This window comes from Odontesthes bonariensis, chromosome 19 (genome assembly GCF_027942865.1).
Source record: "Odontesthes bonariensis isolate fOdoBon6 chromosome 19, fOdoBon6.hap1, whole genome shotgun sequence".
Lineage (NCBI taxonomy): Eukaryota > Metazoa > Chordata > Actinopteri > Atheriniformes > Atherinopsidae > Odontesthes > Odontesthes bonariensis.
In genome coordinates, this window is record NC_134524.1 from 13239389 (window position 1) to 13311477 (window position 72089).

At 41.6% G+C, this 72089-nt stretch overlaps 3 protein-coding genes across 3 annotated transcripts in view; all 3 read right to left on the reverse strand.

Annotated features, from left to right (window-relative positions):
* Window positions 1-1009: 1009 nt before the first annotated feature.
* Window positions 1010-31729, reverse strand: usp53a (ubiquitin specific peptidase 53a). The gene is made up of 17 exons (XM_075450516.1): window positions 31323-31729; window positions 24051-24733; window positions 22120-22212; window positions 21788-21922; window positions 19203-19313; window positions 18217-18299; window positions 17958-18042; window positions 17711-17857; window positions 16308-16457; window positions 13364-13532; window positions 12228-12374; window positions 11084-11230; window positions 8507-9293; window positions 7631-7698; window positions 3486-3552; window positions 2644-3374; window positions 1010-2465 (listed from the first exon to the last, which is right to left on the reverse strand). The coding sequence occupies exons 2-17, from the start codon at window positions 24192-24194 to the stop codon at window positions 2389-2391; spliced, it is 3141 nt and encodes a 1046-aa protein (XP_075306631.1). The 5' UTR covers window positions 24195-24733; window positions 31323-31729; the 3' UTR covers window positions 1010-2388.
* A 15455-nt stretch (window positions 31730-47184) lies between these two features.
* myoz2a (myozenin 2a) lies at window positions 47185-56688 on the reverse strand. Its single transcript, XM_075451247.1, has 6 exons — window positions 56508-56688; window positions 55636-55725; window positions 54631-54797; window positions 50997-51132; window positions 48747-48930; window positions 47185-47756 (listed from the first exon to the last, which is right to left on the reverse strand). The coding sequence occupies exons 2-6, from the start codon at window positions 55715-55717 to the stop codon at window positions 47522-47524; spliced, it is 804 nt and encodes a 267-aa protein (XP_075307362.1). The 5' UTR covers window positions 55718-55725; window positions 56508-56688; the 3' UTR covers window positions 47185-47521.
* A 6622-nt stretch (window positions 56689-63310) lies between these two features.
* synpo2a (synaptopodin 2a) overlaps window positions 63311-72089 on the reverse strand; it is a 15660-nt gene continuing 6881 nt past the window's right edge. Inside the window, exons 3-4 of the mRNA XM_075451045.1 lie at window positions 70009-70811; window positions 63311-68264 (exon numbers count right to left, since the gene is read on the reverse strand). Of these exons, the coding sequence (XP_075307160.1) occupies window positions 64564-68264; window positions 70009-70811 (4504 nt within the window). The 3' untranslated portion in view covers window positions 63311-64563. The remainder of the gene's footprint in view (window positions 68265-70008; window positions 70812-72089) is intronic.

Genomic DNA, 72089 nt, shown 5'->3' on the forward strand with positions numbered 1-72089 from the left:
GATGTGTTCTGTTTTTTCGGCCTTGTTGAGGAGTCATTAGAATCTTGAAATATCTAGATGTCGCAATCAATACGAGCCGAGGTGATCTTTGCATTCTTTTTTAAGAACAATCTTAAATGAAATCGACTCCATCCAAGAGAGGAAACAACTGATCTGTAGGCTAATGCAGATCAACATATTTTGAGTAAGTTCCAGCAATGTTTGACAGTGAAAGAAAGTTATTTGAACTTTTCTGGATGGAGTTGCACTTTGTAATTGGTTTTAATGTCCTCTGCTTCCCCCTTCAGGATGAAAAAAAGATGGTGTGTTCCTGTGTTTTTGGCTTTGAAATAATCAAATATATAAATGATATTTTTTGGTAAAGTATAGTGAACTCAGTCATTTTGTATGCATCATGAGCATGATCTTATTGCTGACGTGGGAAGTAAAACTTCTGAATACACCATGTTAAAACATTCATGATCCCTGCAAACTTTGATAGATTTTTCTAAGAGTATGAAGAGGTTTTGAGGAACGTTTAAAACAAACAACATGTTCCGTGATTTTGGGATCTAAGGATCATCTTAAGGTTTAAGCACCCGGATGAATTCATGGTGGTTGTATCATATACTTGAAAGCAAAACAAAGTTTAAGACTAATTTCATTTAAAACAACAGTCACTCAAAATGATTTAAGGCTGGATTTTGTTTAACTTTTGCCTGCGTTAAACTTGCATCAAAACGTTTGTCTAACAAAAATAATAAATGCGGGCATCACTGGTTGGACAGACGGAATTGGACACAAGAGGGTGCAACCACGACAAGTAACTGCAGGTGGCAGCAAATCACCATTTTCCCCTGAAGTTTTTTTCTCCAAAGACAACATGGAATACATACATGAATAACTTGGAAATAAGCACACAGATTGTAGATTTGGTCATTTCCTTTTGAAATGGTACAAATTAAGATCGATGCTGCCACATTTCCAGCTTTGAGTTCTGAAGTAGAGCATGACTTCACACACACATATATATGCTTAAATAAAACTGTTTATTTAACATTTGTTAATAAAAAATAAAATTAAATGTTACAAAAATGATTTAAAATAAAAAAAACTGTACAAATCACGGCTCCATTTTAATTTTGCCTTGCCATAGAAAAATACAAAAGGCACTGTGCATTAGTCTGCTGCAATATATATATATATATATATATATATATATATATATATATATATATATATATATATATATATATATATATGTATGTATGTATGTATGGATAGAAAACATCTAAACCTAAAGAAACAAGAGACCGGTTCAACACTTCATCAATAACTCTCCTTAATAAAGAAAAAAAAAAGCCTAATCTGCAAACATTGTTGAACTTTGACATGTTCACGACTGAGAAATCAAGCAATTGTTCTAAGGACAACAATAATACAACCGGAAGGAGTGTTTTAGAAAGAAAAATAACAAATCAGAGGTACAGTGCATAGACCTATAAACAGTAAATATGATGGGAAATGCGCAGGTGTGCATGTAAAAGTTGGGGATGTGCTAAATGCGTTTTCTACTACAAAACCGATCACTTTAATATATTCCTCCATCACCTCAGAATCACCGACTACCACTGACAGTGTTTAGGACTCATGATTCATCCTTCAATGCTGACAGTTTGAGGCAGAGACAGTGTACTTATGCTGCTTACTATTATCTCACTTCATCTGCATTCCCATCTTAAGAACCACGCAAAGGTAACTCATAAGCCAAAAACCAATGCAAGAGTCTGGAGATTCCTATTCACACAGATCCCTGGGATCTATTTTTAAGTTGTGCCAAGAGTGGGCCTGAGATATCACCTCATGTTCCAAGATCTATATATGTCTGACTGAAATCTCCGTGTTGTTCGAAACCCACTGAATGACATGTAAATCAGAAAAAAAAACAAAGAAAATAATGATTTAAAAAAAAGCCTAACAGAACTGGGGCAGACACCCAATAACACTGAAATGGGAGTGGTTAAACAAAAAGCTTTCCATGAGGTGCAAGGAAATAAATTGAAGGAAACCCCCCCCCCCCCCCCCTTTGTGTAGTTAAAAAAAGAATAATTGTCTTAATCTCTTGTGTGGTAAAGTGGCTTTATGTGACACATTCTAACCCTGCAACAGTACCCTTCTGGCGTTCCCTACTGTGCAAATTCACGACTCAACGTTTTCAGTAGCCACGTGGTTGATCAAAGCGATCTGCCATTCTTTTTACAATCTCTTTGGCATCCAGTTTCATTTCCAACTCTCTGCAACAAGTACATTAGAATGCACACCCGTTAAGAAAGAGTCAAAGTGTGGAAATCGTTCCTTTTGTCATCCAGTTGCTAGATCATCCGAAGTCGAATGAAGCTGTAGCTACAATCATAGAAAACCGTGCTCGTCAAGTCCTTTTGGAGTAACTGGATTCCACTTTGCAGTAGTCTTCGTAATAGAATAGCCTGCAAAACAAAATTTAGAGAATCAATGTAAACATTAAATAAAAAGAAAAGTCAGTTGATTAATTACAATTTTTTTGTATGTTGGTTCATTTTCATGTTGTCATTATCTATTGACCATTGACCTCTAATAATCAAGAACAAGTATCCACGACATAAATAAAAGTGCACTTTTTAATACCTGCTTCTGTTCTGCTTCTGGACGACTCTAGTTGCTGAACATTTGTAAAGGGCAGCCCCCTCCCTTCCACATCACTCTCCCCTGATGAGGTATGGTCCTCTGCCTTCATGTACAAGGCAGACTTCTTATGGTATTTGGCCCGGTAAGTGTCTGTCATACAGCTATCCACAGAAAAGAAAGTGGTGGGAAGAGCCATATCTTTCAGAGAGGGGGAGTCTGTACCATCGTCGTGTCTGGGCTTTGGACTGGGTAACCTGTCGTCGCTTTCGCTGGCCGACAGATCGTTCCTGTCCTGGTCTGATGAGCCTGACTTGGAACTGGCGTCGGATGAAAGCCTGTGCTCAGCAGGTGTCTCAATCCACCGCCGGAGGGTGGTGTGCGAGAGCTGGGACAAGCCATTTTTGGGCTCATTGCGGGGGCTGAGGTGTGCTGGCACCTCTGGTGGTAGGGGGTGGACGCCAGATGGGTCAGCCTGATTGCTGCCAAACGTCTTTGGGGGTAAAGGTGGCGCATAGCTGCGCGACAAAGAGTGTATGTGGGCAGTGCCGGTCTCTTCATGTTCAGAGAAAGGTCCAGCAAGGTCGTCTGAGCTGTTCCACTCGGAGCTGCTGGTCTTGGCTAAATAAGGAGGCACGGGGCTTGTAGGGCTGTGATCCACATTTTCCTCTTGTTCGCTGTCCAGGCCATTGTTCCTTTCCAAGATCCCAGGTGTGTATCTGAAGGCTCGTTTTCTGTTAAAGTGCAAAAACACAGACAATGGCATTTACCTTGAACTTCTGACAAACTAACTGAAACAATTTACTGTCATTATGTGCATTTAAAGAGCTTTATTTCCCCACTACCTTTGTAAGGGCTGACCGGACGGGATGTTGGAGTCATGTAGGTCTGGAGATTTTCTTCCCATTTCACCTGAGGAAAATATTTATTCTCATGAGTGCTTTAAATCACTAGACACCAATGTGTAAACTCGGGTCCAAAAAAAGAACAAGGTAACATCTGTGATGAGTTTCTATCTGAACATGGCTACATTTTTCCCCTGTGTCCCTCCAGCACAGACCTGTTATCTAACAGAGGTCGTGGTGAGGCGCTCTGCCTGGTGCTGGGAGAGGAAGTATCAAAGCAGCTAGTCTGGCAGAGTGCCCTCAGGCCTCCTGTGTACCACTCTGACTGTCTGATCCAGCCAAAGTACATGGCCCCCTCAAAGGGAATGTGGGGTCATGTCCAGGCCCAGTTAGCTGAGAGCTAACAGTCCTAATAACGCAGAACCCCGAATGAACTCAAACTGATCTAGAAACTAACAGTAAAAAATGAAAGCAGTGACATTATCATCGGTCATGTCTAAGAAATTCAAATAAATAATGCTTCGAAGCTATTGGGGACATTATATGATTCCACCTTTAAGGTAAATACAAACCCAAATTTGGGAACAGAACACTGGGTGGGGACTGGGATGGAGCTCTGCCAAGTTCACACACTGGGTGTGAAGACCTGAGACAGACAGCAGCTGACTAACAGGACAAGCAAGAGAGCGTGTATGACGACCATCTGTAATGTGTCAGCACAACCTTTTTTTTTTTTTTTTCCCCACCTCTGTGTGCTCTCTCCAAGCATTAGCGGCTAAATCCTTTATGCTGGCATGCAATTACGCCAGAGTCAGGCTCCAGACTTTAGATCCCCACCACAACACCATTTCATTTCTAAGCCGTGGAGTCCACGTGGGCATTCACAATTTGACGCAGCTGATCTGCAATGTTGGCAAGCAACTTCGAGACTGTGATCCTCAAAAACAAAGAGGGATGCAGGTTATGGTGCTTTCTTAGAAAATCCCTCTGTCTTTATGATCACAGGCGCTGTTGACAGTAGAGGGCTTTCAAGAGAAAATAGCTGGATAACAGCAGAGTAAAGCAGCTACTGGTTTACGAGACTGTCTGGTTCCGTAAAAGTCTAAAGAGTTTCAAGACAAAAATCATGACTAAAACTTTCTCAAAATGTCATGTTAATCGCTTCTTCCGGTTTAGAGTCTTTTAAGTATATTTACAACTGCAGCAAATGCCAGCAACACAGATGTACTCAAAGTGTCCTGCTGTTTGCATGGCCTCCTGCACTTGGCTGGGAAATCCTCCATGTACTGTGATTTCACGGACTAAACATGCAATAAGCAGTAAGTGGTGTGCTATAAAATTCCCCTCACATTTTTTATTTTAACTGGAGGGCATAAGGTCAAGGTCAACAGGATTAAAAATAAATGGTTTCATTTGTATACATGTTTTCTACATATAAAAACAGAGTAGTTAATCAGTTCTGATTTACAAAGAGGCCTCTGGGTTGGGCCACTTCCAGCACAAAGAGTTACTATGAGAAGTTTGAATTAGAATCACAACTACCAAAAAAAAAAAAAAAAAAAAAAAAAAAAGGCTTTCTACGCTCTTTATGCAGTGCTCCAGAGTTATGCTGTCTTTGTGTGTTCAAATTCTTCATCATTAACAAAAACTCAATGGCTTATTTGCTGCTTAGCTGGTCACAACTCTGAACTACAGTGAAAGAGGAGTTTTCAACCAATTAATATATCAAAAAATCTAAAATATCAGTGCATGTCAGTAAGACACAGGCATTCAAACAGGAAGCCAAATGCCACAACAGCAATGTGTACACATCCCACGGCATTAACACTTACTATTATTGCATCGGTCGATGGCTTGTTAGATGAAGCAACAGGCCAACTAGGACGAGAAGCATTTTAGCTGTCAACACAGCAACTCAAGGAGGCGCAATGCCCTTTCATGCCATAAAGGAGGAAATTCACCACAATTATGCAGATTTTTCCCCTTGTTGCAACAAACTCTGCTGCGAAACAGTATTTATGGACACATTTTCTCAGTTTTTGCAACTGTCGCCTCTCGAATGTTTTTTAATGGAATCCTGTTGAGGGTAGCAACAGTAGGTTGAAGTGCCCATAAATCAAACATCTTTGGACGGCTTCGATTTTCTGTTTGACTGAATGTGCAGAATTTTCCATCATTTTTGAACAGCTTTTGCAAACATTCTTATTATCACTATCAGCTCCAGAAAGCTCAGAGCAGTTTCCAGCACAGAGCCACCCAACTTTATCTGTTTATTCAGTTTCTTCGAGTCAGTGGCTCTGATGCTGCTGCCCCCACTGATGGCTGCAAAGCAGATTGCCCCCTCCACCCTTATAGAAGCTATTCAAGCTCTTGCAGCAAAGGACCATAGCATGCTCAAGAAGTAGAGTCTGCTCTGTCTTTTCTTGTAGACAGCCTCAGTGTTACAATTACAGTCCAGTCTGCCCTCTATGCGAACACCTGTGGTCCTCCACCAGCTCAACCTTTTCACCAAGGATAGAGGTAGTGTTTGGCTTACTCTTGGCCCTCCTAAAATTCACAATCTTCCAATTCTTTGTCTTGTTTACATTCAATATGGTCCACCAGTTCCCTGTAATCAGCCTCTTTGAAAAGACGACTGAAATCTGCTGCTCCCGCCAGTCTCACAAAACTGAACTGCCACTTTGGACACATTATTATTAACCTAAGTCAATTTACATCTATGGAAATGTTTCAAATGCTATAAGTCTCGTAAAATATAAATCAAAAAGCAAGCAAGAGAATAGAGCAGGTTGAATTAATCCTCTCAAGACACTGTTGTGACTCCTTAGAGACACCAGGGGACCTCAGTGAGTAAATTAGAGCAACAACAATGGACAGCCCTTTATAGGGATCATTTAAATATGTATATATAGATATATATATATATATCTATATATACACATACATACACATATATATACACATACATACACATATATATATATATACACACACACATATATATATATACACACACACACATACATATATATACATACACACATACATATATATACATATATATATATATCTATGTTCACAGTTTTATAAACGCTGCAATACTAACAGCAGAAATGTCTGCCACAGAAGTAAATGTCTCTTTGCCAGAGATTCTTTCACATGAATCACTCTAAGTGCCCAAGCTCACAGGCCAAGAACAAAACAAACACTCCTGGTTCCAAGCTCGCTGTACTTCTGTTCAAGCGACATTTAACTCTGGGGAAAAACCAAACTGCAGTGCTAAAAAAAATGTTTAATTTGACTCATGTTTGAATACCGCTTTCCGACAGCTCCAGTCATGGCATTTTTCAGCCTGGCAGGGCACAGCTGGGTGGGTCTTACAAGCTCACGCAACGGTCTGCTCTGATTCAGGATTTATTCAGTGTCTCCTGTTGAGAAAATTAATCAGCCGTTTTTCCACCGCATTTGTTACTTTAATAGATATTTGCTTCTTCTTTTCCTGTGGCGACATCAGCAATCATGTTCAAGATAAAGAATGGAACTGCAAAGCCCTAAGTGTTACTCATGTCATTTTTTATCTCCTTGCATTTGTTCTACAAGATAAAAAAAAAAAAAAACACATTATTATATCTTCACAACATGATTCATAGTTAGCTCATTGTTGCATTTGTTTTTCCATCATCATACAGATTTTTTTTCCATTGGATGTAAAAGTTAGTAAAGAATTACATTTTTCTCAGCAGGCAACCGATTAAATAAAAGAATACTATTGTTCATTTTCTCACAAGATACAAACGATAAACTTTACTTCAGAAAAAATGGGTCAAGGCCAGTCAGTCAGAAGTCAAAGCACACACATTTCCACACTGTATCCCTTTAATCAGGCTGTGACCTTAACCCTCCCGATGGAACAATAAATCAAGGAAACCGCTGGGTGCTATCTTAATGGTGCAGGTCTTTGCAACAACGGAGAGATCATTTCTCTGTCGTCAGGGTCAAACTTTTGTCAAATTCTGAATCTTCCATCAATAATAAGGAAGAAATACATTTCTTTGGGCTTTCAGGAACCAACATGAAAACAACCTGTTCGCATTCTGCGTTTGGATGAACCGTTTTTTTAAAGAGAGACAGAGAGAGTTACTTACCAGTGGAAAATGCTGAGTACAAGACGTCTGGCCTAAAATCCTCACTTCCTCTCTGAGAGAAGGGATCCCTAAAACACAAATAAATGTCACATGTTCAAAAACATTGTTTTAAATCATTGTTTAGCTGTTGTTCAGAAGAAATTAGACGGGCTGTGAGCAAGAGTGGGGGCTGACTGAAGATTACGGCCCAAATATACTATATATTTGTAATTTGTGATAAATTATATATATAAATAAAAACAAACCAAAAACGAGTCCTTTATCTGCATTTCAGTTTAGAAAAACAGTGCTTTGCATCTCCTGTAGATTCTTCACAAAAAGTATCATAAAAGATTTTTAAAAAGGTATGTTGCAATGAGAATGATAAAAAAAAAAAAGCTATCAAAACAAAATGAGTGTAATTTCAGTGATTTCCGTGACTAAAATTGGTCACAGCCCCTGTTAACCAAATGCTAAAATGATTAAAGACAAGCTTAGATAATGCAGCCGCAGTTAAGGGGAATCGGCCATCTGCAGGCTCCACGTGCCGAGTACAGGAGCTGTCAGCTAGTTTGGATCATTATCTCCAAACAAGAGCAGCACAATAAAGCCAATGAATGACAGCCCGGAATAATGAGATGTGTGTATCTGCCTTGTGTAGATTTCAAATGGGTCTCGCTATTCTCAGAGCGTTTTTTTTTTTTGTGTTGTTTAATTATTTAACAATAGCATTTCTGAGACTCGGGTCCTTAAATTTGTGGGACACGAGGTTATACTTCAAACGCTGCCATCACATGGAAAAAGTGTGCCATTCATTTTTATTATCCTTTAAGGCATTTTTAAGGAGTTTCGGAGCGCTCTGCTGATCAAGACGTAAGACCTGACAAGTTCTTTTACCTCATCAGATGCAGCTCAGGTATGGGCCGGAGGTCCTTGGAAGAAACGCCGTCAACAACAGGTGAGTCAAGATTTGCAGAGCCATTGCTAAGTCTGTCACTACTTTCATATCCGGATTCAGTTCTCTGGAATTTCCAGTTATCATTGCGCACTTTAAGAGTTGCCGAGCTCTTAGATCTTAGGTCTTTGTCATTGTGGCCCCCCCGACCTTCCGAGTCCAGTGAGCTCCGGCTGCCACCAGTTTCATGCCTCTGCTCATCCTCGTAGATGGTCATCAGGCTCTTGGGTTTGTGCTCTTCCCGCCCTCCCCATGAAAAATCTCTGTCTCGTTCTCTGTCACGTGACGGCGACTGGCTGCTGGGTCTTCTCCGAGGACTGTGGTGCCTTCGCTCTTCACTTGTTGGGTTTCCACCGTCGACGCTGCTTAAAACGCTGTCCACATTCAGCGCCTCCCGCATGGGCCTCCACGGACGACCGGATCTACTGCGGCTGTTCCCTCCATTTTGCTCTCGGGAGTCTTGGCTGCTGTCAGTGTCATACCCGTTAGAGAGCTGATCTACTTTCCGGCTGTGATGGCCACTTCTTATAGTGGGCCCACTGGGTAGAACTTGGACCCTAGAGTGGGAGTGAGATGGTTCGTGAGAGGACCGGCCACCAAGCTGCGGTGTTCGCTCAGTCCGGATGGGACCTTTTCCTTGGCTGCTGTACAGTCGTGTCTCTAGGTATTTTTTGAAGCCGCTCTCTGGAGGGGAAGCAGAGCGGGAGTAGGTCCTATCCTGACCTGAATCTGAGGAAGAAGAAGAAGAAAAGAAAAAAAAAAAGAGTTTCCATGAGTGTTTTAACTCAGAACTTGAAAAATGTTATAAATCTAACTTTTTTTCCTCCCTCTCCAAAATTCCAACTGATCTACAAGAATATGTGAAAATAAAGATGTGTTTCAGTAAGTAAGCAAATAAGATCTATTCTACAACTTTACAGTGACTTTTCATGACATTTTATCTGATTCCACTGCTTTCCTTCCACACCTGAAGCCAAAAGGACATGTTATAAATAACACAGCTGAAAATGGATCCACACTGACACCATGACACCAAGACACAAAGCTGTGCCGGAGAACACAGAGGGCTGTGCAGAAAGTGAGGGAAGGGCATGACGACAGCAGAGTTAGAGGCATTCATGTCTTCACATGACAGGAAGGTGTAAATTACAGCCACCGGGAGTCAATTTTCTTCCATGGTGTGTGCACAGAGGGAAAACAGTTCATGTGTAAACGTCCGAGTTCCTATGACAAAATGTGGTGTTTTTGTGTTGAAATCAAGATGTGTGCAAATGTGTGTGTGTTGTGCTACACGTGTGTCTTCCCATAATAAAAGTTTTACAATTATAGGACTTGACAGCACTCGTGTGTTTTTAAATAAAAAAGACAATCGACTCATTTTGGATTGACAATTATCTTTACAGTGAGGAGAAAATACTCAAAATTCACATACGAACTAGCGCCATTCAGGTTTTATGGAAGCACTACTTTAAAGGACCTTCAAGACCATATGTTTTTTACTTTAAGCTGACAGCAAGCCCGTATGAATTGTACGAGCGTTACCATCTAAATGGCTGACAAAATCTGATATGTTGAGTGTAAAATAAGTGAATTTAGTACTTCATATAACTGTCAGTCCTCGGCTATAAGCCAGCAAGATACTGGGCTCCTACTGCTTCTGATTTTGCTGACTGTGAGTCACTGTTAAATCACTTCAAACATAGCTGTGCAAATTTTGTCCTTATTTGTAAGTTACCAAAGTGTTTTAAGAGCTTCCTCTGCCAAGTCCAGGTTGTCAAGAGTCCAAGAACTCTTGGGGGTTGTAAAATATTCAAAATCAATACAGCTAGTGGTCACGTAAACCTTCCTTTGGCTTATCTCAACATTCAATAAAAGCGACACACCTGCTCAGATTTCTACTGAGTGCTGTGTTTGTAATTTTCTTTTCCTCTTTTTTTTTTACCAAACTGTTTGCCCGGGCATGAGCTACAAATGTTACATGCAGTGTCTCTCTAGCCTCTCTAGTTATTCATCACAGCCATGACACCAGTTTCCTGTGCCAAAACAGTGGATTTGTTGTATGTTATAAATTGTTCTTCATAATCCTAACTTGGATACTTAGTTAAAAGAAATGCTGTCATAAAGGCATATGAAAGGAGCAAATCGAGATGTAAGAGAGAAAGTTTATGAGAAAGTAGCAGGACGTCAATGTTGCAATTAAATTTACCCTTCATTTAAACTTGCAGCTTTCATCTCCCTTGCTTTTATCTGCTTAGTTGTTGCTGTATTCATTTGTTAGTAATGTAGACTACAGAGAGGATAACCAACAGCTCTGACGATGAGAGAGAAGATCAAGGCTGGCTCCAACAGATGTCAGCATTAAATCCCCTTTCTGACACATTGCTCTAAAACTGAAGGTTACATAAGGGCTGAGGAAGTTGAAGGCTAGCTTTCTGAATCACAACCCTTGTCAATCCTCATGCACATGTGACATTCTGCACCTCCAGCATCCTATAGATCCACAAACTGCAGCAACCCACCTCTGTGGCGTGTGTCCGGCCTCCGCTGACCACTCCTATCAGCATCTCTTCTGGATGAATGCATTCCCCGTAATTCTCCTGCTCTATGGGCAACTTCTTTGGAAATCTCCCTGAGGCGACTCTTGGGATCACTGGTGCCAGTTTTTACTAGAAAAAGCAAAGATAAGTCAAGTCTTTCGCACATTTTAATCTCAGATTAGACAGAGGTATCTTTTGCCACTAACTGCTTTTCCATGTGACTGTTTTCTGTCTCTAAGTCCCCATCAGCCCTGGGCCAATGAGCAGGTGCTGAGCGTCTTGACAGAAGTACAGCACATTGTTGTAATGATGTACACGGTAGATTTTCTGCTACATGAGGGGCAATGCAGCAGGGAGGCCATGCATAAGCTTCTGTGCCCCGTCTCTGGCAGACATTCACTCAGAAATGCCATGATTAGTCATAGCCCTGGAAAACATGATCATACTGCCGTGTTGATGGCTTCAAAATATAAACATTGGAAAGAGAACAAAACCTCAGGTATTTGTGGCTTTACTTTCGGGACTCAATATTCTCTTCAGGTGTAAAAAGCAGGAATATCAAAACACGATGCAATTTCAAATTCAACTTTGCGACTCCTGAAAGCTGCGAGCAATTGCTGACATTTCATCGCCCTGCGGCATTCCTTTGCAACAGCGTTCAACGGAGTTAAAACAACTGTAAAAAAGTTCAAGGACATTCACAACTTCCCACCACCAGATAACAAAAACAGAACATGCAATAATCGCACAGAAGAGACAATAACTCATTGTAAACTCGCATTTATGCTTGTACAGAACAGGCAGCCCTTTGTGACCGTTCTCCTCAAAAAGGGAACCTAATCCCTTCCGTATTACCAATATGCCCAGATTGAATTTAGCAGCTAAAACATAATTATCTCATCCTCTGGTTGCGTCAGTCTCTACAACAAGCAACTTTTCGAGGCTAAAAAGCAAACCTACCACGTAGTGTTTTCTTGTTCACTGTGAAAGACTGTGTTCTTAAATCATGTTTTTCAAATCCATGTTTTTCTTTTGATCAGTCTCCAATGTGCTAAGAAGGCTGTTCTTGTCCAAAAGACTTGGTTCCCACTGGCAATTCTCTTCAGTTACTGGTCCATATATTTACCTGGTCCCCGTCCTCCATTGGTCTGAGCGCTGCCCCTGCTGAGAGTCGAAGGAGTCTTCTTTATGTGAGAGTCGTGGCCCAGCACAGCTTTCAGATTCTCTCTGGTGAGGTCCAGCTTCTTGGGGACCGAAACTGGAAACTCAAGGCCTGCAGGAGAGAGAGAGATTTTTTTTTATCTATCAAATTGGTTTGTCCCTCTTTCAAGAAAAACACAGCAACTGTTCCTTCACTTGCAAGATATATACACATTAGTATATCAGTAAATATAGATACTTCATCAGAAACTGAATCAGACACTGCTCTTCTTGGTTATGGGAGAGTCATCTAGTTTAGTCAGTCCTGATGCGACTGTGAGCAGCTGCCACAGCCTGGAGCTGGACCACAGCCAGCAGGGAGAGATAGAGGAGGATCTTTAAAGGGGATAAAATCCTCCCAACCACACAAATCCATGGATATATAATCCCAACACCAAAGATGTTTAGCTGTTGTCATCAACAAATTATCATTTGACTGGCAGCAGATGCAACCTGTCCGACTTTAGAATTTAAACTTTAAAATACAGTTCTAATGTATTCAAAAGAAGATATGCAAGTCCCAATTTAACTCACCAACCAAACATTCAACTCAAACTTTAGATATCAAACTGAAATCTGAAGGCAAACTAGTTGAAGACAGACGCTTCATTGCTAAACTTTATGCTCCATTCAACCAGCTGGTAGCTGTTTGTTGGTTTTCCTGCTACTCCTTCCTCCTTCCTCCACACCATGAACCAGTAACATTTAGAAAGATGTAGAAGAGAGGCAGCAGCACAGCTCAGCTATACTTGAATTGGTGGTTTATGGTAGGATATTACGATGAAATGGGTCACTTGGGATGTGATTAGAGCAAATGAACGCACCGAAAAATACATTTAGCATAGCAGTCCTGCTAAAGAAGATAAATGAATCTCAAGGGAACAGTAATCTCCACAAAAGGACACTGAATCAACACTTGGGCTAATCTGATAAACTACTGACCTTTTGCAAGTGTCACCATCGTGACCTTCAAGCTTGTGGTCATTAGGATCCTCATTCTACTAAAAGTGAAGGTAAACAAATACAGAACCAAGAAAATAACACCGATGGAATAAATCGTACCATGCACTTCTCCATTGATGGAGGACTTGTCGTAGGACTGGCTGCTGTTTGGTCTTGAGGCATCTTCTTTGGTGACGGCACTCCCATCAGGGTTGGAGTAAAAAAGAAGGAGAGGCTGGAAGTGACCTTTGATACATTTGCTGACCACATCTTTCCATCGTGAGCCAATCTATAGCAAATTGAAAAAAAAAAATAAAAGGGTTAAAAGGCTTCGAAGAACATGTATCCAGATTTAAAGATTAGACAGGTTGGTTATCTACCTTAATAAAGGGTCAAACAAACATCAAACCTCCTTCTGAGTCACGAAACCTCATGATTTAAAAGTTTTTATAAAGTGGGATCTATCTCAAAATTACCCCAGATGGTTTACCAGATCATTGGTGTTGCATTCGAGATCCAACATATTTGTGAAAGGCAGAGAGATAGAAAAAAAACAACAACCAATCCCAAGCTCCGGTGGCATCATCACAAAGTCTTACCTGACAGAAATTTGTTCAAAATCTACCTTTTTGATGAGTTACGTTTTTTTTCTCCCATAAATATAAACGCATCAAATCCCAAAATCGCATTAGTTCAGCCGTGTGTGGTGCCTGTCTCGACATTAAGGTGCCGCAAGGGCAGGCTTCAGGCTAACAGATGCTTCTGCACTCCCTAATTAAGCAAATGACAGGGGGAGAGAAGGAAGGAGGAAGTGGGCGGGGAGGTAGTTAAAATAGGAGCTAAAGAAGGGCCGATGCCTGTTCATGGAAGAGACAAAAGGAGATGCAGCAAACACAATATGTGCTTCAAGAAACATACAGACTTCTTGTGTGAGTGTTACACATAAGCCGCGATGAAGGACGCTTGTTGGACGGAGGGAAAATAGATACAGTTCTGTCACTTTTTAAATCCGGTTTATACGAGTCAGCCACAATATTCATTATCTACCAGAGGTAGGACTTTTGGACAGATTTGCCTTTTCAAGGCAGCTTTGCCTTTTCAAAAGTTTTCCTCCATCTAATGGAGGATTTTCAGATTGCCAAATGTATTTTATCTTTTTTTATTATTCTAATACTATTATATTTGTTGGCAACATAAAGACAATCTCTGATCTATTCACCTAAAATAGTCACAACTGATGCACAATTTCATAATGACTTTTTCTCTTAAAGCTGCAGTCTGTAGGATTTGTTGTTGTCATTCGTAAAGTCCTAATTTTTGGCATTTTAAGAGTTTACATGATCTATCAGAACGCTTGAAGTTGAAAACGCTGACCTCCGTAGTCGCAAAATGCAAGAAATGCTTATTTTTTAACCGAAAAATAAAAAGTTATTCAACTTCCTGTCCCGCCCCATCAAAACACATGAGAACTCGTGCACGACTACGTGCACGCCAGATGCGCCTACACGACTCCTCATTCATCAACTCACCTGTCATTTGCGATCATGGAAGACACAGTAAGTAGACAAGCCCGTAATGAAGTTCAATAGTCTAGATAAATAAGCGTGGGGACGAGCCTACCTTGTATCGCGCGTGCACGATCGGTGACTGACAGGCAGCAGAGCCCAGCTCGTAACCTGATTGGTTACCTTTTACCGGTCCGGTCTGCAATTTTGTAAACAAACCTGCTGGCTTTGGAGGGACCTAGCGGGACATATAGGGGACCTAGAGAACTCATTTTTTTTTGTATTGGGATATTTAATGTACTACTTTCAGAATCCCCGGACAGTTCCAGACATTATGCTTGAAAAAGAGTTGCAGACTGCAGCTTTAAGTGTTATGTGTCTTTTATACAGTCAGTTACAAGAAAAATTAGAGAGAAACTCCCCCACACCAGCCAACCAGAGCTACTGTGCTCATAACTTCGTGAATAAAAGAAACTTTTATGCACTGGAAAAGCAGTGATTGAGCTATAATGCAGCCGTCACTCAGAGGCTGAGGTTTGGGGAGACGCAGAAATGCTGGCAAGTGACGATCCAGGTATTCACTTGGCAGGAGAGCTGAATACTGTAGCTCCTTCATCTCGGGAGGGAGGGATTGCACACACAGCACAAGCTGCTGATGGATGGAGGCAGAGCAAGCCAGCCGATGCACCAAAGCCCCCGAGAAAATTGTGAGGATCCGAGACAAAACACATGCTCACATGTACATATAATGAAAAATGTATTAACCAGGCGGGGAAAAGTTGAGATAATGGATGGAGCTTGGAGATTTCAAGCTGGTGTACTGTGTATGCACAAAGTAGCCAAAAAAGCAGAGAAAAAAAAATAAGATAAGAACACTTTCTCACAAAAACATACAGCACGCACTCAAATACACAGCGATTTAGCACCGAGCACTTCTTTTAAACCAGCAAAGGGATCCATTAAAGGATCTTTAATGATTAAGCCCCACTTTAATACTGCAGGACTTTGTGACAACAGAATTGGGGATTTGTAGTAGAAATAGTGAATGGCGTTTTCACTGACCTCAGCATCACAGAGACATATATACATAGGCCCGAAAGGGCCACGATGAGCAATGAATGTGGCCGCTGTTGCACACTGCTACTCTGGGTGACTGCTTGTAAAACAGGCTATGTTTAATTGACCTATAACAACACATTCTTGACAATAATAATTGTTTATGCCCCAACTGTCAACTTTTTAGAAAAACAAGAAAAGATCCTCAGGGAGTCCAACATTATCCTCGTTTGCTACAAAGAACTCCATGTCAAAACACGAGGGTCGACTGCTAGCCATGCTTTGAATTTCACAAGAAATTGTGTGTTGAACCAGATTTATGGAACCATAACCAAGGTGTTTATTAAATCTTAAAAACAGCTTATATTGTCTGCCACAAACTTCAAAATCCAAAAATATCCAATCTGAAAGCAGAAGCTGGAACGACTTCTTCTATAACCAGCACACTAGATGATTGGCGTTAAACTGGCCGATGACTTCAACACTGGCGCACATTTTCTCACCTCTTTCACTGTCGCGTCATCGAAGAAGACCCATTTGGAAGATTTGGTGTGGAAAGCGAAGGCACAGTAGTGGCGGCTGGAGTAGCAGATCATTCCCACGAGCAGCAGCTCTCCTTTTTTGGCGTGCTCATCTGTCACTCTGTAGAAAAGCTGTAGCCACAAACACATGCAAAGATAAAATATTTATACACCAATTATTCATCTGCATCAGTCATGTAAGCAGGAAGGCAAGTGAATGATTCAAATGACAAGTAGAAATCAACTGCTCCATCTGTTTATAGATCATAGTCAGATGGAACTGACCAGCACCGATTTGATAATCTGAGCAAATATGGGCTGGCTGGAAAAAGTGAAGACACAGCAGATCTTTGCAAAATATTGTACTTACTAATCTTATTTTTTTTTTTTTTTTTTTTTTACAATTAACACAAGAAAAATAAATGGTGAATAGTCTCTTCCATGTTTGCTGAACAACCAGTTCTCTGTCTCCCCCTGATACTCTCAAAAAACAGATTTCAAAGCAAATCTCGGGGGTGGAGGGATCCCTTTCAACACCCAGTAAAGTCACATGAAATGCACCCTAATGAATACAGGCCTTTGTGACTAATGTGGTCTGTGGGTCTGACAAATTCTTCTGATTGTATGCTTTGGAAATGACATAAGCATTTCAACTACTTCAATTAAAAGAAAAAAATAAAAATAAAAAGAGTTATGCAATGTGTGTCCTGATCTGAACTATGATGATTGATTTTTGCTTGTGCATCCACAGAGTTAAGTGGACCACTGAAAAGGGCCACTGAGGAATATTTTATGACTCAAGTCTCATTATAGCTAGCACTTGCCAACTTGCCTGGGAAGTTGTTTGTGGAAATGTGCAGAAAGACTTAATGAAAAAAAAATAATTAAATCAGGAAACATGTCCGTACATTTTGGCTTTTTGTTTATTATTTTATTTTTTTTTAAAATCAACCGTGCCTGAACCCAAACAACAAAAGCAGCCTCAAACACATTTCATCTGCCCAGTCTCAGACATGCTCACACACGTAAACACAAAGATGAGGGGAGAGGCTGACCGAGACCAGCGGGGGCTTTTTGATCAGCAGCGTGGGCCAACTGGGCACTGGGCGTTAAATGCTTATGCAACAGCCCAGACTTACAGAGAAATAAATCCCCACTTTATTTCCCACATATGTTTGAGTGCAGCAAAATAAACTGACCCTCAAACAATCAGAGAGGCGGCGGCATTTTTCTGAAATAGTTGTTTAAGTAAAAACAGACAAAAAAAAATAAATAATCCACACTGACAATTTTAATCATGTCTGATGATTTGATAGCCTCACTAAGCCTTTTTAATTTAGTTGGAATCTAAATTAAATGTAAATGATAGGTTAAAGCAGGCTCACCGCAGACAGACTGAGATGAGGCCCCAGTGAGCGGATAACATCCTCAGTGAGATCTGACTGATCTGAGTCCCATACAAAGCCTATGGTAACTATTTCTGGGGAGTTCATGAGGACTTGTCTGATCCTAATCCTCTGACCACAGTTGCTCTGAAAGAAAAAAGACCAGAACATTATTCAAAAAGCAAATTCAGCTGATCACAATGTTGACTGTATTTGTACAATAAAACAGATTAAAAAGATCGCTTACTGGACAGTTTCGAAGGTCTCCAATTGTACTCGCTACTTGTAACATTTCCCCAAAAGACTCGTCTCTACGCTGATGCATCTGTTGACTAAGAAAGAGGAAACACGGGCTGTTAGCAGAGGCACAGGAATGACTCGGCATGGAAAATGAAGGCACAGAGAGACAAATAATGATTCAAAAAGATGATTTAAGTAAAAACACCAAGTGTGCTTGTGATAATGCATATGTGATAATATAATGTTTTAAACAGTCTGTCCCTTACCAGAGTGCAGTGGTGGAGATATAATGTACCAGCTCTGTAAATGGGAGCGGGTCAGAGGATGCCCCACAGCTACGGCACACAGACTGTAGGGGGGGAGAATCAGTGAACCGAGGGTAACAAACAAAAGGAAAAAGTTATAAACGGGAAAATACACTCAAAAATTGGGATTTCGACATGCATAACCATTGCCAAGGACAGATTATCACATGATTGAGTTGAGAGTAAGATCAGTAATAATCACATTAAAAATAAATGAATTAATACAATAATATTCCTGCCAACTTTTTTTTCTTTAGGGAGTTTTCTTAAAAGACTTCAACTCAAATGACACTATCAGGCTATGTTATTTCTTATGTTATCTTTCTGTAGGATAATAACAATCTTCATTTAGGGCCTGATGATGTTTGCTGGACTCGGTGCCCTCAAGTTGAGGGGGAACAAAAAAATGCACCAACTTTGCCTGCAAGGGATTAAGTCCAAAGGGCGTATTATCTGTTGGATTCAGAGATAGTGCTGGTTTGGGACAGGGACAAAGTCAATGACGGGCATCAGAGCCACAGGGCAGGGTGGTGTGTGTGTGTGTGTGTATGTGTGTGTGATGTGCTGAGGAGGAATTTATGTGTACACAATCTGGGATGCATCCGACACTGCTGCTGCAGCACTGTGGAATCTGACAAGAAACACCCTCCATATTCCACAGGGGGCAACACGGTATCAAAACATGATGGATTGGATTTCTACTGTCCCAGGCAGTGAGTCATGTACCTGTCTGCATGTGTGCACGTGTGTGAGAGTGTTGTTTAATCCTAACACTGCCAAGAGTGTGTTCAGATGTTCACACACCATTGCAAAGGCTAGCAAACACAAATATCCAAAGGAAAGTCACATATTTAGATCAGCACTTTTTCTCTCCTCAATAGATGAGTAGACCCAAACTGTCCTGAATATCAGAATCTTTACAAAGGCTTTCAAACCACCAAACTCACCTGCTCATAAATTGACAAAGCAAACTTCTGATGTGTGATACAAGACTTTGAGGTGCAGGCATCTGTCTCCTCAGGCACAATGTGAAGGTGGATCCTCTCCAGAATGTTCTCCTGAGACAGAACATCGGATTTATCAGACATGGGACAAATAACATGCAACTCAATTTACTCCAATATTCACTTTTCCATTGAACGCCATCCAACTTATTTCCATTAGTTAAATTGCACGAATCGTTTTGTAAACATGAGAGGGTTAACCTGTAAAAAAACAAGCTTCTTTTTTTTTTCTTTTTTTTTCTTTTTTTTTTTAACTACTTGCTGTTTTTACCGAGTGATCGTGAGTTTATTAAATATTAAGGCTGCCGGGTAGGCCTGCAAAGTTAGAGGCTCAACTTCACAGCTTGTTAATGTGATACTGGCCAACTCACTCACATAAACTCTCCACAGGCACACTGAAGCCAGTGCGATACATGTTGAATGCCTGAGGGCAAAGAGATTTGTGGGATAAAGATCTGAGGTTAGACACAAAAGAAGGAAACAATGGCACAGGAACCTCATTCCTCTTAGAAATGAGGTTAGAAAGTTGTTTAAGACATGTACTTCATATGTGACAAAGACAACATAACCAACAGTTTATGCATATTATTCAGCTAGTTCACTATTACACCATTCCATCAAGTCACGGCTTGGAGAATAAAAAACAAAGATAAAAGGTTGTGTAGCAGAGGAGGCCTTTTAAGGCCTTGCTTCAAACTTAGCACCTCTGTGCTCGATATCATGGAAAAAGATAAAAAAGAAATCAGCTCAGACCTCAAAAAACTGTGCACTTGCAAAGGCCCGATTCATCCTTGGGAGCAACTTCAAAAGCCTGAAGGTAACATTTATCAGTCTAACAATGGAATCCATGTAAAATCACCATGGAATCACGCAGCAGTTTTAACACTCAGCACTACTTTCATGTCAAAATAGCAAATCAATCCAGGAAAAGCAAGGAGCTTGTGAGGATACATGAAATGCTGAGTAGAAAATGAATGTAGATCAACAGTAAAATTAGTCCTGTGTTGGCATACCCCGAAAAGGCCTCTCGGCAAGGAATAAACTACATCTCCAAAAATATTCCCAGTCTGCAGTTCGACTAACCACACGTCAGCACAAAGAATGTACTTTCTGAGAAATGTGTCTGGATTAAAAGTCGAACTATTTGGCAAAAACTGACAATGTTCAGTTCAACGGTGCCGTCCAAATTCAAAACAAGACAGCATGCAGGAGGAAAAAAGTGAAGAAAAAAAAAAAAAAAAATGGGGTAGCCTACATTTGTGAATCCCCACACCCAGACCTTTTAAAATGAAATCAGAGCAGAAACAGGTGCACAGTTTTGTGAGTACATTTTTTCTGTATCCAGGCAGCCACATGCACAACTACTCGTGTGGTCAGGAGTTCAACTAAACTATAGAAGAGAATTATGAATCAGATATGAGATGGTTTGCTTTTTTTAACACCAAAGGACTGTCGAGTGATATATTTTTTCTTTTTTTACCAGATCACCCACCTTTTAATTTTAGGGATGGATGTTATGCAAGGCAAGGCATCAGGCTGTGGGGGGTATTTTACTGCCAACAAGTACACTTAAAAGTGCATTGTGGAAAAAAAACAGCAACATGCACTTGAGGAGACCAAGATTAATGTCCTAAAGTAGTCATCCAAAGGACTTTAAAAAAATAGTCAAATTCATGGGCAGAACTGAAAAATTGTGTACAGCAAGGAGGCCTGTGACACCGACTGAGAGAAATGGGGAAAAAAATTCAAGCAGCTTCATAAGAGAGTGGATTACTGACAAAGGTAGAAAACACAACCAAGAGGATATCAACTTCTAACCTACTTCAAGAGTTATTTAAAAAAAAAAAGGTAACAACATATTAAATAATGAATTTACTCCACTTATATTTGCATACTAAGCAACCAAAGCCAGGGAATCTTTACAAGGATTAAATGTGATGTGTGAAAAACTGATCTTAAATGCATTTGGGGTCGAGAACATTTTGACAGCATTTGCTGCTTGTCTGCCAGACACATTAGAGCCTGTCTTCAGTTTATCCGTTACAATGTAATTGGAGTTCCTGAGAGGATAAACGATGACTGCAGAATAATAAGAATACATCCGTGTTCAGCTGGTATGGGTATAAAGTTAGTGAGTGGAAGGGTTCAACAAATAATAAACTCAAAAAGCAGATAGGCGAGTTTTTTTTGTTTCTTCTTTTTTTTTTTTGCAATGTAATATGGCAACAAAAAAACACAGGGGTTCAAACACAAGTCTGCCGCTTATATAAGCTGTCATGATGATATTTAACACCAGTGTGGCAGGAGTTGATGTCAGGGGAGGGAGACAGAAGCTCTTTCAGTGACCTCGCCAAACAGTTTGTTGCAGTGCAATAGTCCAACTGTGTGGCAGGACAACACCAAACATGCACATGCACATGCACATGCACATGCACATGCACATGCACATGCACATGCACATGCACATGCACATGCACATGCACATGCACCCCCCCCCCCCATGACACTGAGTTGCCACAGGAACTTACAAAGCACTCAGCAGCATCATCCATGAAGCCCAGCTGGAAGCGCTGCTCGTCCTTAAAGGTCTCTGCCAAGGCGTGACGCAGGTTGTCAGAGGGCAGGGCACGCTCCCGACTGTGCTGGAACTGAGAGAAAATGCCCTGAAGAAGAGAGTAAGAAGTGGTTTTGCACATGGACAATGGCATATTGTGTTTACAGCACTTTTTGTCACATTCACTGCCAAGCACAAAGTCTGGTTATGTGACCTGATGAGCCCCACACCTACAACGACAAGAAGGGACAGACCCCTACTTTTCTGTGCTCGCAGACATTAAATATGCAGCTGATCATATCATACCTTTAATGCACAAAATATACACGAGTCTCCCAGACAGAAGTGCCCTGGTAGCTGTCTCAAGCTGCGCCTGAAGATGTCCAGATGCCATAGTACCTACAACACAAAGGATAGAGGAGCAGGTCTGCATAAGAGAAGAAATTTCCATCCTCATTTTGCCATGAGAGCATTTCTTAAAGGCCAAACCAAACAAGCATATAGGTATAACCATTGAAAAGAAGAACAACTTCTAATGATTAGAGGCAGATGGATGTCCAGAGGGAAGCGTCTTATTATGTAGGGCGATCAAACATCCTTCGGTCTTCTGTTATGCATGGCATTTAGGCCATTCAAGTAAAGTCTACAAGGACGTGAGAGTAAATAGCGAGTCCTTATTCCCTTACAGAGACACAACCAGGGGTAACGATCGTCTTCGACCAGCTCATCAGTTGTCTCGCCCTCTGAGTCACCATCCTCTTTGAGACTGACCTAACTGTGACGGCTATCATGAATCATCTCTCCATCTGGTACTCCAGTGGTCTAAAGCAACCTCCAAGTACTATTACACCCTGCTGGGGTAAATTTAGACAGTGACTAAGCTCTGAAATTTCTAAATAAATGATGGTCATGTTTTAAGAGGGTGGAACATGTTCAATTCTCGGAAGACATTTAACTAGGGGAAGGAAAAGTGTTAGAGAGATGAACTGATCTCCAAAGGACATAAAGTTGAAGTTTACACATTTTCAATATTGTACTGAAAGATTATAGATTTGATCTAATCTTAAATGTCCAAATAATATATACCGGTATATATATATATTTTTTTTTAAAGAAGTTTTGGGTGTTTTTTTGGGCACCCTGCAAGCTGAGTACTGAGACACATCCTTTGGCAAGTATCACAGCTTGTAAACAGTTTTAATAGCCAAATAAGATTCCTTCCATTTTTGTTTGGGGGATTTTTATCCACTCTGACTGCACAAGGCTCCCAGTCTGTCAGATTCTTGGGCCGTCTTGAAAGCGCTGGAAAGCTACTCTTTTGAGGTCAACTGACAGATTTTTTTCCGTTGTTGTTTAAGTCGGGAGCTGTGAGGGCAAGGGCGAAACATCCTGCACCACTTGAGGTAGTTTTCTTTGTATATTTTCAACACTACTATTTTGTTCAAGGAGCCCCCCTCTATTGGCCTTACGCTCTTACGTTCATGTATGATGTGACGTTTGGTTCCAAAACCTCCTGAAGTTGAACTAAATCCATTTGTTACTTTGCCAGTAAAATGCTTCCTGTGCCACTGGCTTCCAGACAAACCAAATGAGCAATTGATTTACATCTGTGCGTAACAGTTGGAGATAATTGTTTAATAAAAACCCTCCCCCACCCTTCCACTCAACAAACGTTACAGGCATAACACTGTAGATTTACTTGATCAGTGCACAGGGCTTGTTTATGAAAATCTATCAGGCTTTTCAGTATTTCCACATCGAGTTGATGCTGAATTCTACGGTAATGAAACGGGAGAGGTTTTCTCCTGATGTCTTGGATTCTATTTGTGCAGGTACGTCTGCACAGCAGAACAGTGCGGCACCCCTTCAATCGTATGAGCAGCTCTCTGTAAAAAAGTGCTCATGATCTTACAGGCCTCCATTATTCATGCTCACTTCCATTTTTAGCTGAAAATTATTTGCCATCTTCTCTTGGCTTTCCTTGACTTTGAGGCATCGCTTATTTGGATTTTCAGACTACCCGGCTGCTATTTACAGGAGAAAACAGCTGCAGAGACATGTTGAGTCCAAGCATTTCTAAAGCTTTTGGAGCTGCGTGTTCCGACCTCATGACTTTCTTCAAAATGCTCCGAGCAATGTTTTCATATTTCACTTTACACTTTGTAGAAATCAGTTCAATTTCTATTTCCTTCACTGTTCAATGTAACAGAAATTTTACAAGACTGTGGCGGTCCTACCTGCACAGCACTGTTGAGGAAGCAGCTGTTCTGGCCCGGTTCATTCAACAGTCCTTTGGTGGGTGCCAGAGACAGCATGCTCCCAGGCTGGTACGATTTCCCCAAATTGCCTCCCGGCTTCCTGAAGAACTTGACCCATGCCATTGGTTAGTGACGTCTGCCTTTAGACTGGTGGGATTGTCAGGAGGATAGGGCAGGTTGGTGCTGGGATCAGAGCCTCTTGGCCCCTGAGGGAATGATACCCCAACAGTCTGAGGCTAAGTTATTCCACGAGCTGCAGTGGCTAGCCTGCAACACATGGGCTATCAGTCCATATCAGCAGCTCACAGAGAAGCTCCTTTAACTTTGTGCGTGACTTGAAAATCTGTTAAATTAAACAGGAAAAAAAAAAAAAAAAGCGAGCGAGCGAGCGAGGAATAACACACGTAGGAAAAAAAACAATTACAGTCCGAGTCTTCGTTTTGATAATCCTTTGATAATGAGCTGTCTTTTACTTCGGAAAAGATAGATTTTGGTCATGCAGAAAAATGGCTCGATCATCTTGTGAAACACCTGGTCAACGCACCACAACTGCTTCAGAGGGGATTGCAGTTTGGCTGCATGATGCCGAGGCTCTTGTGGACACTCAGCTGCAGTTAGCTATTCCTCTCAGAAGCTTGTTTTATCCAGGAAAAGTGGCCGGGCTGTTTTAGGAAGAAAACAAAAGAGAATGAGACATAGTGAGATCAGTAAGGCTAATCTGGATATCATCGTCAGTTATGGCTGTTTTCTAGTTTTTAAACTTTGCTGGTCTGCGTTACATTTTACATTTAACCGATACCTCAAAAACAAAGAATCCCACAGCATCTGAAGCTTCAGTTTCAAATGTATTCTCCCACATTCATATCAGCCTGAACATTTTAGACATGTCAACAAAGTTTATACATTAACTTTTACAAACACCCTTTGCACTGGAGGTGTGTCAAACTAAGTCAGTCCAACCTAGGTTGAATTTTAACATGCAGACAAATTTATTTCACAATTTCCGAAACAACAGTGACACTGAAGGCCAAGACATTCAAAGTGAAAATAATCCGTGTAAACATGACTCGAACTTGTTTTAGGTTTTGTTTTTTTTCTCTCTCATTGGAGCCTGGTTTTTTAATCTCTTCATCCCCAATACTGCCTAAAAGGTTTGCTGTCACTATCGGCAGTAATCATCCACCATCCATTCAGTTTTCAATGTCTTATTCATGACTTCTGCTGGAGGGTAACTACTGTGTTCATTACCAGTTAATCTGGTACCGTTTAACATCAAAAAGATATCTATCATAAAAGTCAAACAGTCGTTCAGTCTGTGGCATTTTGCTCAGTTAACCGACTCAAACTGACGGCATTTATGGACCTAAAGTGGAGTTTTTGTGGAGTTTGATAGAATCAAGACAAAAGACTAAAGTGAAGTTATTACTCAGCTATTTGTTGCATGAACTTGTTTCTTTTGTGAGTTACTTTGGCAGGCACCGTCACTCTTCTATAAACCGAGCCACAAAGAAAGACTAGTCTGACCCATTTTCTTTTCTTTCTATTACAAGTTGAGCTGTAGAGGACAATAACACTGAATATGCAGTTCAATTTAAGAAACTTCCAGCCCGTGCAGCTTCAGCAACAAAGTGAGCAACGCTAACAAAATCTGCCGTGAATGTGCATTGTGCACCTCAGGATTGAACGGCTGAACAGAGACGACTTTGAGAGGTTTGATGGATGAACATGTTTGTGCTGAGCGAGGCAGTGAAAGCTGTGTCGGGGTTATTACATTAAGGAATGCCTCAAGTGATCCATATAGTCCCAACCTGGAACTTTTGAAAGGCTTATTGGCATTTTTACAAGTTTTTTTTTTTTTTTTTTTCTAAATTGAAACAAAGCTCGTTTTAGGACATTTATGGGAAAACGCACTCATGACAGACAAATCTCCAATAACGAAGATATAAAGAGAAGCAACAATGAGAACTAGTGAGTCATCCTTTTTTAATCCCCAACACCTGAAAAGATTAGCCTCGAAGAAAACCTCAAACGTTTTATTGTTCATGAGTGAGGATCAAAAAAAAACGCCCCATTTAGCACACACAATGAAAATGTCCTCTTCCTCTCCTGAACACCTCAAGTTTCACCCTGAACCTGCTGGACAACATTACCGTCCTGGAATTTCAGGAATCCCCATTGGACGATGATGTTGCCACAATGCAAATTTGGAGCAGTTAATGTCACAACCTGAAGTTCCGTATTCACACAGCAGAATTAACATCTTCACATGAATCAACTAAACGCGCTAAAGTCCCGGCCTCTGCACCGTGCAACTGGGCTCCAATGGCAACATGCATTCCAAAGCAATCACTTAAGCTCAGAGTTGCTGAAGAGCTGTTGTTTTTGTTTTTGTTTCAGGGCTGGGGCAGCAGATAGAAATCTGTACGATGCACTTGTGCTGACCACCGAGGACATCACGTGTCCCGAGAAGCTGGGATGTGTCTGTCGTCCAGTCATCTCCTGACAAGGCATGGACATCAACAACAAGAAAAACAAGTGAAACACAAATCTCATGTTGCCCAATTCAAAGTGGTGAGCATGAGAACATTTCTTTCTCAATCAAAGTTATACTGAACACCCATGTATGGCTCAAACAAACAGCCACACCAATCACACTCATTGACCAGCCAGCGAAAACAATACCACACCACCCTCGTGCCCACTTTATTCAACGCTGAACTAAAGGAATGGACGGTGATGCGAGCATACGTTTTGTAATGTGACAATGCTGACAACAGCAAACAGCCCAGACGGCTCTGCCTTTTTATCTCTAGAAGTTTAACTGCATTACAATGGTGCATTTGAAAAACTGCCAACTGCAGTGATATCATCTCATCTTTTTGTCTGACACTGACTGACTGCAAGTCAGCACAGGGAGTTAATAGCAAAAAAAAAAAGGAAAAAAAAGAAGAAGTTTTAAACAGATATGTAATATGGACTGGCCTGACTTCGGAAAAATTTAGATCTTTCATTGCAGACACCATGTAACGTCTGCACAGAAGATGTATGTCCACTTTTAGACATGGACTGGCTTACTTACAAAAGACTGAATTGGCAATACGCTGTACCTGTGAGGATAATTACAGAGGAAATCCTGGAAATAATAAAGCACACGGTCTCCACGGCAAAGATTCTCACCGTATCCCATATACTGCTGGGCAATTTTACAATAGAAGAACTGTTCCAAAAAAAAAATTATAAACAGATCCCCCGTCATCCAATTCAGCTGGATGTAGATATGAAATATCTGCTTCCTTGTTTCAAGATGGAGAAAATTACTCAGCTGGCTAGGAACAATATTGTCAAGAATCCAGGTTCAAATCATTGTTCAATGTAAGCCTGTTAGCATCCTTCCGTTTTAACTCTAAGCGATATGACACCAGTTTCCCCAAGACTGATTTTCCTTTCACACGAGTTTGTGCATAAAACCTTCATACGGTGATGTAACCATAATGAGCTTATGCCCGTACAACACCCACCTCAACACGAGTTTCTGTGGACCAGTTCAGTAAAGTCACATAAGTTCTCTTCATGTTAATCGTGACACAGCTGATAATAATAAGCAACAAAATGTTTTGTTTTTGTTTTTTTTGCAGTTCAGCTGCAGGCGCTCTCACGTAAACACACACGACGAAGGCCGAGTTCAATCGCATGCAACAGTGACACATCGGGAACAGTGCGTGTTTATTATGAGATAAGGGGAAAATAGGTCAAAAGTGCAGCCAAGTGTAAAATTCAGTGGGTTGACATACACCAACTGCTCAAACGGAAAAAGCTACACTGAAAACGGCGTAAAAACGATAAATCCTCTGCCACTAGGAATGCCACACGTCTGACAAAATATCAAATATGCTTTATATCTATTTCCTGTATGTGCAGCTGTCATTTTACACATTAAAAGTCTCAAATGGTGATTAATTCTAGTTGTTCTTGGGTGCTCTTCATCACAGGTCATTATGATGCAAACACATTTTTCCTCCACTGAATAAGAACGATGATTGCATTTTTCCCCTCAAGGGATTGGGAAGTTGTTTTTCTATTTTCATAAGGAACATGAATAACTTAATATGTAGGTATTTCAATATTTCACATCTAATCTGTAAGTGTGAACAAAAAAAAAAAGAACCTCCGTGTGACCAAAATGTTGGGAGTAACTTCCAGAATAATTTGGTTTCTATCTTAATCTATAAAAACAGCTCATCTAAGATAAAACAAAATCATGAAAATGACTCAACTACTTCATCTACCTCTAACTTCAGAAATAGTTTCTTGATAAGGTCACAGAAATTACAGAGCAACCTAATAATATGTGCCTGTGAAGCACTCTTGATTTAAAATCCATCTAAAGGGAAAGGGAAACACTGTTGCTTAATGTCTTCATTATTAACTGATTAAAACCTAAAGAAACAATCACTCGAGCTGCATCGTCTCAACCTTGGAACAACTCTGTGTTCAAGCAAAACAAAAGAATTTATTTCATTTTGACCTCTCTTGAGTACCGATGCAGGAAGTCCAGTCTTCCTCTTTAAACAAAGGCTTTCTCAGACCTGTCAAGTCTAGGACTGACTTTTTTTTTTTTTACCCTTTTCATAAGAAAAAAGCTAAGGCTAGCGCTTAAAGCAGCCAGCCAGCATGTGGAAGGTGTCAGCAGCTTTGACAAGCCTGGGAGATCTGTAAAATGTGGACTAATTTGGTGTGAAAGCACGGGGAGTCAGATGCTATCATTTATTTATTAGCGATATGTTGACAGATAGCCCCATTAAGGAAGATTCAATTGATCTCCTTTATATGGTAATGCCGAGAGCTGCTGATGAATCAATCTGTGGTAAATTGAGTCACACCATTTCATCGTTTTATGAGATGTGAGAACAGAAACGCATCATGGAACACGCAGACAGTGAAGCGTCCTGTTACCCTTCAGTGTTGATGAAACGTCTTTCCTTCAGTGTTTAACATTCGAAAGCCTTAGCCCTACTTTCTGGCCTGTGTGGCGTAACATAAAGTAAGACTTTTGCGAGTGATTTTTCTTTTGAGACACCATTTCTTAAGCAATTTGTAATCCTTTAGCTGGATCTGAAAATGATTACGGTCAAGCCATGCCTGTGCTTGAGAAAAGCAAAAAGGCTCCTAATGAATTGGGGGGGCGTCGCTATCATGCTATCATGAAATCACTATCATGCTATTTGGCAAAAGGCAAATGAACATTTTCAACGTGTTAATATTGCCTTTACACCCTGTAACATATGTTCCTCTGTGCGGATGCAGTCACGCAAATGTCTTAGAAGTCTACCTCATGTGTGAAACATAAAAATGAATTCATCTCTTTTTTTTCTAATTTCTACTCGACTTGACACAATATTGTAACACTTAGAACTTAACATGCAGCCTTCCACAGTTTCCTTGTCCGTCTGATCAATTTTATTAGGCGTTGGCACTGAGCAAACACACAAAAGTGTTAATATTTGGAAAGGCATTAACACAAGCAGCCATTGCATGCACAGTAAGCAGTAATAAGACATGACCCTGCATACTAAACCCCTAAAATAACAGTGGAACTTAAAGCTGCAGTCTGCAGGATTTGTTGTTGTCATAGGTAAAGTCCTAATTTTTGGCATTTTAAGAGTTTACATGATCTATCAGAACGCTTGAAGTTGAAAACGGTGACCTCCGTAGTAACAAAATGCAAGAAATGCTTATTTTTTAACCGAAAAATAAAAAGTTATTCAACTTCCTGTCCCGCCCCATCAAAACACATGAGAACTCGTGCACGTCTACGTGCACGCCAGATGCGCGTACACGACTCCTCATTCATCAACTCACCTGTCATTTGCGATCATGGAAGACACAGTAAGTAGACTAGCCCGTAATGAAGTTCAATAGTCTAGATAAATAAGCGTGGGGACGAGCCTACCTTGTATCGCGCGTGCACAATCGGTGACTGACAGGCAGCAGAGCCCAGCTCGTAACCTGATTGGTTACCTTTTACCGGTCCGATCTGCAATTTTGTAAACAAACCTGCTGGCTTTGGAGGGACCTAGCGGGACATATAGGGGACCTAGAGAACTCGTTTTTTTTTTTTTTTGTATTGGGGTATTTAATGTACTACTCTCAGAATCCCCGGACAGTTCCAGGCATTATGCTTGAAAAAGAGTTGCAGACTGCAGCTTTAACTGGGTTAGGCTAAATCCCCTAAAGACGTAATTCAAGCCTTTGGGCAACAATGCAAAGATAATTTCCTGTGTGGGCTTCCTGTGCAAAAGCTTGCCACCCTCCAACACACGGTCACCCTTTTCAGCCTTGTGACACCGAACAGGTCGCCAACGCCACACTGAGTCACCCATTTCTTACTGAGAAAAAGGGGGAACAAAAAGCACAGTTCCAAGAAAATACAACACCCGTGTCTCGGTCGTTAGGACTGCTCCTTCAGCTTAAACTGGTTCTTCAGCATGCCTCCCTTGTGTTTTTCAGAGCGTTAGTACCTATGGAAATGTTCCAAAAACATCAGCGTAAAGGATGAGCGCAGATGATGATCTCACCGTTTCATCACAACTGTGCTTGAAACTGAAGTCTGCTGCTCAGGACTTTTGTTGCTGGAGTGAATTAAAGTGGGATAAAAAAATATAAATTAAAAAAAAAAGTTTACAGGAAGCCTCCGGTGAGGCTGCTTGAGCTGCTTTAAACGTCAGTGTTTCTTCCAAGTCCAAAAAGGTGTGCAACTGTGAGTCCTCTCTCAACGCATCATAACGCAACAGGACATACCGAGACAGGAAAGTTCATCATTTTTACTCCAAACACTTATTGTCGTGCCTGTTAACAGACACTATTTTAGGCGGATATTGTGTGAAATTAAACGATAGACACGAGATGAGTCTTCGTTTAAACCATCATTTTGTGACGCTGCATATATTATTAGCAGCAGCAGTACCATAGCTGGCCGTAAACACTGCGACAGACTTTTAGAAAACACAGACATGAAGTTGGAAAAAAACAAATAGCGAAAACGGACAAAACAACTCTCTTTGCGTTTTAAACATCTTTCACGCCACATTTTCAAACTTGATAAGTATGCTAACAGAAGCTAACGCTAGGTCCTACCTGGTTTCACCTGAACTCCAGGTACGCCTATATTTCCGCCCCACGTAACGCCGCAAAACACCAGCAAGGAAAGTTTCAGCAACTACTTGCGTCAAACTCCCATAAAGAGACACTCACCTCCAAGAGAGTAATAAAATGTTGTTGTTGTTTTTTAAAAAAAGAGGTAATATCCTTTAATGTGGACAGAGTAGGAGTTTGAGGATTTCGGTTGAGTTTCGTGGAAAGAGGAGCCGAGAAGCCAAGTGAGTCTCTAGTTAAATGTATTTCAAGGTAGAGACGCTGGGAAACTACTCCGCCGACCAGACTGAGACGTGTTGCCGTGTGGCGCTCAAACTTCACTCTCTCTGGTTTTAGTATAATTTCTTCTCAAGCCGTATTTCCACTCCGGACACAACAGCCGCGTCCGTACACTTGCGATCCTCCGGTCTGAAGCGGCTCCGTCTCCGCTGCAGTTCGCTGACGAGCGGCGGTAGTGAGCAATGGTCGACTTCGGCACCTGAAATACTGGATTAGAGATGTTTTCAGAGCCGAGATGTCAAACCCCGCCTCTTCAACACTGTATGCACTGCAGTCTGCCATGCTGCCGTACACCGCTGCCACAGCCACAGCGCGCACGTACACTCGGGCTTGGACTCGCACACTCCAGTACTTGCAGAGCGCCAACTCTGCTGCCTGGCAGGCTTGTTAATGTTGCTTTATGGAGCCGGGGTCTGCAGTTTGCGGCCCAGTGCTGCAAAGCTGCATCAAATGCAGCTGTTGTTTGCAAGCAGCTTGCCTTTCACGCCTGGAACACAAGTTGTGTTACATAAGATGACCTGTGCATTTTTTATTTGTGTGTGCTATAATAAACAGGGATGAAAGAGAAATGACATGAAAGCCAACAACTCTCAACAGAAAAGCTGGAGGCATCCATGCTTTGGCTTCTGCAGTGGCCTGTGATCCAACTTGTTTTTTGGGGTGTTAAATGTTTATCTGCATGGTTACACTCCAACAATGTGGTGACAACTCTGACACGGATGATTATGAGAGTGGAGAAAAGTCATGTAAGGTCCCTGTTACCCAAACACCATCTGCCTGATCCTGTTACATAAAGAAAGCAAATGAAAGGAGTGCACAATTAAAGCTTTTCTCCCCCATTTTAAACGAGAGGATGTAAAAGCCATGTTATCTTCGTGGCTCAAGCTGCCCGCATATTTTTAAACCTTTTTCTTTTCTTTTTTTTATTTAAGACACTTGTATTATATGGACAGTTTGGACATCTGCCACGGCAAAGGAAGGACATTTGTCATATGGGATTCATCAAAACAAAGGCGGTGATATGTGGGTTATCATAGAAAAAAAAAGTTTATCCCACACATTTGTGTGAGACAATTGTAGATGAAACAGAAATTAGCCCGCATGACTGATTCTACATGCAAGTGTACTATTCTTCAGAAGCATTTAACCAAATATTTTTCGACATTTACATCATGCAGGCTTAATAGTGTAGTGTAGGATGAAAATGACTAAAGTAGAGCTTTGAGTCCTCGTCTTTTATGCTGCTAAACTCAGATCTAAACAGACCAATAAGCAGGACTATGACCACGTGTGGCAATTATTTGAACCATACATCATGTTGAATAAGTTTAGAAAAGAAACGGTATCTGATTTTCTAAATAACAGTCACTGAGTAATATTGAGGAAACTGTATGGAATGATGAAGCGTGCACTGAGGGGTCACAATGTATCAGCGTGGTCCAGACTTTCCCCAGGAAGTACTTGAAAGGGCCCATAGTGGAGACACCGCCATTTCCCTCTGCACTGATTTCCTCAAGGGACATAATGCTTCCTCTTACAACATAAAACAGCTCAAAAGTGTAGTAGAAATGCACTTCAATGAAATGAGCCTTAATAGACTTGCTTAGAAGTGTTGCACTTTACCTCATAATCCAGGATTTGGTCGCTCATTGTAGGAAAGTACAAAGTAAGTTCTTATAGAAGATGTTCGATTATATATATTTTTCTTTGGAAATAGATAAACCAAAAAAAAAACATTCTGTATCCTGGGCGGTTCATTTAAGTTCATAAGTCTTTATCCGAGCAGATTAACGATATTTGTGGTACTTAGAGCTAATAGATGGTAGCTTCACATTATGACATTCGACATTCCCACCGTGTCTTTGGGCCTTCTGGCTTTAAAGTGCTGTGACTGAATAATTTGCACCATCCATGAATTATAGATCAGACAGCTCAAAGAGATCAGGTCTTAAACATTCCCCACAAATATTAACTTTTTTTCCTGACCTTGGTGGCCAGCTTGCTATCCAGTTGCTGAATCTGACAATTTGTGTCCTGACAGCATTGTTGCTTTGCTCTGGGCCAAAAAGCTAAAAATGACATATCATTGCACTGACACATCATTGACTCTCTGGTTTGCACCTTGAATGACTTCTGCTGAACAATGGTTTACTGTTATTTTATTGTATGATTTATTTTTAGCCATTGCTACCTCTTGATATGTCCAGTGTTCTGAAATGTAACTTGCTTATATTGACGCTTACTTCATTTTAGCAAATTATGAGTTGGATGTATAACACTCTGGCTTAAAATTTGTGTGTGTGGGGGGGGGGGTTTATACCAGCAGCTTTCTATAGTTTTGATTTAGTGGACTTTTTCATTTTAGATTATGATGACTTTGCGTGCTCTGCGACCTCACAGTGCACACAGTAAATGTCCCACAGAGCCAGTGACACCGCTCTGACTTCTCACCTTGTGATTGCCTCAGTGAACAGCAAGAGATTTGCTGAACACGGTGAATAAACACAGCTCAAACCTGCGTGCTCTTTTTTCCCATGGTGCCAACAATATTGAGTTCTATTTCATCCTTACTGACCGCCAGAGGCGGTGCTTTCAAGCACTGAATGATACATCTCGCGCATGCGCAGGTCGAGTGTTTATACCAACAAAGTCACTCGTGACCCTCTGCTGACCAAGGGAGAGCCTATATCTTCCGGTAACATCAGCAGATCAGTTCCTTTTCATCTTCTCGCTCGCAGGTATTACCGCGTCTGCATACGAGACGAATTTCCAAACCATAGTATTACTTCATTGTTTGCTGCTGGTGGTCTCGCGACGTTCCGTCGAAGCTGCGAGCTACTCGCCCTTCAGAGACCGCAACGAACTCCGCCGAGAGGTCTGTAACCTTTTTTTTCCTCGGCTGATGAAGTTTACTGCAAGCTGTTACAAGCGCCGGTCTAGGCAGCGGGCTCGCTCCTTCTCCCGGTGCTGTGCGCCGCACGTGAGTAACAGTTTATTTATAGTTACGTTGTTGGTGAAGGCTAGGTGTTTGCTAGCCCTCTCCCGGCATCTGTAACCTGCCTATGTTAAGCGGCCAACTCGGTTGTGCCGGTTCTTTGAGTTTGTTGCTGCTATTGTTCTGCCCCTCTCCTGGTGGAAGGCGGCGTTTGCGCCCCCCGCTCCCAGCTCAGGTGGCCTATAGTGGTTGCCGGTGAAGGCACCGTTTGCGGCTCCCTCTCCCGGCATCCACCTATAGCTAATAGAACTTGCACTAGCCCCTCTCCCGGCGACGGCGGCGCGTGCGCCCCCCGCTCCCAGCACAGGTGGCCTATAGTGGTTGTTGGCGAAGGCACCGTTTGCGGCTCCCTCTCCCGGCATCCACCTATAGATAAGTGTATAAATACAGCAATAGCCCCTCTCCTGGTGTAAGGCGGCGTGTGCGCCCCCCGCTCCCAGCATAGGCGGCCTATAGTGGTTGTCGGCGAAGGCACCGTTTGCGGCTCCCGCTCCCAGCATCCACCTATAGATAAGTGTTTAAATAAACAATTGCCCCTCTCCTGGTGTAAGGCGGCGTGTGCGCCCCCCGCTCCCAGAACAGGCGGCCTATAGCTGATTGTCGGTGAAGGCACCGTTTGCGGCTCCCTCTCCCAGCATTTATCTATAGATAAGTAGAAAAAATTTTCTTTTGAAAAAAAAAAAAAAGAAAAAAAGAGAAAACATAACTAGCCCCGTTCCCGGGGCCTATAGTTGGTTGTCGGTGAAGGCACCGTCTGAGGCAGGGTCTCTCAGACGAGTCCTGCATGAATTCTGGTATCTTGCCTCATGCTGTCAGAGCTGCAAGGCTGGCCGAGGTAGAGCGCCTGTTGGGCCCTCCCTTGTCTCCCCAGTTGACCCCTGACCAGCAGCTGGCCCCGTCTCGGTCTAGCCGACCACGGCGTCGGCCTGCTGGGACTGCAGGCCCCACATCCGGGAAGAGGGCTAAGGGGTCCGGGCTCACTTCTAGAGTGGATCAGCTGACAGCGGAGCTTGACAGCATCAAGTCCCTCCTCCTGGCTCTCCAGCCTGGGGCTGGGGCAACCCAGCCAGGTGCCCTTGTTCCTCCGATGGCCTCCTTCGGTCCGGAGGAGGATGCGTTTTCCATAGCTGCTTCGGCTACTATGTTTCAGGACTACGCGTCGGGGCCGACCGTCGGCTTTTTTTCCCAGCAGCAGCTCAGCTACTGGGCTGCTTCCACCAGGGACCTGTGGGTTCTTTCCACCTTGACCCATGGGTACAAACTTCAGTTCCGACGTCGGCCCCCCAACCCATGGCCGAGTCAGGATGACTGTCATCCGCGACCCGGCGAAAGCCGGAGCCCTCGCCCAGGGGCTGTTCGTCCTCCTGGGCAAGGGTGCCATCAAACCGGTAGATCCCCTGTTGCACCCCGGGGGGTTCTACTCGACTTACTTTCTGGTAGCAAAGAAAGATGGCGGATTCCGACCTATCCTCGACCTCAGGAACCTCAACAGGTTCCTGAAGGTCTTGAGGTTCCATATGTTGACCACTGCAGAGGTTCTGCGTACGGTCTCCAGAGGGGAGTGGTTTACCTCCATAGACCTGGAGGATGCCTACTTTCACGTTCCTGTGGCGCCACACCATCGGCAGTTTCTGCGATTCGCCTTTCAGGGGCGTGATTTCCAGTTCAGGGTGCTCCCGTTTGGTCTCTCCCTCTACCCACGGGTGTTCACCAGGTGTGTGACGGCAGCCCTCTCACACCTACAGTCGCGGGGCATGAAGATCTTGCCGTATCTGGACGACTGGCTCGTCTGTGCGCCGTCCCAGTCTCAGGTGGCCCTCGACACGACGTGTCTTCTTTCCCATGTGGCCCGTTTGGGCCTCAGGGTGAATTTTACGAAGACTGGCCTGGTCCCCTCACAGAGCACGGTTTTTCTTGGGGTAACCCTCGATGCGGTCACCATGGCGGCCTGCCCGTCGCCACGGTGGGTGGACGACATCCTCCGCCACCTCCTCCCGTTTCGGGAAGGCAGGCGGTTCCACTACGTGGAGTTCTTACGCGTCCTGGGGAAACTGACAGCTGCGGCTGCCGTGGTCCCCTTAGGATTGCTGTCGCTGCGTCCCCTCCACAGGTGGTTGCACAGCTTTCACCTGGACGCCAAGAGACACCGGCACAGGAGGCTCAGGGTGTCCCGTCGTTGTCTTCTTGCCCTGGCCCCGTGGAGGAAGCGTTCGTTTCTCCTCCAGGGCATGCCCATGGGCTCCGTTGCATCCTGTCGGGAGACAGTCACAACGGACGCCTCCCTCTCGGGGTGGGGCGCCGTGTGGCAGAACCGGACGGCTCAGGGGCTGTGGCCGGCGCGGGACCGCTCACAGCACATCAACGTACTAGAGCTGCGGGCTGTGCACAGGGCATTGCAGGCTTTCCTCCCTTTCTTGAGGGGCCGACATGTACTCGTGCGGTCGGACAATGTTTCGGCCGTCTCCCACATAAACCACCAAGGTGGCACCAGGTCTGCACTGCTGCTGCAGGCATCCCGGGACCTCCTGCTGTGGGCAGCACCACGCTTAGCCAGCCTAAGGGCAATGTATTTGCCCGGGGAACGCAACCAGACGGCGGACTTGCTCTCCCGTTGCAAGCCTCCGCCGGGAGAGTGGCAGCTTCACCCGGAGGTGGTGCTCAATATCTGGACCACCTTCAGCAGAGCAAACGTGGACCTCTTTGCCTCTTTGCCCCCTCTGGTTCTCCCGGACAGAGGAGAGCAGTCCCCTGGGCCAGGATGCTCTTGCCCACGACTGGCCAGAGGTTCTCCTCTATGCTTTCCTGCCGATCCCTCTGATAGTCCCTACGCTACAGAGGGTCCTCCAGCAGGGCCACAGGCTGCTGTTGGTAGCCCCCTTTTGGCCAGGGAGGACGTGGTTTCCTCTGCTGCACAGGCTCTGCAGCGGTTCCCCGTGGCGCCTCCCCGACAGGAGGGATCTCCTGTCTCAGTGGCAGGGTCGGATCTGGCATCACGACCCTTCCCGCCTACAGCTGTGGGTCGGGCCACTGCAGGGCCCGACCCGCTGCTGACTGAGTGCTCTGGCGATGTCTGCCATACCATCCTAAACGCGAGGGCGCCTTCTACCCGGGCGCATTATGAACAGAGGTGGCGGCTGTTCACTAGATGGTGCTTGGACAGGGGTGAGGACCCTGTGCACTGTTCTGTCCCTAGGATTCTGGAGTTCCTCCAGTCACTCCTGGATGACGGCCGGTCCCCCGCTACCCTGAGGGTGTATGTGGCAGCCATTTCCTCTCGGCATGCTCGAGTGGATAACGGCACGGTGGGGAGCCACAGGTTGGTGTCTCTTTTCCTGAAAGGTGCGCGGCGGTTGCGCCCCCCACGAGTGCGGCGCACCCCGCCATGTGATCTGCACCTGGTGCTCGGCGCTCTGTGCTCGCCTCCCTTTGAACCCCTTGCTCAGGCAGGGCTGAGGTGGGTCTCCGCTAAGACTGCCTTTCTCCTCTCTATCGCATCAGCGAAGCGCGTCGGGGAGCTGCATGCTCTGTCGGTGAGCGACTACTGCATGAGGTGGAACTCGGATGTCTCGGGGGTTTCCCTGTGGCCAAACTCCGCCTTTCTCCCGAAGGTGCTGTCTTCCTCGAACCTCAACAGACCTATCCACCTGGCACAGTTTGTTCCCCCGGAGGGGGAGGACAGGTTACGCCTAATGTGCCCTGTGCGGGCTCTGAGAGCCTACGTGGCCGCGACTGCCGGTATCAGGCAGTCGGACCAGCTCTTCCTCTGCTATGGTGGCCCTCGGAGGGGCTGTGCGCTCTCTAAACAGCGACTGTCCCACTGGGTGGTGGACGCCATCACCCAGGCATATAAGAGAAGTGGGCTCCCCCCGCCAGCTGGGGTGAGCTGCCACTCCACCAGAGCTGTCTCGACATCATGGGCAGCCCTAAGGGGCGTTCCCCTGGAGGACATATGCGAGGCAGCGTCATGGGCGTCACCGAGTACCTTCTCCAGGTTCTATCGAGTGAATGTTGCCACTCCCCACCCGTTGGCTGTGGTCCTGCTGCCCGACTCTGCTGTTTCCTCTCAGTAACGTGAGTAGGTGCTGGATTCCTCGTGACTTTGCTGGTATGAGTCATCCAGTGCTTGAAAGCACCGCCTCTGGCGGTCAGTAAGGATGAAATAGAACGAAAGTTACGTATGTAACTACGGTTCTATGAATCCTGGATGACCGCCAGAGCGTTCTGTCACTCAGAATCCTCGTGTACTCGCGAGAAGATTCTGTAGGAACTGATCTGCTGATGTTACCGGAAGATATAGGCTCTCCGGGGTCAGCAGAGGGTCACGAGTGACTTTGTTGGTATGAACACTCGACCTGCGCATGCGCGAGATGTATCATTCAGTGCTTGAAAGCACCGCCTCTGGCGGTCATCCAGGATTCATAGAACCGTAGTTACATACGTAACTTTCGTTATCTTATGATTTAACCGGTGTATAAAGTCATGGATGGTTTTGGTTTTTTCACTGGGTCACTAGATTCCACTTCACCCCAAATATGCTATGGCTTTTGAACTGGGGTATTTTTTACCACTGGTGTCTGTCTTTCTCCAAAAAAAGATAATGACAGCTCTGTCCCACAACCACATAAGTTTTGTCAGTTTTTCAATTGCTCTTTGACAATTGTAAAACAGATAAATAGAAAAAAATTTGATTATTTACAAAGAAATCGCTACTTCTTTTACCCTCTTGTTATGTTGCAGGTAAAATTGGCCCATTTTAAAGTTAAAAAAAAAATAGTTTAAAGTATTTTTTTCTGTATGAAACTTATTTTATTTGACTTCATGAGTATAATCAACATATCAAATGAAAATGGTTAATTTCACATATTTGCAACCCCCCCATCTTTATATTACATAGATACTGTTGACCCGGCAGTCAAAGTAGAGGCTAAAAAGGGTCAAAAGTGTCAAATACTATTTGTTTCTGTGCAGGAGTTGTTATGACTTTTGACGGTAACCTTTTCTGTTCCCGTGGGCAAACTCCACCCACATTGAGTGGACACTCAGCAGGAGAGGGGCAAAATCTATAAAGATTCTCTGCCAGGGTGTCCTACAAACATTACCCCCTGCAGCTACATGTGATATAGCCAATACCAGAGCTTTTCAAAACGAGCAGCAGAAATAAAAAGGTGACAGCCCTGGAGGTTTTGACAGTAAAATAGAGGAGGATGTGTCTGAAGATGAAGTCAGTACTGAGGTCAATTCTGAGTCTGATTATTCTGATTAGGAAACAAATGATGAAAATGCTAGTCACATTCAGCTTTTGAGCGACTCATGCCCAACTCAATACAGACATTAATTTTCGAAATAACTAATCTAGAAGGAAGGTGTGTTTTTGGGGAGAAGTGGAAGGTGATGGATAAAATACATTTACATATTTGGGAGTCCTCATTCTGAGTGGGGTCTAAAAATCAAATGATGAATCAACAGCCAGTCTGTGGGATACAGAGACAGGCAGGGCAATATTTGGTGCCACAATGTCTCTGGAGACCTTTCATATTTTCTCCAGAGTAATCTGATTTGAAAAGAGAAAAGGGCTATCAGACAGGAAAGAGACAAACTGGCAGCTACTCTGGCACTGTGGGACAAGTGGGTAAAGCAACTTCCACTGCTTTATAACCCAGGCCCTAATGTCACAGTGTATGAAAGACTAGTGGCAGTTAGAGCTTGCTGCTCATTTAGGAAATATATGCCTTTGAAACCAGCTAAACACGGCATAAAAATCTTGGCAGCATGTGATGCAAACACCAGCTATGTATTGAACATCCTGGAAAGCCAGTTGGAGGAGCCCCAGAGAAGAATCTGGGTATGAGAGTTGTATTTGATATGACACATGGTCTCAGGGGGCACAACAACGTGCATGTTTTATTAAAGACGAGTGAATTATCCTCATTGAACCTTAATCTGTGAGAGGTAAGAACACCATTGCACTAAATATTGATTGAATTGGTTAGTAATGGAGTTAATAATGAAATAGACAAATGTTGTTTGGGGATTTTTTTGGTTTCTGACACTTTTGGATGTTTAAACACGACCCGGGTCAGATTGACCCAGGAACATCAGTGCTGTTCCTCAGAAACAAACAAGAGGAAGCAAGAGGGTTAAGCATATTCTGATAGCACAGGGCAATAGAGTGTAAGTAAATTTTAAAGCGATGGATTCTTCTCCTCCTGTTGGATTTAATCTTTTCTTTCGGCTGATTTGATCTACCCCATTGACATACCAGCAAGTGCAAAATTTAAGTGTTTGATTAAAATGTAAACCTAATCTGCTCCTGTTTCGGCAAGGGTAATAATAAATGCCCCAGTTTGTGTGCATGTTTTGCGTATGCACACGCCCTTTTAGATGAGTGTGGTTTCATGGGAGATGCAAATAGATCAAATGGAGCAGCCTGTACTTGTCAAAAGTAATGTGAGGACACAACTTATCCTGAACAAGCACATAAACACAAACAAATATTGGATTTTTTTTTTTTTTTTCAATTAAATATTGATGTGAGCGGGTTCAAACTGTGAGATTGTCAACAAATGTTAGTTGAATGAAAACACTCCTTGATCAGTTTTTGGAAAAACTGCACAGAGTTGATAGACTAAACAAAGCTAAGCTTGTAATCTTTTCTGTGAACGGCATTTGTTGTGCTGCTATCGAATTACTATAAATGAGGAACCACACAGAGGTGAATGTCCTGTTGTTACGCAAGAGAATAGACGTGCTCCAACGCTACGATGGGAGCCATGGGAGTTCACACCTCTGAAACAAGCATTCTGGTTTGTCGTAATTATAAGCTTAACGATTCTTTGAGAGGACTTTTTGTTCAATCCCTGATCAGTATATCTTTTGTTTGTGACATATGGGAATTAATCTTTTAGAATCTTGTCTATTTTCGCTGGCATGGTATTTGTGTGCCATCATGAAGACTTAGCATTGAGACAAAAACAGCATGATGTCCCAGCATGGGTGTATTTCATTATGCTCCATGAGAGCAGGTGTATTATTTGTGCATTCGTCTTGTACTGTGTTCATTTGTATGAATCTTTCTTATCATGGGTAGGATTTTTGCTCATTTTTTTCATACAAAAAAGTTGATGACATGAGCATTTTGCCTCCCTGTTCTTTTTTTTTTTTTTGCAATTGACCGGGTTGTATTAAATCTGGAGTGCAGCCAAAGGGGTGACTGAGATATATTTCACTGCTGTTTCTGCTGTACCCACAGTAGCAGCAGCATGTAGGAAAAGAATGCTATTACCCCAGTGCTGTATGCTGGGAAAGTCAAAGGCTTCATCATTCTGTTCCAACCATATCATCAGAATGACATATTTCCATTCTATTTCCACATTAAAGACATTCAAACCTCTTTTCTGTTTCCTCACAGGTATTTTTATTCAATTTGCTCTTTCTTTTGGTCTCACAGTCTATTTAGTTACCTGTTGTGTTTGCAGTTGTAAGCTAATGATTCTTGACTGACTGTTAACCAAAGAGAGGAGGTTAACAAATATTGACCAGTCAGGAATATAGATGAGCCCCCCGAGGCAAAACACAGAGGCTGGATTACTGTGTGGCAGCACAGCTCTAATTGGTCTCAAGGGCTTTTGCAAGTAAACAGGAACACCATTTCTAAAGCTCATTTCTCCAAACAGGCTAATTACCCTGGCTGTGTGAGTCCTTCCATGGGGTGGTTTCTACAGTGACGAGTTTTAATGTGAGAAATAATGAGAACACATTGCTCAACAATCCTTTTTTTGTCCTTAATGGAAGTTCTTTGAAGAAGAAAAGAGATTCATTCTGGAATTCACCTTGTGATCCCATCCAATTAAAAAACACAAACGTGTGCACGGTAACAAGGACACTCATCTTTGTTTGTGGACTAAAGTGCATTGACAAAAGCATACTGTGCAATGTAAAATGTAAAACTTGACCGATTTCAGTTTTTCCCTGAGAGAAACTCAGTTCAACCTCATTTCCCCTCATTTCAGAAGTGGAATGTTGGCCCTGACACCCTTCACCTCACCTCATAGGCAGCCCAGCACCACCCTACTGACCCATGAGTTGTTTTAGTCCTCTCATATTTTTAGATATCCCATCAGGATTTGCCCTTTACAATGAAAATGACCACGTGCCTTGCCAATATGTCAAGCTCACCAAGTCTGTATTGTCATCAAATGAGTAAGACATAAACTACAACGCTGAAACGTTAGATTAACCATGCTTGTCGGTTATTTGTGGTAATTTTTAAGCACTATTACAAGGTTAATTTAATATTTTCGACATGTCTGGTGGATGATTCAACTATAAAGTCCATCTCAAATATGACAGTGAACGCCTCAAAAGTGTTTCTGCTTGCTAATACCTCTGAAAGAGCCACGTGTCTTGCTCTAGGTGAGGCACGGTGCCCTTGCAGTTATTTCACAGCACATTTGTTTTCTCGCTTAGTCCATGCATACTTAAAGAAATCCTTCGGGGATATTGGCTGGTCAAGTGGCTCAGCCTTTTAGCGGTTGTCTGTGTCAGCAGCAAACAGTGCACTCAGTCCTTGGTGCTGTGTGTGCAAATGGAGACCCAAGGGACTTTAGCTTTAAAACAGGATGGTGACTGCAACTGCAGCAGAGTTCATTGTTACTGCTGATAAAGGTACAGAGAGCCGGCAGCCCAGTCGGAGCTGGGTCATATAGTGAAATCATGAGATGAATTGTGAAATATAGGAGAATTTGACATGCGTCTCACTTCTTGCACCTGTTGAACACACACACACACACACAAAAAATGCATGTTACTGTCTTGCATCCTTTCTTGTTACATAAGAAGTAATCTCTGTAGATTTGAATGCAAATTACACATTTGTATTTCCTTTCTCTGTGAGAGCAGTTTCCAATGGGATTTTCCGCTGTTTAAGTGAGGCTCTGATAAGCTGTCCCTCTAAATGCGTGTAAATATTTTTTTATTTAAAACATCTAAGAGTTATGAAATTAATCTCTTGTTCAAGAAATATTCTTAAAAAGCTGAATGCACAGCCAGACTATTTTCCAGAGCAAACTCAAGATTTAGAATTCATTGCAACTCCAGCTCTTTCTTTTCCATTTCATGCCAAGTAAAGCATGCTTGAGGGGAAACCATTAGCAGTTAGGGATTAATAATCGAAACGTCTGGTTCCTCGATCCTCAGCCTACGCTGCAGTCCCTGCTGATAATACTTCCGTTGATACATTTTTATAATGTCTACATTTAAAGTTTAAAAGTTCAAGGCTGCTTTTGGTACACAATGTTAGATATTTTATGCACTTGGCAGAGCTGCTGGCACTGTCGGATGCTGGGTGGTGTGCTGTACACACAATTCGCCGGAGAAGGCTGGCCAGAGGAATTCAGTAGGACTCGAAGAGGGAGCGGCACCGGGAGCTGCACATTCCAAAGAGCCTTCTGACAGAGGCGAGGAATGCTGACGCTGGACTTAGTCACATGCCTTTAAGAAATCTGAGAGACATCTCCTTATTCTGTTTTGGAGAAAGAGAGGACATCACCTAATGCAATCAAATTAGTCATACTGTATGTAAAGATGTTATTATATTTCTTAATTAGTCATCCATGTAAAGATACAGTGTTCTGTGTACAAGACTGTGGTCCAGATGTTATTGAAAAGTTTTAGGGATTGTTTTATTTTTGTATTCAGTGTTTCTACTGCTTTAAAATCCCATGTATATTTTGGACATATCTGTACCTATCGTACAGCTTTTCATATAAAAAAGACGTGTTTTTCATGGTTTTTTACATGTAATTTTATTTCAGTGTTCTTACTTTTTGATGATGTTAATTACAATTATTATGCTCCAAATACTAAAAGTAATTCATTGTATGAATTACATACTTTGCAATAAAGGTGACTGACTCTTATCTTGTCTTGCTGTTTTTCTCTTGACTTCCTATTGCTTATGAGTTATCTCCTACTCTTGTTGTTTTAGGCCACAGTGACAACACTTTAGAAAATATACATCCAATTTAAACAACTTAAGCATCATGTCTGGGATCTAAAATAGCAGGAAAACAATATAAAAATAGGAAACACGAAAAGGCAACCATGCTGATCATAATTTGGCAACGAGAACACTCTGTATTCATGACTTGATCAGTGAACCAAACTAAGCACTTGATAATAACTAACCTGATGCCAAGGTGGTTACATTTTACAAATGACAGTATATAATACTGTGTGCTTCACAGCTTTAACAAAGTTGAGTGAGATCTGACCCCTCATAACTGCTTTCTAACATCTATCTGATATAACTGTTACTCCTCCTCCCTTTCATGTGCATCATGTGCACTGGTTGGTTTCTTTCTTTCTCATCACATTTTGATCAGTGAGGCCTACACTGTTCAATGTGTATGCATCACAGGGATCAAGCAAGAAATCTATAGTTACTAGAATAACTTAATGCTCACAATATCAAAGCGCAATCTGTGGTCAAAGATCAAATGAGCGGATTTTGGATTGAACCATTTAATGTGAGGATTTAGTCATTCGGGGTTTACTCATGTGGAATAAGTTCATCCAAAAAAAGCTGGAAAAAAACCCTCTGTATTATTAATTTTTCCCCTGAGAGTTTCTCCGTCTATGAGTACAACCCAAGATCAGAAAAAGTTACGGTAATATTTGCTTTGACTTTCATTTCACTGCAGACAGAATAAACCCACAACACCTTCCATATCAAGTTGGGGCAAGGGCAGGTTTGGGCTAGTTATGAAGAAAAAAAAGGTAAAAAGGAGAAAATATATTTTAAACAGAGGATGTCAACAGGTGATTGTTACGATTCAGTAGAAAAGCAGATTTAGATGATTTTTGGCACGTGTAAGAAATTCACTGAAAAATGTACCAAAGTCACCAAAAGCTGATATAGTAATATAAGCAAAGGGTTACTGTGAGAAATCTTTGTCAAGCACTAAAGTAGGAATATTCACAAATGCCCTATCTTAATTTACTGTGCAAAACATCTTGGATGGACATTATACAACGGCATTGAATTGTGGTTAAATAAACCAATATTTAAAATGATTTTTTCCTCTTTTTTAAAAAAAATGGATGCCACTACGGAGTTGCTTACATTACACAAATTATTGTTTTAGTCCAATCAAAACCGGACTTGTAAAATACTTTAGTCTAACTGAAACTGTACCAAATCGTACACCCAGAACTGCGGTTGTTAAGTGAATCCCGCTGCATGTGTACACGCAACTGGAATCAAACTAATGACTCCAAGTGTCATGCTCACGGATTTATAGACATTTTCTGGACTCAATTCATTTCCTGTTTTTTATTTTGTTAACCGTTGTCATCCTTATTTCACTTCCTGTCAAGTTTCCCATCAGTCTCAGCCACACCTGGTGGCCATCAGTAATCATTCTCAGTACCATTTATACTGCTAGCTTTCCAGACCTACCTTGCCAGATTGTCTAGGTTCCTGTGTTCAAAGCTCTCTAGCATTCCAAGTGTATGTATGATCGTGTTTGACCTTTTTCCAGTGTTTTTTGACCCTGCTCTTGCCTTGCCCACTTTGATACCTCTGCCAGTGGATTTTTGACTCTGCCTCTGCCTACCCCTACCTGTTTATGACCTTTATTAAATTGTGTTTGATCTCTGCACTTGAGTCTCCAAGCCTGTTCGTTACACCAAGTCCCCTCCCCAATTCTAAAAAATAATGTCTGGTAAGTTTTCTCATACAGTACACAGCGTTGCAGCATCAAACATACTTCAGTCAATGATTTCCTTCCCCTACCATGCATGTACACTAGGACAATGATGGCAGCCCATAATTCAAGACAGGTTTGCAGGAAGAGGAGAAGACAACACCAGAAAAGCTTGATTGCTGAGTATGTTCACTTCCATAGTATATTTTAAGTCTTGTGAGAAGGAATAGAAGAATGACAAAGTGATACAAGCTTTACTATCAGGTTTTTTTGGAATGTGTTACAAGCCTAACATGCAATAAAGGATGTATATAACCACATGGAATGAAACTGATGAAACAAAACATGAAAGCATGAGTTTGCAATCAAATATTAAAATAGATGTAAGACAGGAAGAGAAAATGGATGGATGGAGGGATGAATGAAACATCAAGATCTATTCCCAGTTAAATATAACAATTACTAATGCTGTCCACAAAAAGACTAAATATGAAATTCAAGAAGAATCTTTTTATTATTATTATTGCTATGTATCTCTTGTACAACCTGCAAGTACCTTTAACCCAGTCTGTTTACTGCAGCCTGCTATGGCTGAAAAAAATATTCAAAGCACTGTAGTAAAAAAAGAGAAAGACAAATAAGCAGTGGGCACAGCTCTGCCCATCAGTCACACTCCCTCTACTGGGCACAGCCAAAAGGGGAAAGTTGCATCAGTCAATTTGCTCATGTCAGTGAAGCAGATTTGATTTGTCAAGCAGTGTAACCTTTGGGCATATAACAGTATCTCACATATAACTTTAGCCTCTTACATGATACAATGTGTGATGGATTTGAATAGGAGCAGCATCATTCACTCAAGTGAGCCTTCAGAGTGGCTCATTCCAGCACACTAAAATCATAATCAGGGATCCATTTACAAACACAGTGGTACGTTTTTAATACATTTCAAAATGTCAGTGTTGAAAAAAACAAACAAACAGCATTGTTTCTGATGCATTCTGCATCACTTTATTGAGCAAAAACCTGTCTTTACAAGATAGAATAGTCTTATGCACATCAATATACAACCATTTGACTTTTTCCAGGACTGTTTTCTCTTACATTACAAGATGTTATATAATTTTTTTTCCCGGCACTGCAATAGTTAACACCACTGGGAAACCAAGGGATGCTGTGTATGTGCTAACTTAACCCAGCAACACCCATCAGGATGGTTTTTCTCACCCTCACTCTGCTCTGACAGAAATGTCACTCCACCCACAAAAACCCCGGGTAAAGCATCTACATAGACAACATCCCTGTGTGACTTCTTTATGGGTTCAAAGGTCTTCTGACTCAGGGATGAGCATTGGCTCAAGGGAAACAGTTGGAAGTGTGACTGAACCACCCATCGAAACCCACCCAAGAGCAGATCGGTTGAAGGAGGGCCGGTTTACCCCACCATCCCCCTGGAGCGCTGGGAGCTCCGGGAGCTCCGGGAGGTTTTCTACCTGAAGGGGTTTGATGGGAGCAGGTCTGGGTGCTTTGCTGAAGCCACCGAAAGGGGTTGCCACCCTGGAGGTGACAGAATGGTGGTGTTAACAGTAACTGTCATGTACTAATTCAAGAAACAGCAGTGACATTTATAGTGATTCAACTAATTAATGTGAAGACTCACTCACTCTCAGTCAGGATTTGCATACATTAGGAATTGAAGTAAAACTATGTAAATTCTGATAACAAAAAATGTTTAATTTCTTCAGGGGTTTTATTTTACCAGCCTTTACCAGTCATTATCTAGTATGATCAGCACTTTATGGCAACTGATGTCAGCAAACAATTTCTGTATATAACAAATAATGCGAAGTCCATTTTCTCACCATCTCATCTCTGTATACTACTGTTGCACGATGGAGATTGTTTACAAAAGATAGACATAGTTGATCCATCAGTGCCTCCGAATGAAATATACCTGATGACCATAATAGGCTGGCTTCGTAAAACTTTTAGCTGTAATAGACTTCAGTTAAAAAAAAAGCCAGTTTCTGTCATGAAATACGATGTCATTCATATTTTTTTATGACGTCTTCAACTATATTCTCTCTTTATGATTCATGTTCTCCTTTTCAAAAATAACTGCATGATTAAAGGAGTAGTAGGAGTAGTGTAAGGAGACTTACATCTAGAGGTAAAGTTAGAGATAGCAACCAGCTGAATACCCTCAAGTTACAAGTGTCAGTCTCCAGCTCGACCCTCCTGTCCAAATACGGTTGCTTCTGGCTCCTCTGAACTAAATGCTTCAAAATTATATTTAATAAACCACAAGGTAATGTTACTTCTTTAAATACAGCCTATGTGTCAAAGTTAAACACAAACATCTGGGGCCAAAAGGGAAGCCAACAAGGAAGTGGTAAAACTGTAGTTCCTGCAATGGCCACGTGGGGCGAGCTCTTAAACTGAGTCAATCCCCATAGAGCCCTGTGGTAAAATGTCGAATTTTCCTTTAGCAAAAATAGGTTTCAATCACTAATGTTAACAACAACCAAAAGAAAAAAAAAAACATACCTGTTAAAGCTTTTGTATCCTGGGAGATCTGCTCGGGGCTCCATCTCAGGCAGGCGGGTGATGACCGTGTCAGCCAAGGTTGGGTCATTGATAATGGCCTGCTCCCAGGGTGAGTGGTATGATTTTGGCACTGCTGTACTGTTGAACCTCTCCGGGGGGATGTCTTTCAAAGGACCTCCATATCCTAGGTAAATTATGCAACACAGATATGAATTAATGGACATTTGCATGTTGCATAACGAACAAGCTCTTTGCTTTGTCTCTCCATTGTTTTTTAAATTTTTTCTTAATTGTTTCCCCACACGGTGTGTTTGATAAACATACTGTCCAAGGCAAGCTGTGTTTCTCTCTATTAACGGAGAAGTTTAAAAAAGTTCTCTTCATGTGAACTTTTGGAGAAAGTTGTGAAAGTGTAGTGTTTTTTCAAATTATTGTAGGTTATTTTTTTTTATTATTCAATTTAAGCAATCTTGCACTTGCAACATTGCTTGCAAAATGTTTTTTTTTAAAATTTGCCTGATACACTAAAGTAACTATAGATGTTTTAAATGTATGTAATAGCAACAGTCTGAGTGAGGGATAATGCAACCTTCCACCGTTTTCTTGCTGAAGTTCACAACAAAAAAAAAACAAATCAAGGATCAGGTTCCCCATGTTTCTGTGTGTGTGCATGCCTACATGTATGTCTCCCGCATAATCTGTGTGTGTTGACTGGAGAGGCCCATCCAAAGCACTAACCTTCAAACCCAATGCCTCACTCTGGGGGGCTTGCAAGCTCAGGCCTTACATAATAAGGGGCGTCGTGTCACGTTCTAACCTCTCACAATGAACAATCCCCCTTCCTGAGTTTATGCCTTGCCCTGCGGAGGAAGCAGGAGCGTCCAAACAGACCTGAGGGGATGTTTACTGATTTTTGGGGGAATCTATTACGAAACATTGTGTACAAGAGGCAGCTGAATACAGTTCGTGTGAATGAACATTTGGCTAAGTTGATATTTTTGTGAGAATGTCTGTTACACAGCCAAGTTTATGTGGAGATTCTTAGAATGGAAAAAAAACTGAGAAAAACAGCATTTTCAAAGAAAGTTTTAACTGGAACTGTACCTGCACGCATTCATGCTTTGTATCAACCTCAGTTAGGATCAAACATGGTCGTAGTATAAGACCAAAGAAATGTTGCTATCAGTACAGAAACATGAAACATACACTCCTTGAGGGAAAGGAGTGCTATTTTAAGATTTTTTACCATTGGATACCAAATGCACTTTGACCTAAATTCGGCTACAGCTGGAGTGACTTCATCCAGATACAGTAGGGTGGCGTCTGGTCCAGAAATAACACCCCACCAAAGTGTGGACATGCTCATCCTTAAATCAGTCCTGGTTTAGTGTCAGCTGGGCAAAACTTTAACATGTGGAAGGATGTGAGTGCAAAGCCGATGGTATCAGTGGCACAACAGGCAAACAGGAAACACATCCTGTGGGTGAAAATCAACAATTTTGTAAATTCTGCTTGCTGATTACAACAAGGAGTGTTTTAGAAAATTTGGAGAAAAAAAAAAGGAATGTGGAGGCATGTAACATAGGAGTGGGATGAAATGATTAGAAACAACGGGGGAGACAGCCAGAGAGAGAAATAATAAAAACATGTAATCGTATTTTGCCTGAGGACAGCAGATTCCAGACAAGAAAAAAATGTTCTATGTGATCAAAGCCTGCGTCAGTACAAACAGTGAAAAAGACTTGAATCCTTATCAAAACATGGTACATCCAGTACTTTGTGCTCAGCACGTCCACCCAGTGTCTCCTCCAGGAGCAATAGCTGCACTGTACATACAATGTTATAAAAACATACTGAAAGAAATGTTAACCCATTGAGACCTACAGTTTTGTTTTAAAAGCCTTCTAAAACCTCGGGCCTTTGTGGAAAACATAAACTGTCCACAAAAAACACAAAATATACAAATACATTTATGAGCTTCTGAAGAAACTAGAAATATGAAATAAAACCATTTCAGAACTTAAACCTTCCGCTTTATTTGTAGCTCATTAACAGTTCATATATGAAGCATCAGGTCATAAAAGAATACATTGAAACTCATTTTGAAATGTCTTCAACTGAAACAGGTAAAGTAAAGAGTGAGTGGAACTCAAATCAACTAGAAAACTTCAGCTACAGTGTATCACTACTACATGATTTCATAGGTCCTTGACCAGTGTTGCGGGGTACTATATCACCAGTGTCACCTACCTGGTGCAATGCTGCTCGGATCTGGCACCATTTTTGTATCTGGTGCGTCAGTGGTCACATTAGATGGCTGGTTGGCACCCTCGCTGCTGTTGCAGCCTGTGGTATTTTCGTTCTCAGTTTGAGAAACTACACAGTTCTAAAAAAAAAAAAAAAAAAAAGATCAAAGAGGTCAGTTGAGGTTAAAAGAAAAGTAAAACCCCTTATATTTGTTGAGATTCAAATTTGATCAGAAAAGCTGTACTTTTGTCTAAAAGGTCTGTGTCGTATCTCCTATGGAGCTTTTTAACCCTGATATCAGCATGTAAACTTTGATCAGTTTCCTGATTTTTAGTTTTCTTTCAGTTAAGTTCTATGATTTTTTTAAGTTGTTATTGGCAGCAACAGAAATAGGCTGTCACCTTTTAATTTAACGTGGCATGAGGTATTTTTACATACAAAGCAAAATTGACTCTAATCTATAGTTCTATAGAGCTATAATTAATCCAGTGACCTTTCAGCTCCGTTTGGGCCTAAGACAACCAACCAGTAAGTTAGCTGCAAGTTGTGTTTAGTCACTATTTAATATCTGCCATTTGATGTTACACAGGCATCGTACAATGGATTGTCAGTGGAGTTCTTTGCTTAAATGAGTCAACTGAAGCAGTGAGAGTGAACCGAAACAGTAGCAATGTGGACCCTAAAAGAAAAATAATGAGCTGACAGATGAGACAACTGAAGTTGTCATGTTATTTAAGCCATTTTTCTGATGAAAATATATGGTTTATTGCTAAATCGAAGGATGTGTCATCAAAGCTTTTTAAAACAATATTTACAATGACGTTTATAATGACGTGGTTGCCATAAGTCATGAACCTACAGAGGATTAGCACAGGAATTTGCTGCTCCTTCTGTTTTATGGAGGGGAGCGAGCGACTTATCGTTTCAGCCTTTTGTTAAGCTGCCTGGACTGCAGATTTATGATAGCATTCTTTTCTATAGGAAAAAAAAAAACACAAAACAAATCAAAAACAAAACTCACTGTAGAAAAATTTTAAATTCATTTTGGAAATCACGAATGCTGCATCCTCCGGACTAGACAAGAGGGGGAACATCCAGCCTGTTATCAGAGCTCAGTTCAACAGTTTGCATCTCTGATGTTGTGGGTGTGCATTATTGCTTGCAGAAAAGGCAGGTTGCTTAACTGCACAGGCACCATCAATGCTGAAAGGCATATACAGGTTTTAGGGAAACATATGACCCCGTCCAGAAGATGTCTTTTTCAGGGTAGGCCTTGCATATTTCAGCAAGACAATATTAAGACACATTTCATCTATTGCATCAGCATGGCTTCATAGTTCAAAGTTCAGGGTGCTGGACAGCCCTGCCTGTCTTTGACCAACTGAAAACATTTGGCGCATCATGAAACACTAAATACAACAAAGACCCAAGCCAGTTGAGCAGCAAGAATCCAATATCCGACTCCCAAGGCAGTTCCCAGACTTTTACAGAGAGTTGTTAAAAACAAGAGATGGGGAAGGGAATGCAACACAGTGGTAAACATGTTCCCCGTGCAACCTTTATTATATACATAAAAATCCAATCAAATAAATGAAACATGTTGATATTCTAGGTAGTAGTAAACCAGCGTTATAGGTTTGCTGGTTCTTCTTCATGTTAAGCAGTTGAGAAATCCCAATTTTTCATGTTTTTTTTAAACAAACAGAGAAGCTGTCTGCCTGGCCATTTTCTCTCAGCTTTTGAGACATTGTTTTCTTGGCTTGGTTGAAATGCACTGCAGCCCAGACACCCAGCTTTCATCCGTCTCAAAGATATTTATGATGATTTACTCCAGGACTTCCTCAGGAAATGTTGACAACTTGAAACAAAGTCATTCTATCGCCCCGAGCAATAAATAAACTGAGATAAGTTTTCTTACTTCAAAGATGAAGTTCCCTTGCCGGAGATTAATAATTATTTTATCTATAGAGGGCAATGAGAAGTTCACAGGGCTACCTAATAATAAATGAAAGAGGATATAACAAGCTATGCAGATTAAGTAGATAAAACAAAGAGAAGCTTGGTTAAGCTTGATTGAATTTTACAGTGAGATTAGGAAATTTAATATATGAACAGGTCAGGCTAAGACTTGTACAGCTGAAAAAAGAAAACACTTACTTGGCTCACTTCCCATCCGTACACAAAGGGACGTTAATAAAGCTACTTATAACCTGCTGGAGGACTACTCGTATTACTATTATATGCTGCTCCGTGTAGCACGAGTCAAGTAAACACTTCAAGTGCTGTCAGGATGTAAGGTACTTTGCAAATGTTTTTCATGTGAGGGTGGGAAACTAAGCTGAGAAAAACAGGTGACTGTGCATGGAGAACACACATTCTGCAGTGTGAAATTCAGTTAATCAACAATAATCACCCTTATCAAATAACACCCAAAAAGATGAATAACTCTTATGTATAGTCATGTTGAAAAGAAAGTACATGCTTGAATAAAACTAAGATTTAATGTATCAGAACATAATTCAACATTATCTGACCTTGCAGGTTTTAAAATAAGGTTAATACACATCTGATTCATTTTGAGAATACTTTGGAACAAAGAGGAGCACATAATTGTTAAATGTAATGAACTCATACATTTAACTTGCTAGCTGAGACTTTGAGTTTGAGTTTGAGTCTTGCGTTTTCTTGGAATTTTGCTAAACAAGTTCCCTCCAAAGTCTGACCTCGGAGGGAACTTGTTTGGAGTGAACTTGTTTCTCTAGATTATCGCTCTCCTTTTGGCATTGGTTTAAAGTAAACCTGAATGCTCTAGACTAGCAAAATACAAAACTTCTGCCTACATAGAGGTGCTCACTCTTGCTGATGATCAGTGCATAGAATACATTTGATTTGCAGGGCCTAGTTGCGACCCCTAATTCCTACAGAAGTGTGAAGCGGGTACATTTGGGCTTCGTTTTTGTTAGATATATTATAACACTGTGTAACATGTCATGTATTGTTTTTCATTTGAGGTTGAAGTTACCTAATTCTAAGGTAGCACAAGGACCGTGCAATTATTTATGATGTTCTGATACATAAAGCTTTAGAAAAGAAGGGTGTCCTTTCTTTTTCACTTGACTGTATGTTAGCTATGAAGCTGTGTCCAGGCAAAGGTTATTTAGTGTAGCGTGAATTAAACTTTGTCCAAGGGTAACAAAATTTGCCCATCATCCCCAGAAAGCTCATTAGATAACAGGTTATGTTATAAAACTGTTTTTGCATCGAAGCTTTTGTTTCTGATAAACATTTTGGTGGGGAAAAAAAGTATTTAAATGGACTTGAGTGCTTTAAAATTGCAGTGTTCTCTTAAGGAGTGGTCCAGTGTATTTTGTACACTTTGTAGGGTTTACACAAACACAATATAATGTGTTAATTACAGCAGTGAGCTGTAGAGAAGCTTCAATATGTTTTGTGTTTTTCTTTTCTTTTTTTACCTTTGAACAAAGCTAGGCCAGGTTTTGTGATGGAGCTGACTTAATCCAATGCTGCAGTTCATGCACAACCAAATTCTCCCACTCATGTATTGACAAAAAGGAATAGTATCAAACTATTCCCATATTCATCAACATGAGACCACTGCACCACACTTTACTCTTACATTGAGCTGCATGTTGTTTTCATTCTGGATGCTTTCAAAAGTGTATTTTTCTGAGCGTCTCTGGCGCATTTTGAAAAGCCGGGAGCCTCGGTTGGAGGCAAGAGACAGCTCTTCCAGCATGATGTCTTTAGGCACACACATTTTCTTCCCAAGATCCATCTCCATTTCTGAGAAAAAAAGAGACAAGACAAAAAAAACAACATCTTGTGCCTATTCAGTTAAAGTATCAGGCTTCTAACAAGGCTTTTTTTTTTCTTTTTTACTCTGATTGTGTTACTACCACCGATCAAACACAGCTGAAAGCAAATTATATTCAGACCAAAAGAAAAAGAAAACTCCCTGCTGCAAGCAAAGCCACCCTCTGCATGGACTGCTGATGTGGCGTTCCAGTATGATGAACGAGGAAATATCTTCCCTCCAAATCAACACGTGCTCGGTGCTTGTTTTGTGGTTTGCTCCTCATGCTAGCTACTGCATGCTGATCATGGAGATGTCATAGGCCTATATCCAAGTATGACACACATAATTTGCCAGAATATCTCTCAGCTGTCAGTAGGCTTCAGACCCTCCCTATCCCTGAGACACACAGTTGTCCTCGCCCTGAAATAGCGTGTTCAAAGGACAACGACAAAGGGATTAGTTACTTTGGCCTATAAAAGTACTCATTTACTTATTTATAGTCGGTGCCGGTGGGGAGGGATTGGCAACTGCTGAGCTGGAAAATGATGGGCATTGCACCTTCTATAACTGAATGTGATCAGTGATTGCAGGGCAAGATGGTGTTTCTAATTAAAGTTAACATACCTAAGACTTGAACGTGTTTTGTAAGTTCAGGTGTTATTTCTATGTCTTTGATAATGTAAAGATAGAGGTAGAGGGGTGCAATGTAAGGAAAGATAAAAAAAAAAACAACTGAAGCAAAGAAAGAATGCAATCAAGAAAAGCTAAGAGGTTAGAGGGATTATAGAAACAAGGAAGTGAAGAGGAGACAATGGTGCTGAGTACCTTCCTGGGCTTGAACCTCCCTGCAGATCGCTGCTGCCTGCAGTTTTCTCTCTCTGGTTGTCATTGTGGAAAACTGTGACATGGCTACCCCTGAGAGTTTAGAGTGAGGCAAAAAAAATATTACAGGAGATAGTGAACATCAGTAAAAGCTGTTCAGATAAATAACAAGAGACAAAAGCAAGGTAATGCAATTGGATGGCCAACATCAAGCATTTCTACCACATGCACCCAATGGAACAGAGATAATTTATTGGGGCAGTGAAAAGGGCAAAGTTAGCACATCCCTTTAAATAACCTTGAGCTGTTAAACGCCAAGCACATGCTCTTCAGACATGGCAGCCAGCTGTGTCAGGGGGTCTGCGAATCAATATGTTTGAAATTGCCCAAGTGGGCTGAGAGGACACAGATAGAGAACAGGGTGCTATCACAGCAAACATGGAAGACCGTGGATGAAACAGAACAGTGGAAAGTTTACACCGAGGTCTCATTGAGCACAAGGGTTGTGATCCAATCCAAAACATTTCTCACAAGCAAAAGCGGAAGTCTGTTCACCACGCAGATCATTTGGAAAAAAGCAGTTTTGATGAAGCAGACGATTTTATTTTCAGTGATACATATTAGATTTATATCAAGCAGAGGAACTGTTGAATTTAATCAGGATACCATGAAAAAGAAAACACAATTGTCAAAGATGCAAACAGGCCATGCAGTAACATAGTTGTTAAAAATAACTGCAATAGAAGAAAAGCTACTAACAGGAAAACACAGTGGTAATCACTGTGGGTGGTAGTGAGGGCCATGCTTGAGTCAAAGCACAAGTGTCATATTAGAACTAGACAGTACACCTGTGGAGAGGCCTGAGTGATGCTTACCTGTCCTGAAGGACCCTCAGGGGGTAGTCTTAAGCTGTGCTTGTTTTCTCAGGGTGAGAAGTTAGAAAGGTGAGAGCCAGGAGGGTCAGACTGCGTAGTGCGATCTGCGTGGGTGCTCGTGCTCCACGATACTAGAGTTCGTCATGGGGAGGGTGGGCAAAGGGGGCTGCAGCATTGCCTGACTGACTGTGTGAGTGAGTGAGTGTGGGTAGGTGGGTGGGTGGGTAGGTGGGTGGGTGGGTGGGTGTCAGTTTGTCTGTTGTCATTGGTATTCAGTTCATAAGCGGAGGGACGACTAAATTTAGAGCACTGCCATTACTGCTCATTTTGCCATCTAACTCTCTTGCCCAGTAGCTCAGCACTGATTTCAGAACAGGAGAACTTGTAATTTGGTGGGTTCTTTTGTACTCATTAGGGATGATGTGGAAAGATTAATCACAGTTACATTAAAATAAACTACACCCTCTTAGCTTGAAGTTATGAAAAAAAAAAGTGTCATTACCTATTCCTATTCCAAGTACAACCTCAGATGAACATGACATATCACACCATCTCATTATTTATTGAACAAAAACTAAGCAATAAGGGAGATGCAGTGTGTGAAATACTTAGCCCACCATGGTTCAATAGAACCACAGCCTTATCAGCTATAACTTAAAGTAATAGTTCTCTTAATGACATAATCAGTCTTTGCAGACATTAATATATGCATAGCTGTCTTAAGGTCCCATCACAGCATTTCAGTCAGGTTAAGGTCTGGACTTTTAATGGACCATTGTGACACCATTCTGTTGTAGATTTGCTGCTGCGGTTGGAATCAATGCCTTGCTAAACAATTCAATTTCAGCTGAGCTGAGCTGTTGGACAAAAGGCCTCACATTTGACTTTAGAATACTTTAATCTACAGAGGAGTTCATAGTCGACTCTTGCAAGGTGCTCATTTCCTGTGGCAGCAAAACAAGCCCAAATCCATACCCCTCCACCGCTGTGCTTGACAGTTGGTATGAGGTGTTTGTGCTGACATACTGTGTGCATTATTGTTCCAGAAGTCTTGAGGTTTGTAAACCTGGGCTATACTTTCATGAGTTTTATTTTTCTTTTTTGAGAAAGAGAAGATAACCAGATTTCTCTTAGCAACTACTGCAATGAAACCAAACTTGTCATGAACTTTAACAGGAACATGCTAACTGATGCCTGTAGAGTATGCGATGTAGCTTTCCTCCTTGGTATCATGTTAACACACACCTTAGTGCTCCATTCCTGCCAACCCTTCAGCTTTTATAGAGGTGCTCATACTTGCTGATTATCCGTAAATAAAGTGCATTTGATTAGCAGGACCTGGCTGCCACTTAACCTCTTAATCCCCACGAAAGCAGTAAGTGATGTACTTGTTTTTGAAAAAACTGCTTCTCCATTTTGATTAAGTATTTGTTTAATGAATGATGATATGGTTATAAATGTCATGTGTTGTTCATCTCAGATCATGTCATCTGATTGCAAATTTCAAGTCTTGGTAAAGATGATAATCATCTTATTTTCTGATATGTAAAACTTCAAAAAGAAAGAAGATACAATTCAGCAGTAATGAAAGCTAAATATAGAAACCATTGCCCACTTTTATGTTTACAAAGAGTATATCAAAAGGTAATTATGGCAATTTTCAATTTAACATGAACTCAACACATTTAGAAGAACATGCTTTTTGTCTGTGAAGGTTTAGTGGAGATCAGATGTGCGATCTCAGTTTAAACAAACAGTTGGTATAAACTGACTGACTGTCCCAACTATGAACCCAAAGGGTAATATTGTTTTGCCACCTTGCACTCTGCTAATATGTATGCATTGGGAAGCACAGAAGGAATGACAATCCATTGTAAACCACTGGCAAAGACTTATTATAAAGAATAAAGCTGCCTCAGCTGCAATCACACTCATCAGCACTTAAGAGCTATACAGCCAACAATAGATAAATTCAGTGGGATTATGACCCCCACCGGGCCTGCAGACTAGTCAGATACTATTTGTTTTCTAAATACCATCATATGATATAAGGTGGAATAATATGGTTCACAGACCCAAAATTACTGTCACTGTGCTTTAATTAACCTTGCTAAATTGAATTTGCTTTACTTTATATATATATAGATAGATAGATTTATTAAAGACTCGTAGTCCAGACTACATAGAAAAACAATCAATTATAAAAGTACATAAGAACAACATTCATAAAAAAATAAAAATAATAATAAAGAGTTTTTAGAGTTAATGTTTTAAGAGTTAAATAGAGGCAGGGAGATTGAGTTTGCAGCCCGGAGAAGGTTACTGTATGATCACTGGAACACTGCAGCATCTGGTAAATGGAAAATCACGCCAACTATAATCTCAGAATGAAATATTTTGAATGCTATGTATGCTGCTCCTTGTGGTCTTTGCACACATTATGCTTAAAGCGCCCTCTTTCAGCTCCCGCAAATTGTTTTCCAAATCTAAACGGGTAGGGAAATAATTTCTGTTAATAGTCTCCCTCTGTGCCCTTATCTCTCATTCTCTAATGGTGCAGCAACAGTAGGTACCCACTGTTGTTATGTAAGCGGTGGTCACCATGGGAACGGGCCCCCTCCCAGCCCCCTGTACTGTACATGGACTGACTATTCAAGACAGCACGTCATACAAAAAGCTTCATGGGATGGTACAGCAAGCAACAAATAGCCCCGAGCAAAGTATTTCAAGCTTGCAGTAGAAAACACAATCACATAGTGTTGTTAGAGATACTGTAGTATTTAGTAGTGTTTATTTTGTGAAATACTGAAGGTTAATCGATGTCTTAATGAGTTTGAAGCAGAGATTAAACCACAATATGTGTTGTTTGACTAGAAGCAGTACATGGAAATTGTTACAGATATGCTACAGCACATAAGGTCGTCAAATGAGCCAGTTCAACACAATGCAGTGTGGTGAATCTTATTTATGTTTGTGAAATTTCTTGGTGAGAATCAGATTAAGACATTATGCACACTCTGTGGAAAAAAAAACAACCAAGCTTCAGTTAGGATTACATTCTAGCAAAAGCCCAAACCAAATATAACTCTCAAACCAGTAACCTACTGTATGCAACTTTTTTACTCCCAGCACACCTTCCATGTTCCAAAACAATCATTTTTGTTGGCTTTGTTAATGTTTACCTGTCAACTTTCACTGCCAAACTAAACTCCATTATCCGTCTGAATACTATAATTTACAGTGTACTCGAAAGCAACAATTCACTTATCTTATTCCTGGTAACCAAAGAGAGGTGCTGGACAGCTGAAATTTCAACCATCTCTTCCTTTCATAAAATAAAGTGGCCACATGTTAATGCAATTGTGAAAATGCAGGTAAGTAAGCTCACTTATGAGAGATTACAAAACATGTCCGCCCGCAACATGTTGAGATATAGTGCTAACCTTTCTCCAAGTTTAAAGCGTTTTTTCTTTTGAACCACTAAATGCTTTCTCGTGTTATGATTTAGTGTTTTGAAAACATCACAAATTCCATCTTTTATAGATGAACAAAAAAAATGCAATGATGTCAAGAAACAGCATGCCAGATGCATAACAAACCAGGATAAACTGCAAAATCCTCGATCTCCAAAGCAATGAAGAAACAATCTTAACTTGTACCTTATCGTGCAATGGTCTTTTTCTTCCCTAGCATCTGGTTTGTGAAAAAATATGTTATAAGAAACAAAGAGCTGCATGCATAGGTGACACTTCAACAAAAGTTACTTAAAATTTGTTGAGAACAGTGTTTCACCAAATTATGGAGTTAGACAAATAAACAGGTTCTTATTGATTTTCTTCTCAGGTTCTTCTGAGCGGATCAGAAATACAGACTCTAGAAAGCAGCTACAGTTACCACTAGGTAGACGCACCTGATCACATCCTTTCCAAAATTCAAACAAAAACTGTTAACTACAGAAGATACATAGCCGATGGATGTGATTCACAATCACATCCACTCCAAACACATACAAATTTCCTTACTTTATGAACTACCATAGACCCCCTTCAGTGTGTTTACCAATCTAGAAAATATTCACTTATGTCACTAATATTTCTAAGTTTACATAAATTGTATAGCTAGATAACCTTTTTTCGTGAACATTGCATGCAAGGTAATTTAATACATCTAAATTAAAACCTTATACTAAATATGACAGCAAAACAGTGCATTGCTTTTTATAATATGGACAAAAAAACAGAAATCCAACTTTCCTCAGTTCCACACAGAAATAAGCTTGTTTTCCTTATATTCAATTTTTTTAAGCTAATGATCAGTTAAAATAAAATTTCTATACAAATTAATGTATTGGGGATCTGAAAGAAATGGGATTTTCCTTATTAACCCATGGACTGAGCTGTGTCCTACCGCCTCCAAGTACAGGTGTTGCTGGTGTACACAGACTTGTAAGGCTGCTTTTCCAGGCGCTTGTTCCACTCAGACAAAGAGGGCCTCAGGTGTGCCTCTGCCACATACTTCTGAGGCTGCCACTGTCTGGGCAGGGACCTGTAACCCGCCTGATTCCTGACAGGAGAGGAAACAGGGCTCCCTGTTGGGGGCATGAACGGTGGAAGTGGAGCTCGACTCTGACTTTGGCTTCGGCTCCAAGTCTGGCTGCTTATTTTTTGCGGGGCTTGGTAAGAAACCCTGGCCCTCCACTCTGCTGGTACCTCGGGTAGCATTTTGCGCTGGGCAGCCAAGTGAACATTTGAAACGAGAGATTGCTGGAGATTCTGAAAAGCAAATGCCTCATCTACCAGGCCCAGGGGATGCCGGGAGGCAGCCTCCCAGGGGGTGAGGGGTTTGAAGCCTTTTTCCAGCCAGGATGTCTGCTTTGCTGGGGGAGCTGTGGAGGCTCGGGTTGGAGCCTTGGGAGAAGAAGAAGCAGAAGCTGATTTCTGGCCTGTGGATAGAACCCTGGCTGGTGGAGAAAGGGAGTAGCTTCTGCCAAATGCCTGTAAAGAAGGATCCAGACATGTTTATTTTAGTAAGGGCTCATTTTTGTTTGGCTGACTTGCAAATCGGCTTAGAAAACACAGACAACTAAGTAGCTCTTTGTAAAAATTATTTTTTTAAGTGCTGTATTTCATTATTTAAAATGAGCTGTTTTATTTTTTTGTGTATGAATATACAAATACATTTTAAAATTTAAAATACCAAGCAAAATAAATTAACTTCAGAAGCACTAAAGTTTATGCAACTTGTAATTCTTCAATATTATTCTAGAGTTAGTGATCTATTCCACAGTAAGCCTCTTTAACCCAGTGCTTTAGAATTCATCCAAACAGAGTGGTCTGAGCTCTTATTTCTTAGAACGACAGGCTCATGAGAGTTCATAAACAAGCCCCATTCGGCTTGTTTTCTCTGGATCTCGTTCTCTAGATAACAACAATATACTGGTGACTTCCAAATGTTTGATACCCAAGTTTTCCCTTACTTATCCAGAAAACCACAGCTTATATGGAGTTAAAAAAAAAAAAAACTGTGTTATTGATGGTCTCTTACTGTACAATTACAATGCGTTCTTTTGAGTACAGCATACACAGAAAGGGCAGTGCTGCCATCCTCTGGTGAGAGATGTGTACTATCAGCAGGTGAGAAAAAGATGGCAAAAAATGACAGATGAAAAGATGATGGAAAATGAAGTCGTATAAAAATCTATCAAGGGGGAGAAAATATTATGAAAACTCAAAAAGGTGTCTCTCGGGGTTGAAATAGCTGAATCCTATTCTTGATTTGGGCAGACTCTAAAAAAGTATAAGTAGATTAGTAGACAATCGGGTCATATTCTTGCTTATAAAACGATACAGCCATTATTTGTCTTTGTGCCCATTCTACTTAAATGATTCAATCTTAACATATTGCATGTAAGAAATGGGGTAGAGCAGGACTTAAGAGCTGACGTACATAATTGTACATCATGCACAGTGTCTGAGAGATGTTCAAAATACACAATGTTACAGCCTTGCTAATGTGGATTTACTATAAAGCTAAGTTTTTTTCTTTATGGCAACCAGTATATAATAACATGAGAATTATATACTGCTTCATGTATATAATTCATGTTGAAAATCTGTCTGGTCTTATGCTGATTAAAAGCTTGGTACAACATAGAATACAATACGGCACTAGATGACAAGAATTAAATACTCCTTATTATTTATCTATCATTTTATTACCTTGTTTATTCCTGTAAAGCACTTTGGCTGAATTCTGTTGTTTTTGAATGTGCGATATAAATATACTTGACCTTGACCCATAGTTTTTGTCATTTTCAGAAATCTTTTAAAGTGAATTTACAGCTGCCTGCCTGCGAGTCTGGATGTGGATCCTTAACTACATACAACTGTGGCAGCATGATGCAATGTGCAAATACATTTCAACAGCAGCCCGCTCATTTTACGTCCAGAATTACCCCATGAGATCACAGTGAAGTCCCCTGTCTAATAATATCCTTCGGATATGCATCATCAAGTAGTTGAATGTAGTAGCAGGAATGTGCTTCTCCAGCATTCATCTAAACTTGGCTATTGGGATAATGAGACAAATCTAGCTGATACTAAACAAGCTGTTTTTAGGGTACATATTATAGTTTGATAAACTGCTTAAAACTGAGTCTCCCTTTGTTTTTTGGTTGTTATAAACAACTGCATTAGTAGTACAGTCGAAAAAGTGGTGAAATTCAACAAGATGAACAGAAAAGAGAGTAAACATTGAAGCAAACTTAAAAGTATGCTCCGAAGAAAAATGAAAGGAAACCAAACAATGATAAAAGACAGTTTAATGGCACTGCAGTGATTCATACAGAAAGTGCACAAAGAAGAAAAACACAGCAAGAAAAAGGAAAAAGAAAAGAATATGAAGGAAAATAGCAGCCCTGTGCCACAAATGTATTTGTGGTCATTATTTTGCTGCTAACTCTTTCAGCATTTCTTCTTTGTATATAATTTATGATGTGTTCTTATTTATATATATATATATATATATATATATATATATATATATATATATATATATATATATATACAGATATATATAGATGCAAATATATATATATATAACAATGTCTGAAGATGCATGTACAAAAAAAACCATGACAAAGGTCTGAAAGCAACTTTCTTTGGCTTTGGTTGAAATCTAAGCCTACTCGGTGAGACTCAGAACTGATCCTCTCATGAGGCAGGTTGAAAATAGTATTGAATGTGATGCAACAGCTGGTGAAAGGCCTAAAATAAAACTAACCCACTTAGGTAGGTTCTATGGAAACGAAACTGGAGAAAAACACTAAAGGAAAAAAAACCTACATTGATAATCAAACATTTTATGTTTAACAAAGCCTTTGTTCATTATAACAAAGGAAATAGTTGTATTCTATGATCTGCAAGTGGCCTTAAACTCCAGAGTTGTTAAGTAATGTCTGAACTTAAAATCCCTGATATCGCAGACTTAGCCATATCATTACACCCCACAAACCCCACCCTTTTCTCACATATCCCTGTTACTTTGATTTTATTTTTTACTTTTTCCATCTATTTATTAGTTTATTATATAATTAGAACCATTTAGCATTACTTATTTTCAAAAGTAATGTTCTTTCTTTCACCATCTGATTTCTCCTTTTCTCTCAGCTTTTCTTTAATTCTATGCTGACCTTACCACTCCCCTACATTCATATACTGTCATCCTTTAATCATTTAAACTAATTGTTAATAAAAATCACAACTTTTTGCCATTTATACAAAAAGTTATTTTTACTTCTATGCATCTAACTTACATAGAACTTGGAACAACCTGTTCTTATTCTTACATTCCTAATGATGCCTTTCAAATTAGTTCTGAAAATGTGTAAACCATCAAGCTCTGCTTTACGGAAATAATAAGAGCAGGTGAGGTGAAGATAGTCGTTATAAAGGCAAGTGTACAATATGTGCTCAACATATTCCACTTGGCAGTGTATTACAAGAGCACAAACGCTCTGATCCAAGTACACAATAAGCCTTAAATGATTCTATGAGAATCACTCTTTTTCAACTGCAGTAGGTTTCCACACTTGAGCTGAGCTCTTGTTTGCTGTAAACTTAGGCTTAGGAGCAGCCATAGTACTGCCACCGGATACAGATTCAGGCTGAGCAGCCATGGGGAAACTGGGAGCAATGTAGCTTCTGGTAGGTTGAGGCTCGTAAGGTACAGAGGGAGATGCCAGATAGGGAGGGCTATTGGCTGGCTGGTAAGCAGCCTGTAGAGCCTGTTGATAGGTAGGGTTTAAAGACTGGGGGGCTTGGGGATGAAAAGCTGGTGGGACAGGTTGATGATACAATTGGTTGTATTCTTGTTGGTATGGACCACCTGGAGGCTGCTGATTAGGATAAGCATTAGCTTGAGCTTGCTGATAGTGGCCATCATGCATTACAGGCTGCATAGGCACCCCATAGGCTTGTTGGGGATATGGGGCACTAAATGGTCCAGTTTGCTGGATAGGGGCTACCTGTTCATATCTAATTGGTTGGTTATCAGTTGGCGGATTAGGTGGTGAACAACTAGGCTTTGGTGGAGGGGGTTTGACAGCCTCTGCTACTTGGCCAAAGATAAAGAGTGAGGAATCTAGCTGATAGGGTTGATGCTTCATAACATCTATAACATTGAGAGGCTTAGGGGCAGGCTTCTGTTTCCCTTGGTCTTTTTTCTTTGCTTTGGTTGAAGGACTACTCGAAGGAGGCTTCTTTGATGCTGCTAGGGGATAAGATGGAGACTGAATAGGGTTATATGCCAGTGGGGGTGGAGCACGTACATTGGAAGTATATTTCCATTCATTCGGTAAGGAAGCAGCTGGTGATGTTGACCGGCTTGCCTTGTTTGCTTCCACGGTCTCAGAGTCCACAACAAACTTCTCCATTCGAGACTGCCTCTTGGCGAACATGTCAGCTCCTTTTCCCTTGACGACTGGCATCTCATAAGCTGGACCGTGGGATGCTTTAGGATTTAAGATAGTGGCCATTGGGTTGATAGGTGAGGAAGCTCTTTGACCAACAGTGAAAGAGTTCATTCGCCGAGGTGGAGGAGGAGGAATCTGGTTTTGAGGAGCATTTTGTGGTGGATGCCAGGGTTTAGGAGATGGATGGGTGTTTACTATAGATGTGGAAACATTCACAGGTGTATGTTGTGACTGTGGTGTCCAGGTGCTGACAGATGTCTGAGGCTGTGCCTGAGTTGAAGGCCATGCATTTACTTGTTGTTGTGGTGGAGTGTTTGAAGTAGGCTGTTGCCAGTTTGACTGCTGTGTGGGCTGGGGTGGAGCTGCCTGAGCCCAAGGTGGTTCATGTTGAGCCTGATTTTGCTCCTGGTTCCAAGAAGTCATCTGGTTTTGACCATGCTCTGAAGGATGCTGAGCCCAAGAGGGTTGGGACTGAGCCTGGACAGGCACTGGTGCCCATGGGTTTAGATTAGCTTGAGGCTGTGCTTGTGTTTGTGGTTGTGCTACATGGCCCCAGGATGGCTGAGCTTGGGCTTGACCTTGTGAGGGGTCCCATGCATTAGGTTGTTGTTGAGGCTGAGCTGAGACCCACGGTGGTTGAGATTGACCTGGTGCTTGGGTCTGTGGCCACGATTGTTGCAAAGCTTGATGTTGTGGTTGCTGAACCCATGGTGGTTGTGGCTGGGATTCTGGCTGTACCTGTTGAACCCAAGGAGGTTGTACTTCGGATGTTTTCTGAGGTTGATGTACCCATGGCGGTTGCTGCTGAGAGCCCATTTGTGACTGCAGTGTCCACTGGCTTTGGGGTTTTGGCTGCACTGGTTGTTGGGCTTGACCCCAGGTAGGCTGTATTTGCTGTAGGTGTGGCTGTTCGTTCGAGTGTCCCCACGTTGGTTGAACCTGTGGTTGAGCCTGTGGTTGAGCCTGTGGTTGCTCTTGAGGCTTGGCCCAGGGTGGTTGAGCATGTCTCTGGACTTCTGCTTGCTCTTGAGGCTGACTCCAGGATGGCTGACTTTGAGGGGTCCAAGTATTTGTGTTGGGTTGAGGCTGTGCTTGGTTCTGAATAGGCTGATGTGTAACCCATGGTGGCTGTGAGGAGGACTGACTTGGAGGTGGTACTTGGGACTGCACCTGAGCTGTAGGCCATGAACTGGATACCTGCTGTTGAGCTTGTGTTTGTGCTGCACCCCAGGTGGTCATATGGGAGGACTCAGGCTGATGAGAAGAATACATCTGAACATTTGCCTCCTGAGCTGTCGCTTGAAGAGGCTGCTGTTGAGATTCTGGCTCCTGGAGAGTCCATGTGTGCTGTTCTGCTGTGTTGGTGTTCACAGGAGTCTCCTTTGGGGCAGGAGGGGGAGAAGGCTCAGAGGCAGGTGCAGACATTGGCTCTAGTTCTAAAGTGGGGGCAGTCTCTGCAGCAGGGGCTACAGCAGGTGTGGACAGGCTATTTTCAGCACACTGAGGCATGTCCTGGTTGGCTGCTTCTATCTGTGGTGACCAAGGAGGAGAGCTGGGATTGATAACAGGCTTTGGGGCAACTGGTGGAGGAATCTTAGGTTTAACTCGTTGAGACTGGAGGAAATTGCAAGCTTCAGCCCCAAGGCTAAGGTAGTCTTCCTCAGGTCCTGACTCAAAACCCAATTTTTTATCACTTCTGTTTAGGAGGTTTAGCAAAGCTGGGTTTGGGGATATTTTGGGGGCCTCTTTAAATGTGAACATAGGCTTGCCAGTATTTCTTCTCCTTGTATCCAACAGAATGCCTGTCTTAATTGCAGGAGTAGAAATCCGCTCATCACGGGAAGCTATCTGCTCCCCTTGACCCATAGAATCTTGATTGGTCCCACTCACTGCATGAGAATAAGGAGTTGCTGCTATGTTCTCTGTTGTGAAAGGCTTTGCGGTACGATTGTTGAAAGAACTCTGGATTTCATTGGTTTGGTGCTGTTCCATGCCATTGATGTTTGTAGAATAGTGCTGCATTTGCTGTTGTTGTTCTTGATGATATTCTTGCTGTGGCTGATACATTTGCTGTTGTTGGTATTGCCTTTGTTCATACTGCTGCTGCTGATACTGTTGATATTGTTGTTGTTGCTCATAGTATTGTTGTTCTTGATATTGCTGATATTGTTGTTGGCTTGGTTGGTGCATATTTACATCCATGTAAGCATGGCCTTCCATTGTAGATTGCATGTATGACTGTTCCATTACCTTTGTCTCAGTCTCCTGCACTGCTTCAACTGGCATCCCTTGGCGTCTCAGCTCGTCATGTTCAGCGGAAATCTCATCCATCCTGTGACGCCGTTGAGCAAACATTAGGACACCTTTCCCTTTAGTTTCAGGCAAACATTCCATCTCTCCTTGGTTGTTTAAGGTTCTCTCAATTTCAAGGAGACCCTTGTCCAGGTTAAAAGTTACTGCCCCTTTGCAACTTGTGGCATCAGTGAGAAGAGGCTTGTCTGCTTCAGAATCGATAGAAGCCAAAAAGGTAAATTCACCAGTTGTTATTTCTTGTTTGTCGTCTCTGTTTGACTCGTCTTCTTCGTCGCTGTACTCTGGTTTGTCTTCTCCCGTGCCGTAGCTCACAAGCGTGTATTTCTTGGCCCTCTGACGATGTTTCTTGAACATCAATATCCCCTTGTTATTGGGGTTTGGTGGTGCAGCCGTAAGAAGTAGAGCAATACGCTTACATTTGGACTTGGCCTCCTTCACCTGTTTCTCAGTCAGACTCTCGTTACGCCTGAGCCCTGTATAGAGGAGAAAAATAAAGTTCTGAGCTTAGAATGGGTTAAGAAAAGGGAAAAACATCGATTGAAAATTTTACAAACGTGTGTTTTTTAAGAATTTATCTTGAAGTTATGGCTACTATTACCTTTCAATAAAGTTAAAAACAATAAAATGTTCAATTTGCTTGAATAATGAAAGAAAAAAAATACTAAAAGAGCTTACTGCACCCCAGGCCTAAATGAATGAAGGTTTTGTTTGCACTTTTTATCTCTTTGAAAAATAAATCTAGGAAAAGTTTAAAGCGGTACTTGAAAACTGCATCTGCATCACTGATTGAAATTTAGTTATTGAAATTACTTCGAGTCATGAAAGCTTTTTTTGTCTCATGTATAATTTACTATTGAAATATTATTTTAGTCTCACACTCATTTGAAAAATTTCTCAAGGTGAAAGGGAATACATTTAAGTTCTGAAACAAGGACAACCCAGAAAGCAATTAATTTCAGCTCGTAACATGAGACTGATGATGACATTCTGTAAAACATAGGTTTAGAACTATATCTAGTGCTTACAGAAGGAGCGCAAACTTAGATGACAATAAACTATTATTACCACATGCACTGTCTTTGAACTTGCCCAAGCATGCAAAAGATTGTTAAAAAAGCAAATAACTGATGTCACCACATAAAAAATAATTGTGTATATTCTTAGACCATGAATATTTTCTTATTTATATGCATATAGCTATTTACTTAAACATTTGTGGTTCTATTAAACCAATGTGCTCATTCAGCTTCACATAAAACATCAACCAATAAAGCAGTAATGAAATTCTCTGACCCATGTCTAATATTCTCATTTGTTAACAGAGAATGCACAACATTAAATCAGTTATTTATTGCATTAAACTAGCCAGGAAAATGAGCTGAAAAAATAGCCCACATGCAATCAGTTTTACCAGGATCAGAGGGTGTTAAAAAGCCCTTATTTGTAAGCTGACAAGTTCTCCACTAAACAAAAAGTCTATCACATTTGTTGACACCTAAGACGACAACATACACCACGTGACAAAGACACTCTTAAACAATCCGATAATGCAAAGCTGTAGCAAAAAACACAAACAGGCTAACTTTTTAATATGTCTGCAGGACTAACCTTAAGGTGGAGGACAACGGGAGTGAGCAACAGGCTCACTTTTTCAGCTCACTTAAAGCACCCAGTTTGAAAGGATCAGGTAACAGTTTAGGGGAGCACATGCTGGTGTCTGTCAAAAGGCCACTTCTGCAGGCATCATCAGCGTGCTGGTGTTATATTTATGTCTTCCACACAGCTCAGAGGAACACCTCGGTATTCATATTCACTATCATGACAGTTTCAAATGGATAGTTTTAAGATGATTTATAAGGCGCAGCAGTCTCAAATATATGCTTAGTTCAATGTCTCTTTATCTAATTTGTTAGGTTGCTTTTTAGTTTTGTTGACTGTTCTATGTGCATTTAGAATCTCTCATAATTGTGGTTACGGCTGGCTGTATCTGCTTTCATTCAAAGAAATGGGAACCCTCCCCAAACTGCCGTAAGAGAAATACTATTTTGAGGGTTCCACACACACAGTACATCAGGCTTTGTAATGCACACATGTTGACAAATGTTGTTTAGTGCCACAAATATCTTTAAAGATATGTTGAGCCCACACACACAGAAAAACAATGCACACCATGATAATACTCACTGGGACAAACAGAAGTGGTTCATAGTTACTTACTAGAGTGCTTTGCCCGATGCTTGTTGGGTTTTTCTTGATCCCCCTCAGAATCAGAATCCTGCTCCTCAGCTGGTGTCCTCTCTACTGATGGAATTTCAAATGAGACAGTAAAAGACCTAGAAACAGCCTCGAAGTGCCCTCCTCCCTCCTCTCCTTCACTTTGGGATCCAACGCTTTCACTGACCCTAGGGCCACCCACAGTCAGGATGCCCCTCCCTGCGCCTGATGCTGCTGGTTGCTCCAAAATGAAATCCACTTGCCCCAGCATTGAGGGGGAGCCGACCACCACTCCATGCTGGCTGAGAGGCTGTCTGACAGGGCATGGCATGCAGTGCGATGTTGTGGTTGTGAGAATTGTCCCTACTGTTTCTCTGTTTGAGAGTTCCCCTTCAATCCCGTGAGCACTTCCAAGAGAGGTGCATCCCACATCATGCAAGGTTTGCTCAGACAGGGACACCTGGAGCTCCACGATATCCCTGGGGGAAAAGCACCGCTGCACTCCCCAATCATCTTCCTTAAAAACCAGTTCACCGCCTCCGCAGTCATCAGATGAGGGAACAGTAGGCTGAGTGGAAAGAGGCTGGGGTCTCTTTCCACTCAATTCCAATTCTTTGTCACTGTCCAGCTCCTCATAGCAGGTCTTACCTTGGCACTCAGACATATACAGCTCTCTAGGGGTTTGGGACCTGTGCTTTGGTGAGAAGATGTGAAGGGTAGTGCTTTCTAAAGCTTCGCCTGAAGAGGCTGTCTCGCCACAGTATGTCCCTTCAGATTCACAATCTTCAGGAGCGATGAAGTGGTATCTTTTAGAGAAGAGTGGAAAACAGCAATGAGTGATGGATATACGATATCATATTGTATGATACATTCTATTCTGTTTGCAAGGCACAGACAAATTTCTTTGGACATGTGCATTCAAAGATGAATAGAGTCTTTGAACACAATGGGAATTTTTTTCCTTGCAAACTATTCAAATTTATTTCTGTAATTTATTCCTTTCATTTTTTTTTGTTTTAAAGACTCAAGAATGTTCACACATATCTATTTTGAACATTGATGAACAATGCAATTTTAACCACTGAGAAAGTCTGCTAGACAATGGACTGAAGCCATTCTGTACTACATAAGCTGTCAAAGCAATCTGATAGATCTGATCTTCAAGCAGCAAGTTAATAAAAAGGTCAGGCCACTGAAGTGGAAAGTAATCGCATTTGAATATCGCTTTGTCTAATTTCCACTTTCAAGGTAAGCCCGAAAGAGCATTGCAGGATGTCATTATCTCACAGGAGTTATGCAGGAAGGCTAGATATAAAGACGAGTTATTATGCTCAAATGGGAAAAACTGTTGTATCTTTGTATGTTTTTAACAACCACAATTTGAGGTAATGGTTCTGTATGTGTGGGTTCTCTCCGGGTACTCCGGCTTCCTCCCACTGTCCAAAAACATGCATGTTAGGTTACTTGGTGTCTCTAAAATTGTCCCCAGGAGTGAGTGTGAGCATGTGTGTGGTTGTTTGTCTCGTTTGTCTCTGTGTGGCTCTGTGATGGACTGGTGACTTGTCCAGGGTGTACCCCGCCTCTCGCCCGATGACCCCTGGGATAGACTCCAGCCCCCCCGCGACCTGACCGATGGATTAAGCGGGTATAGAAAATGGATGCATGGATGGGTTCTGTATGCTTCTGTATAGTTTGTGCAGCCAAGTTTAGGAAAAGCAATATGCAAACATGACAACAAAATGGCAACAGACTTTTTTTTCACAGCAGGCATTTTGTCTTGTCACAGAAAAAAAAAACACAAGTGTAATTAGTAATTTTAGTGATGTTTAATATACCTGTGTATTTCCTCCCTTGACAGGTCAAAATGTCTGCTGTAAAACAAGGTCCATGCCAGTTGAATTACAGCTCAGCAGCTTTATTTGATATATACAAATCTGAAACACCTCAGCTAAACCAGCTGGAAAGCCAGCATGGCTGACACATTTCCTCATTAAAACACATACAGACATAGATGCACATGAATGGTGCAAAAGGGCACCGGTCATAAAAGAACATGACATCTAAATGCTAATATAATGGTGCCA

Excerpts from the sequence above, each read along its gene's own strand:
- usp53a (XM_075450516.1), bottom strand. The coding sequence starts at position 24,194 with ATGGCATGGGTCAAGTTCTTCAGGAAGCCGGGAGGCAATTTGGGGAAA. Across the intron at positions 22,213-24,050 it reads TCCTCAACAGTGCTGTGCAG|GTACTATGGCATCTGGACAT; the intron begins GTAGGACCGCCA and ends TTTGTGTTGTAG. Across the intron at positions 11,231-12,227 it reads CAATGGAGGACGGGGACCAG|TAAAAACTGGCACCAGTGAT; the intron begins GTAAATATATGG and ends TGCTTTTTCTAG.
- myoz2a (XM_075451247.1), bottom strand. The coding sequence starts at position 55,717 with ATGTCACAGTTTTCCACAATGACAACCAGAGAGAGAAAACTGCAGGCA. Across the intron at positions 51,133-54,630 it reads AAAACAACATGCAGCTCAAT|AACTGTGTAGTTTCTCAAAC; the intron begins GTAAGAGTAAAG and ends TTTTTTTTTTAG. Across the intron at positions 48,931-50,996 it reads TCCGAGCAGCATTGCACCAG|GATATGGAGGTCCTTTGAAA; the intron begins GTAGGTGACACT and ends TAATTTACCTAG.